We start from the raw sequence: 72,089 nt of genomic DNA, 5'->3' as shown, positions 1-72,089 counted from the left end.
GTAAAAGTTTTTGAACTTACCTAATCAAACGTGAAACCTCAAATTAATACGTTTTAACATTTTTGTCTATTTCTATATATGTCAGGGTATAATCTGGCAGAGACAACTAGTACCGAGGTTTTTTTTTTTTACATTAATTTATTATTTTGAGAGAGAGAGAGAAGGAGTCAGTGGGGAGGGGCAAAGAGAGAGAGAGAGGGAACCCCAAGCAGGCTCCACTGAGATCAAGAATCAGATGTTTAACCCACAGAGCCACCCAGGTGCCCCCTAGCCCTGAGTATGTATGTATGTATGTATGTATTTATATATTATAATTTATTGTCAAGTTAGCTAACATACAGTGTGGTCTTGGCTTCAGGAGTAGATACCCATGATTCATCACTTACATATAACACCCAGTGCTCATCCCAACAAGTGCCCTCCTCAATGCCCATCACACATTTTCCCCAGCTCCCAACCCCCAACCCTCCACCCCCACCAACCCTCAGTTTGTTCTCTGTATTTAAGAGTCTTTTATGGTTTATAACTCTCTGTTTATTAACTCAGTTTTCCTCCCCTTCCCCTACAGTCTTCTGTTAACTTCCTCAAATTCCACATATGATTGAAAACATATGACAGCTGTCTTTCTCTGGTGGACTTACTTTACTTAGCATAATACCCTCCAGTTCCATCCACGTTGCTGCAAATGGCAAGATTTCATTGTCTTTCATTGCCAAGTAGTATTCCAGTGTGTGTGTGTGTGTGTGTGTGTGTGTGTGTGTGTGTATCACATCTTTTTTATCCATTCATCAGTTTATGGACATTTGGGTTCTTTCCACAATTTGAGTATTTAAAGGGAGGGGACTCAATGCACAGGATGGGTTCTATCAGAGATAAATGCACGAACAGGAGATCTTAAAGTAACCTGAGATTAGCAATGGCAGTCGACACTGCTGCTCTCAGATTGGAGAGATGAAAGGAAAGGGTAGTTTTAGCAGAACCCAGGAGTTTGACACAACTTGAAGTCAAAGAGGACTTGACTACCGTCTACTTGAGACACTGTGCAAAGCAGAGAAGGAGGGGAAGAAAGTCAGAGAAAGGCAAGTTTCATATTTCACTCATGTGGAATTTAAGAAATAAAACAAATGAGCAAAGGGAGGGTGGGGGAAGAAAGAGAGAAATCAAGAAACAGACTCTTAATTATAGAGAACAAAATGCTGGTTACCAGAGGTGAAGTGAGTCGGGGGATGGTTTAAGTGATGGGGATTAAGGAAGGCATTTGTTGTGATGAGCACCGGGTGATGTATGGAGGTGTTGAATCATTATATTGTACACCGGAAACTAATATTGCACTGTATGTTAACCAACTGGAATAAAAATAAAAAATTAAAAAGCCAAAACAACTAGGTAGTCTGCAATGTGGTACTCTGTAGTATAAACACATTTTTGTTTTTGTTTTGTAATGCCAGCGCCTGACTTAGGCTTTGATTGTGGAGACACGGACTTCAAAGACAGCTATCGGAAATAAACACATTGTCAGCTGCAAGTCTGGCTGAAGATCCAGCTCACTGCCACCTCCGTCACCTCTGCAGGGTCCTTTATGTTAGAGACATTGGCTGATGTCAATAACTGACCATTTGGGCCACTTGGTTTTTCTCTTCCCACGCTTTAGGTCCTCCTCTTATGTTTTAAATTCACCCAGAGTGAGCCCAGGGAACCCTAGGCTCCCACACTTGACCCCAATAAAAGTAGTGCCCCAGGTCAGTGAACACATTCTCTCTTTCTCTCTCTCCCTCTTTCTCTCACTCTCTCCTCCTCCTCCTCCTCCTCCTTGAACTCACTGTGTGGCCCCAAGTAATTTCCAGGACTTATAAGTAATAAGTCTTCCCCCCGCCCTCCAAAGTTTCCTGATGTTCTTGCTGAAGATGTCTTGCAATCCTAAGAAACACAAGGGCCAGTCCAGCCACCACATCACTTACCAATAGACTGAGACCGGCACACTACAGACTCCCTCTTCCTCAACACTGAAATTCAAGCTGAACAGGGAAGGTCAACAAATGGATAGGTTGGCAAACCACTTCCTTTGTTCTGTTTTTGCTTAATACGAGGATACTCACATATTTCACTGTAAACATTCAGCATATGCAACTGAATGTCCTTTGTGCCTTAAAATTATTGGAAGTATTCTCTTCTATCATAATTTATTTTTCCAAAAAATGTCCTTTTAATGATTGCCTTTCCTCAACGGGTCTCCTTTAAAGAATAAAAACGAAAACATCTTAAGTTCTATAATAATTTTAATGTGTAACCCTGAGGTGAATCTGTACAAAAACTATTATTTTCTCACTGATTAACACAGTATTCTTGGTCTAAAAGTAATAAGTTTGTTCAGTCTTTTAATACATATTTCCAGATCATCTGTTGTGTTTTAAAAAAATGTCCTCTTTACATTTTAAACTCTACCTTCTAACAATTCATAAAGGGCAGGGGAAGTATCTTCTCGTTCTACATTCCCCAATAGACATACCTCAGAACTTTGCACATTTTAGGGACACTGCTTATGAAATATTCTCTCATCTAATGCATCGTACGTCTTGCCTTTATCATCGGCAAGACCTCTATCTAGCTGAATGATTTTAGGAATGGCATTTAAACCTCATCATTTGGAAATACAGTCGATAAAAATGATGCCCTCTGGGTTGAATACACCTCTTGCTCTATTTATTTGCTTTCCTGCTAAAGATATGTGAGTTGGATAGAAACAGTGATGGGCAGTTTTATCAAATTTCCGTATCTAGCAGGGGTCAATGAGAGTGCGGGTTGCACTGTATCTCATCGTTACAATACTCCACCAATGAACGTGCCTGCTCCTAGTTGGTAGGCGAGGAAACAAGTTCGAAAAGTTCTGGCTGCCCAAGATTACATATTTAGTTTAGCCTTAATATGAATATTGTATTAATGCTTTACACCAAACATCATGATTAGTCTTTCCACAACCCTGCAGAGCGTTATCCTCATTTTACAGACATCAAAACAGGAGTTTGAAAATGTCGAGAAACTTGCCCGAGGTAAGCAAAGCTGAAAAATAGTAAGCTGGATTCCAGTTTGTGTCGCCTGTCTTCAAATTCATGCTGCTTCACGTGGTGTAGATAACAGTCACCAATAAGTGTGGATTTGCGTATATAATTTATGATTCTTATATTTGGCTGCTCCATTGTGCAATCCTGTTTGGAGGAAAAGAGATAGCAGAAAGCATGGAAAAGTATCATAAAATATATAAGTAGATAATCCAGAGTTTAATATAAGGAGAAATTCTACATTCTGTGTCAAGATGTCACTAGCATTACTTTAATTCTAAATTCTTTCTTCTTAATCCTATTGAATATAGGATTTAAGTTCTACCATAAAGGCACACTGAGAAATGCTGGTCTAGAGTGCATTTTCTTATCCATTGCCCGCCTCATGCTAGACAGTAGGTAAGGTCTCCAGTTTTGTCACATATTGGTTTATAAGCCTTTGTCCCTTTTCTAGAAGAGGGAGATTTTTTTTTAATAAAAAATACTATGGATTCAGATAGATATGTTTTTAATTGTAGCTCACCTCTCATTTCCCTGTGCATTTGGTCAAAATGCTTAATCTCATTTAGCCTTGGTTTTCCTATTAAAAATGTAATGGAGTTAATTGTTACTCTATTCAGCATAATTCAAACACATTAAAAACAAAAATACAGAAACAAAAAATAGAATAAGTTCAAAGAAAATTTCCTAAACCATACCTCAAATTATAAGTCACATCTGTAAATTCTTGTAACGGTTTTCTCAACATGAGGAAACCTTGCTACAAAACAACAAACATTTCTCACACCTCCAGCAGAATATTATGCTAATAACAGTAGGAGTCTCCATCAGGAAGTGTTGGTCCAGTAATCATGGGACTAGAGCAAAGATGTCCAAGACTCAGCAAAACATGCAATAAGAAAAGCATATGCCTAGGGGCGCCTGGGTGGCTCAGTCGGTTGTGTGTCCGGCTTCGGCTCAGGTCATGATCTCGCAGTCTGTGAGTTCGAGCCCCGCGTCGGGCTCTGTGCTGACAGCTCAGAGCTTGAAGCCTGCTTCGGATTCTGTGTCCCCCTCTCTCTCTCTGCCATTCCCCCACTCATGCTCTGTCTCCCTCTGTCTCAGAAATAAATAAACATTAAAAAAAAAGTCTTCTAAAAAAAGAGAAGAATATGCCTAAAACAATCCAATTGTAGGGGCAAGAGATCTGCAATTAAAACAATGGCACCTTCATTTTCCAAGACCTTCTCCCGGCTGCTTGAGGGCGGCATAATTGAAAGGTAAGTGAGGATAGTGTAGCAGCAAAGCTCAGTCAGGAAAACAGAAACTACTCTTGGTATCCCAGGGCTTACATTAGCATTGGAGAAGGAGAGTTGCCATTGAATCTAGGTTTCAATTAAGCACTTCCAGTAACTTTGAACCCAGAATCTCTGGCCAGTCTACCCGTACCATGCTGACCCAAATCTTCACCATCCCTCTCTCCTTTATCAAATACCCTTAGCATCCATCCTGATACACATTTCGCAGGTTTCTACACGTATGAGTTGGCAAAACCTTGAAATATTTTTGTATGTGTGATAACTCTTCTCAGACTTAGTGTTTGCGCTCACTGAGATTCACTGCGATTTCTGTCTAATTTTTTTAAATGTGTGTTTATTTTTGAAAGAGAGAGAGCACATGCACAGGAGAAGCAGAGAGAGAGGGAGACCGAGAATCCCAAGTGGCTCTGCACTGACAGCAGAGAGCCCGACACAGGACTTGAACCCATGAACCATGAGATCATGACCTGACCTGAAGTCAGATACTTAACCAACTGAACCACGCAGGCGCCCATGGGATTTGAGGCTAATATGAGTTTTGAAGCAACGAGAAGTGTGGAATTGGGTCTTAAGGAGATTCCACTTGCCTGAGCAAGGCAATTTCCTCAGGCAAGAGTGTCATCAGGATCTTTAGTCCACGGGAAGCAAATCTACTCAGATAAGGAGGGAGATGTGTTTGTTTTGTTTTGCTTTGTTGTTTATGTTTGGGTTTGCTTTTTTTTTTTCCCTGGGATTTGGGAATTCACAATCCTCAAGTCCATCATTATAGTTCCACTTATTTGTAATTGTAACTTAAGAGACTTGGGGAAGTTACGGATTCTGTTTCCTTTGTTAATTCAGCCACGTTTGGATAAGACTTCGGATTTCGTTTCCTGCAATATTTGCTCTATAGCAATATAGTAGAGCTGTAGTAAAAAAATGTCTATTTTCTATCCATGCCTAATGTCGAACTTTTAAAGTCCCAAGCTTATTGCTTTTGTTCTCTAAAATCTTCAGCATGTTCAAAAGCAGCCTTCCGACCCCATAAAACTTGTGTAATTTACTTCTAAAATAAGTTTCTAAAATCTACATGTTATAGTCAAATATCACACCCCATAGGCATTCAATTCCAGGCAATTTCAAGTAGTATGTTAAGAACTCTTGGGGCGCCTGGGTGGCTCAGTCGGTTAAGCGGCCGACTTCGGCTCAGGTCATGATCTCGCGGTCCGTGAGTCCGAGCCCCACGTCAGGCTCTGAGCCTGGAGCCTGTTTCAGATTCTGTGTCTCCCTCTCTCTGCCCTCCCCCGTTCATGCTCTGTCTCTCTGTCTCAAAAATAAATAAACGTTAAAAAAAATTTTTAAAAAAAAAAGAACTCTTTACTGATGATTATTTCTTTAAAAAAATGTTTGTTTATTTAATCATTTATTTATTTATTTTTATGTGTTAGTTTTATTTATTTATTATTTATTTATTTATTTATTTATTTATTCTCAAGTTAGCTAGCATACAGTGTCGTCTTGGCTTTCAAGAGTAGATTCTAGTGATTTCTCACTTACATCCAACACTTAGTGCTCATCCCAACAAGTGCCCTCATCAAGGCCCATCACCCATTTCCCCACCCCCCCAACCAACCATCAGTTTGTTCTGTGTATTTAAGTGTCTCTTCTGGTTTGCCACCCTCTCTGTTTTTATCTTATTTTTTCCTTCCCATTCTGAGCTAAGTACTTCCCTATCTGGGGAAGGAAACAGTCCCGCAAGTCCCAGAGGCACAGAGAACACCCTTCAAAATCAACAAAAACAGGTCAACACCATGACATATCATAGTGTAACTGGCAAAATACAAAGATAAAGAGAGAATTCTGAAAACAGCCAGGGACAAAGGGGGTATTCATTTATTTTGAGAGGGAGAGTGTGAGCTGGGGAGAAGCAGAAAGAGAAGGAGAGAGAGAGAGAATCTCAGGCAGGCTCTGAGCTGTCAGAGCAGAGCCAGACTCGGGGCTCAAACCCACCGACTGTAAGATCATGAACTGAGCCAACATCAAGAGTCGGATGCTCAATCAACCGAGCCACCCAGGTCCCCACTGATGATTATTTCTGAATGCAGAGCTCATAATAGCTCTTGAGCTTCATATCATATCACATCATATCATATCATAGGAGAAAAAGTTCTTTCCCTTTAAAAAAAATTTTTTTAACATTCTTATTTATTTTTGAGAGACAAAGAGAGACAGAGAGTGAGTGGGGGAGGGGCAGAGAGAGAGGGAGACACAGAATCCGAAGCAGGCTGCAGGCTCTGAGCTGTCAGCACAGAGTCAGACGCGGGGCTCGAACCCATGGACTGGGACTGGGAGATCATGACCTGAAGCCGAAGTCAGATGCTTAACCGACTGAGCCACCCAGGCACTCCAAAAAGTTCTTTCCCTAAACAGAATTTTCAAATACTCACAAAGTATGAATTTAAACTCATGTTTAAATAGGAGGAATAATCACAGAGCAGTCTCCCATCCCAACTTCACCCTATCCCAATACATGACATCTCCCTATCATAGTAAGCAGGTGCTACTAGTTATTCAAATGACTATATGTTCATATTCTGTGCCATCACACTGGAAAACTATTCTCTGTGAGGAAAGGGACTTGATCTGTCTTATTAGTATTTTTTATACACAGGGAATGAAAGAATGATTCTATATTATTCACCTAACACAGCAAAGCCATGTTTTTAATCTTTCCCAAACCATCCACTCGATATTGGACAAATGGTTTCATTTTACCCCTCTTCTGTGAAATGGCAAGTTTAATACCTGAAACCTAATAGACACAACTGATAAGGAAGTACTGTGTGAACACAAGAAATAGACATATTGTTCATTGGATCTTCACTTATAATTGGTTTGTTAAGTCTAAGCCTGGAGGCCCGAAACTGGCTCCTTGGGTCGTATTATGATCATTCCTGTCTTGTCCAATATCTGTTGACCCAGTTCTTTACCTACATCTGTTTATGAACTGTTCTTTCCAGGCCGCCATCTGTTTTACTGTGACCTCTTTAAAAAGATTCAAGCATGCATAACTCACCGGCAGAGAGAAGCGTGGACACATTTATCTGCATTTTGCATTTATTAAGTATTTACTATGAATCAGACGTATATTATCATGAGATAGATTGATAGAGATATTTGATAGATATGTATAGATATATTTTACCGTTAGATATATTCACTCTATTCTCAGAGGATTATATGCATTCTATCTATCTACATCTATCTAGATAAATATATAAATAATATACATAATTTATGTAACATAATCTTTGAGAATAGAGTCCCATGGGCAAATGGTTTGTAAGTGGAAAAGGGGCAGAACTGGAATTTAGACTCAAATCAATTTTCTGTCTGTTTACTTAACTACTAAGTATACTGTCTTATTGTATACTAAATTTGATTTTCCATATCTTATATAATTTATTTTTATACAGAAGCTACTTCTCTTCACCTACGCTTATTTTCGGTGACTAATTGTTTTACTCTTTCCTTGATTCTGACCTTGAATTTCCCTAGAATGTTGTTCCCCCAAATCTCCTCTGTTCCACAAAATTTAAATCACAAGAGGCACTTTTTCCATAAGTTCATGGTCCATGTCACCTTTTGTCTTTGCTGGTCAGGAGAAGTCTCGGACATCATTCTTAAGTCATTATTAGAATCATCCTAAAAGAATCTTTGGTTTTCTCTGGTCTGGTCTTATGCCCTTGCTCTCTGATAAACCAAGCTATTAAAATATCTATAATAGACCTACTTTTCTCAGTAATTGGATTCAAGGAGTCAGACTCCCGCTAAACCAAATTTATAATTTTATTTAGCCAGATGACACATATTACTCCCTAATGAGAAAATAATTGCCATACTCAGAAGAACCTCACTGTGTAGAAAAGCTATACAGGATGCCAAACCATGATCCTAAGATTACTGGGTGAGTATAGAAGTAGATCAAGAAGAATCAAATGGATGATATCAATAATGGCTAATGACATGCATAAAATAACCAATGTGTCCATGTCTACGATTAAGACCAGCTATTGTGGACACAAAACACTGTGAGGGCTGTCTCACCACAACAGCGCTGGGCATCCATCACCGGGGTTTTGCTCTCCCTCATTTTATGTTCTCCGCTGAAAGATCCCCTTTCTGTAGATACATTATTGGTTTAGCTGTCTTAAAACTAAGGTATCTGTAGCCTCTCCCCCTTTTGTTGGGGGCGTGTTTTACTTTTGCTTTGTGATTAGGATAATGTGTCTCTTTACCTCTTTAAGAGAGCTTTTGCAATTCTAGGGTGAGCACAGCGACTCGGGCGTTCATGGTCAGCCTCAGCCACCACTCCCAAGTTTCCATTTACATAATACCCCCTACATATTTAAGCTGTATATCTGGATATTTTCCCCAAATCTCACAATCCAAAAAGATGCATTTCAACACAATAAAATATTTGCAGCTTTGCTTCCTCCTGGATAAGGAGATCTGATCGGCTCGTCATAGCTCTGGCCCCGATTTGCTGAGGCCTGTGGCTAATCACAGCTATGTCTGCAGTTCAGTTTCTCCACAGAGAAAAGGGAGATTCAACCAGATAACTACTCAATTTATTCTCAAATTGGCTTGTGTAATTCAACTTGGTATCCTAGAGACTCCTTCAGGGCATCATATTCAACATGACAATTTAATAATAATTAAAATCAGAACAAGTTATGTTGTGTCTGTTACCCAGGCAGGGTAAGTGTAGAATCTTCATTAAATAGATAACAAAACCGATGCTAATGTGTAGGTGATTTTCCAAAGATGGAACTGTTTGAAGAAGGACCACCAGAATACAAGTTGTCTGATCCTAAGGCCCCCATCTTACCGTTACATTCCAAATCGTTTCTCTTTCTATCAAATGCAATATTTTGGGCACCCAGATGACTGCAGCATTAGCCCCATTGTACCTGCACAAATCGATAATCAAATATTTAACTCGGGCAATTCTTTTCTAAAAAGAACACAATCTGAATGTTCCAAAAGCAAAACAAAGAAAGAAACAACTAAACGTTAAAAAGAAAATCTAAATAAAAAATATTTAATACCCCCCCCCACAGGCTTGAGAAAATAAATGTTTATGCCAAAAAAAAAAAAAAAAAAAATCTCAGTAAATACACTCCAGATTCAAACTGCTTTTAGAGAAAGGTGTTGTCCACTGACAAGGTGGGAGCAATCCAATATTACCAATGAGAACAGAGTCCAAAGACAAATTAAGGTTTTAAAATCAAATAATCCATAAAACCTTGGAAAACCATCATTCAATTGTTGATGTTAAATAGTTCAATTGGTTTGGATGTTAAAAACATCGAGATAGGGGCGGCTGGATGGCGTAGTCTGTTAAATGACTTCAGTTCAGATCATGATCTCACTGCTCATGAGTTCAAGCCCTGCATCAGACTCTGGGCCGGCAGCTCAGAGCCTGGAGCCTGCTTTGGATACTGTGTCTCCTTTTCTCTCTGCCCCTTTCTGGCTCAGGCTCTCTCTCTCTCTCTCTTGCTCTCTCTCTCTCAAAAATAAATAAACAGTTAAAAAATTAAGAATAAATAAAAAAATAAATAATAGCATAGAGATAATTAGAGCTACATACATTCCAGGGGCGCCTGAGTGGCTCAGTTGGTTGGGTACCGACTTCGGCTCAGGTCATGATCTTGCTGCTTGTGGGTTCGAGCCCCGCGTTGGGTTCTGTGCTGACAGCTCAGAGCCTGGAGCCTGCTTCGGATTCTGTGTCTCCCTCTCCTTCTGCCCCTCCCCTGCTTGCAGTCTGTCTGTCTGTCTCTCTCTGAAAAATAAACAGACATTTTAAACAAATTTTATTTAAAAAAAAAACATATATTCCACATCTTAGAAACAGACAAATCTTATTTATGTTTGAGGATTAACATTTGACAAAAATAAAGTCAAAAGGGGCGCCTGGGTGGCGCAGTCGGTTAAGCGTCCGACTTCAGCCAGGTCACGATCTCGCGGTCTGTGAGTTCGAGCCCCGCGTCAGGCTCTGGGCTGATGGCTCAGAGCCTGGAGCCTGTTTCCGATTCTGTGTCTCCCTCTCTCTCTGCCCCTCCCCCGTTCATGCTCTGTCTCTCTCTGTCCCAAAAATAAATAAACGTTGAAAAAAAAAAAAAGTATCCCAAAAAACTTAGAGATTTTGCAGAAAATAAAAAAAAAACAACATATTTTGTGTTTCTAACTGGAAATGGTTGCCATAAACAAGCAAATTCTTGGGAAAAAAATGGAAAGATTTTATAATAATACTACATAAAGTCTAGAAAAGGTTTTCGAATGCTTTGCATATGGTCCCCAGAACAAATCGTCTAGGTAGATGAGGAAAGTGCAATTTCTTACTTATACAGAAAAGAAGGGTTTCTGTGTCATTCTGTGCTGTGATTATGCATTTAGCCATGGACATTTTTAGCCTTCTGATCAGTCCACTTAATTCCTAATTATAATTCCAGATCCAAATTACAGATGGTCCTTTGTCAAACCTTCTTTGGATTTCCCAGAAAATGTATTACATCTGCATTTATCATTTATTATCATTTTATGCAAATCAAATCTGTTATTAATATATCACACTGTAATTATTGTATTAATATTTTTATATTCATTGATACTCTCCTGCTCCAGAAAGTAATTAAATTAGTTGAATGGCAAATAAAATGAAAGGGGGAGTGATGAGAAAAAAATCACTAAAATAATAATTTAAGGAACTTACTATAATGACCTAATATGTTTGCTGAAATTGCATCACAAATTATGTTCACGCACTCAATGAAAGGAAATGTTTTTAAGTCAATTATGTAATTCATAATATTCAAAAATGCAGGGGAAAGTGCTCAAGAAAGAAAGAAAGAAAGAAAGAAGGAAGGAAAGAAGGAAAAGAAGATCCCTTGTAAAAGATGAGACAAAAATTTCTCCCCGGTTTCTGGCAACTTTTTTCAGTTTTGCCTCTCTCACCCTAGACTAGAGTCTTGAGTTCCTTGAGGGCTGAGTGAGTTACATTCACCTGTCAGAGGAGAGATTGACATTTTTAATGGTTTCCCCCTCAGTGCAGCAAAGGTAGCAGTCACTCTATAAAAAGCCCACAGCTAACTTTAGCAAGACTGCTGATCTCAGGCTCTCCCTCTCTGCTTCTTTAGTCTTAACTTCTCTTGTTCTATATGAGGGTTCCTTGACAGTTGCCTTTGTATGATTTTTTTTCTTTGCTTGGTTCCATTAGATTGACACCTTGATTGTTCTGTCTACTGGGCTTCAGATCTAGTTTCATTCATGGACACTACCTCTTAGATCTAACACGGCCCAATCGCTTCTTGGCCTTTTGGCTAATATCAAGTGTAGACCTGACATGGCCTTAAACCCAGTCCTGCTTAGCATGAGCGTGGCTAGATTATGACAAATGACTAAGAGTAAAGTATAGCAATTTGCCATACTCCCAGCAACTAGCCAAATGCTTATCATAATAGTAGATATTTAACAAAAGTGTGTTGGCCATTCGTTCTTTCTTAAAAAATTAAGTGATTGGGGCGCATGGTTGGCTCAGTCGGTTGAGCATCTGACTCTTGATTTTGGCTGAGGTCATGATCTCATGGTTTGTGGGATCAGGCTTCATGTTGGGCTCTGTGCTGACAAATGCAGAGTCTACTTGGGATTCTCCGTCTCGCCTCTCTCTGCCCCTCCCCCATTCACACTCTCTGTCTCTCTCTCAGAATAAAAACAAATTTAAAAAAATTTTAAATTACATGATTGGCCGAAGACCTATAAAATGAAAAAATTGATGAAAATTGATGAATTTGAAATGATATATCACTGTTGTCATGATCTACAGTTGTCTACGAGGTCATGGTCATATTTCATTTTTATCTTCCTTGACATGTCTATGTCTTTTGTTCTTTTTTTAAAGTGCTGTCCTTTTCTCAATAAATTTTAGGAATTCCTTACATATTTATTTAGTAGTTATGTTCAATTACACATATTGTGTTTGCTGATGGCTTGTCTTTATTTGTGTGAGGGTATCTTTGTTTTTCTTTAATATATCAGTTTTCTGTTTTAATGAAGTCAATTTCATTTATCTTTCCTTATAATTAATGTTTTTTGCATCCTGCTAAATACATCTTCCCCTATTCTGAGAATAGTGATTCTTGAGATTCAACATGCGTCAGAATGACCTAGAGGCACTGTTAAAATGAAACCTACTGGGTCCCACCCCCCAGAGTTCTAATTCACTGGGTTGGGGTGGGACCTAAGAATTTGCATTTCTAATAAGGTCCAAGGTGATGCTATTGCTGCTGCTGATGCAAGAATCACTCTATGAGAAACACACCCTAAGATCATTAGGAAAAGATTATACAATGCAAAGTATATTTACACTTAGACTGTCAATCAGTTGGATATCAATTTCTTTTTGGTGTGGGGTACACATCTACTTTTTTTTCCCTAGATGTATACCAACAGTTCCGGACCTATTTATTGATTGATTCTGTATTTATTCCCTAATATGAAATCCTTGTCTGTGATGGAATGCATGTATTTAATATAGATATCAATATGTATATATGATAAATAGAAATCTCTCTCTCTAATTTTATTATGAATATTTTATTTTGGATTTTTCATCTATATTTATAAGTGATGCCATTTTATAATTCTTCTTGTATTCTTTTAGTCCTAGTCTTATTTTAAAGTTATGTCTTACCTGCAAAATAAATTGAATAAATCATCTTCTTTTTCTAAAACGTATTGCATAAGAGAGGAAAAATATTTTTCTTGGGTAATTAAAACTCTCTTGTAAAAATAACATTTTAAATAAAATAGATTCAGATTAATGTTCAAGGAATAATATTGATAATAAACAAGTAAATAGGTAAGGAGAGGGAGCACTTCCTTACAGAAGAAGAAAGACTAGGAAATCATCATTAGAACACTACAAAAATAATTGCTTTAAGTATAACCCATCAATGGATTCTATAGTTCTTGGGTGAAATTTTGAGGACTAACTGGATATCTGCATAGTCTAAAGTTATATCAGGTATTTATTAATTATGAACGGGAAAGTAGTAACTTTACAGAGAAGAAAATCACTATGCACCACCTTAAATAAATGATCAAGATAAATATCAGTAGGAATAAGATATATTGACATTATGTATTCCTAATATGACAGAGTGAAAGGCATATCACTTTGTTGGTCTAGCCAAAAATGCATGAATCCAACCTTATCATAAGAAATATCAATAAATCTAAATTGTGGAATAATCTTAAAGGACTCGATCAATATTCTTCAAAAATGTCAAAGTCATGAAAAACAAGGAATAGTTGAGATATTCTCATAGATTAGAAGACAGTATGAAGGTATAACAAATACAAGACACGAATGTACATCAGTAGAAAAACTAGCAAAATTTGAATAAAATCTGGTAATTGATGTTGTAGCGATGTCAATGTCTTAATTTTGATGAGTATACTCTGGCTATGCAAGACGTTAACCTTAGAGAAAGTCAGATGAAGACTATACAGAAATTCTGCAATACTTTTAATATTTTTCTCTAAGTTCAAACTATTTAAAAACTATTTAAAAATTTTAAAGAACAGCTGTTTTATCCTGGGGTCTTTGGTGAGGAAGAATTCTGGTTACCATTACAATTACTTTTTAAAAATGTCTTCTTTTGATAACACAATCTTATTTTAAGGTAATTTCAAGCTCACAGAGGAACTGCAAGAATAATACAAAGAACCCCCACATATCCTTTGTCCATTTGCCACATTTATATTCTCTCTCTATCTCTCAGTAGTCGGTATAGTTATTTTTTCTTCTTCAATCTATCGTGTTCTTAGAGAGAGCTCTTAAATCTCCTACCATGGTTATGGATTAGGAAATTAACTTTATCATGCAACACTTCTATCTCATTTGCCAGGACTCAGTCTCACGGCCACACTTCTCTGCAAGAGAGCCTGCAAAATGCGGTTTTCGCCATGAGTGGTAAAGTGCCAGCCTCACTTGTGATTGTGGAAGGAGAAAACTGGTAGTGGTGGAGAACAGCCTTCTCTTCCATACATGTTTGTTTTGTTGTGGATGGAAAGAGAGGCAGGAAATCTGTGCCACTATCTTCTTTTTGATTATGCCCAACAAACGAGTCTCTTATCTTTCCGAAAGCCTGGTAATTAAATGAGTGTTCTCGTATCGAGCACTCAATTCAATGGAACCACATGGTTAAGTTGCCGAGGGTATGTGATAATCCTTTTCCTTCAGTTCTAAATGATCAACGTAATAGGAAAGTCTATCCATAATGATGATAATAATACTAAAAACAATGATAGTGACTTACATTTATGTAGTTCCCATTATGTGCCAAGCTTTAAGTCTATTTATACATATTTATTTATTTAAACTTCAGAAAAGTCTTATAAGCTAGCTACTCATGCTCTTCCCATTTCACAGGCAAAGAGATTGAAACATTTAGATAGTGGATTCCAAGTTGCACATCTAAACCACAGGAGAGCCAAAGCCTCCAGCCCAAGCTCTCTGCCTGACTCTAGAGCCTAAACTCCACCCCTTATGCTGTATCACCCCAGAAAGTCAGAGTATAGAGGTATTGACTAAGATATTAGGCTGATGTATAGATATGCCAGGCTGAGCCTCTTTTCATTCTCTTGGGATGGAGAACCACAGAAGGGCTCATGTAGGGCAATTTCATGATCAATTCTGCATTTGTGAAGAATCTCAGTGCTACAGGAGAATTACATCATTACATGGATATTGTCACGTTACATGTTATACTTCATCATATTTTATTTTTCATTTTCAATCAAGATCAAAATGAAAAAAAACGTTCTGGCAGATGTGTAGAAAGTTGGATCCAAACAGGGGTAAGTCTACAAGCAGGGCTGGGCTATACCAACAATTCAGGCAAGATATCAGTGGAGACAAATTTCATAGTCATGTGGGAAAGGGTGTAGGGAGTACAAATGACAAGAGCAAATCAGGAAGGGGTGGCAGATAATGTTAAGTAAGTTTCTGAAGTTCACACAGTGGTGTGCTGGGAAGCCAGCTCTCCGAAGGGGAAGTCGGTAGAAAGAACCAGGATCTGTAGTCTGCTCATTGCTGTGGTGTAAACATGGCCACCGTGATTAATTTCAAGATATAAATCTGATAAAAATTGAAGGTGGAATTGGAAGAGGTGCACATGATGGGCTCTCAGGAGCAAAGCTGGTGGGTGTTGACAGCAAGCTGGATGATGCTGCCCACCATGACGGTCACAGGGGCAGACATCATGCTCTTCAGCACCGTCGTGCTCTGCTCTGTGCACACCTGGGACTGAAGTGGGTTGTTGCCACATTTAGTAGCCTTGGGAATGAGCTCAAATTCTCATCCTTTCTGAACTTCATCTTCAAGCAAGGGCTAATACCTATATCTGAAAATTAAATTGCAAAACACCAACAGTATGGCTCCACGCTTGGCACAGGTGAGCCCTTAGCGAATACATTAATATTATTATTGTTACTCTTCAGGAAGCGGGGGAGGCTAGGGACCCTGCAAGAAATAATTCCAGTACCTCCAATGGTAATACATCCAAGTGATTAAGAGCATGGAGCCTGGAGTTACAGTGTTTGAACCTGAATTCTGCTTAAATCACTTGCTACTTTTTTGACTGTGGGATAGTTGTTAACCTGTCTCCGCATCTACAAAACAGAGGTAATAACAGTGTCCACCACACCAAAGTATCATGAGGGTGCAACAGGTTAAGGTCATGAGCTTGGAACGGTGCCTGACAGAGTTAGGACTTCATACATGTTTACTATATTTGTTTTTATTTGAAATCAATGACAGATATCAATTATCCTTTTTAAAAAATATTTTTATTTTTGAGAGAGAGAGAGAGAGAGAGAGAGAGAGAGCACTAGAGCACAAGTGGAGTAGGGGCAGAGAGAGGGGTGACAGAAGATTGGAAGTGGGCTCTGTGCTGACAGCAGTGAGCCCAATGTGGGGCTGGGACTCACCAACCGTGAGACCATGACCTGAGCCAAAGTCTGACCCTTAACCAACTGAACCCCCCAGGTGCCCGACATTGATTATTCTTAATATAACCTTTCCAAGATAGGGCTTGAACTTCTAACTCACCAATGGTAATTACAAAGGTAACTACTGCTTTCCTGGATAAGGAGATGAACCGAAGATGAAAAAGTTGAAAACAGGAAAGAAAAGTCACCTTTTTAAACAGTATATGGAAGCGGAAATTTGGCCAAGAGAGCAAATATAATACATATGAAATGTCCAAGCCAAAATCAGTTTAAGAAGTAATTCCATGACGCCAGGACCTGCAAAACCTATCAGGGATGGAAAAAGAATGAGAGGGCGGAGGAAAAAGTACTTGGAATCATGCAAACATGGCTTTGGAGGAGACTGTAGCCAGACTCTGCACCTCATCCTTGGCCTAAAAGGCTGCAGGGGGTGCTGGCTCAGCTCCAAAATTTGGGGAGCTCGGTACAAAATGAAAATGCAGGGGTCTCATTCAAAATGCAAGAAAAAAGTGATTTTCCTTTTTCCTTCACTCTCCTTCTTGATGCGTCACAGAGATTTTATTTCCTTATTAAAAAATTTTTAATGGTTATTTATTTTTTAGAGAGAGAATGAGAGCCAGCTGGGGAGGGGCAGAGAGTGAGAGAGAGAGAGGAAGACACAGAATCTGAAGCAGGCTCCAGGCTCCGGACGGTCAGCACAGAGCCCAACGAGGGACTCGAACCCATCAACCGTGAGATCATGACCTGAGCCTAAGTTAGCCGCTCAACCGACTGAGCCATTCAGGCACCCTTTTTATTTCCTATTTAATGCTGCACTCCTTCCAGTATAGGGATACCTCAGTGTATGTGCAAGTGAGCACCCAGGGCTTCGCCCTGACTTCCCCCTGGAATGGGGTGCATGTGCTCCAGCCTGACCCTCCCAGCGCCCATGCACATGTCCCTATTGGGGTCAAAGAACCCATGCCAGAGGGGTGGGGGGGATGTGGGACCCTGTGTGAGTATAGGCCCCCAGCCTATTCTAGTGCATAGCCCATTACCCCGTGAAAGTTCACTTACAAAACACAAAGACAAAATCAGCAAGTATTTCAAGAGAGCACTCGCGCACACAGCATTGGTCCTTGCACATGGTACCTTGTGCAAATGCACCAGTGGCACAGCCATGAAGCAGGTCTGGGGAGGAGATGTGTGGGGAGAGATCAAGCTCCTTCACATGGAGCCGTGTGTGTGTGTGTGTGTGTGTGTGTGTGTGTGTGTGTGTTAATCAGGATTAGTAAAGTATAATTTAGACACAGAAAAATCACCCTTTTTTGGTACATATTTCTTTTTTTATATTTATTTATTTTTTATTCTCAGGTTAGTCAACATACAGCATAGTCTTGGCTTCAGGGCTAGAACCCAGTGATTCATCTCTTAAATATAACACCCAGTGCTCACCCGAAAGAGTGGCCTCCTTATGTCCATCACCCATTTAACCCACCCTCCCCCTGCCCCCCACCCCTTTCAACCCTCAGTTTGTTCTCTGTATTTAACAGTCTCTTATGGTTTGCCTCCCTCTCTGTTTTTATCTTATTTTTCCTTCCCTTACCCTATGTTCATCTGTTAAGTTTCTCAAATTCCACATATTGTGCACATAGCAAAATCACATAATACCTGTTTTTCTCTGACTGACTTATTTCACTTAGCATAGCACACTCTAGATCTATCCACGTTGTTGCAAATGGCAAGATTTCATTCTTTTTCATCGCCGAGTAGTATTCCGTTATATATATATCACATCTTCTTTATCCGTTCATCAGTCAATGGGCATTTGGGCTCTTTCCATACCATACTTTAGCTATTGTTGATATCACTGAAGGTACATATTTCTATGAATTTTGTCAAATGTATACTTTTGTTTAACCATCACCCAAATTAGATACACACATTTCATCACCTTTAAAGTCCCTGCCTGCTTCTTTGCAGTACCCCCAAAGTATGAATCCATTACAGATCAGATTTCTGACCCTCTTGTTTCCTTTTCCAGAAAATCACATAATCATATAGAAGTAATCATCTTGCATCTGGGTTTCTTTTTAAATTTTTAAAAAATATTTTCATTTACTTTTTAATTTTTTTTTAATTTTTTTTAATGTTTATTTTTGAGACAGAGAAAGACAGAGCATGAACGGGGGAGGGGCAGAGAGAGAGGGAGACACAGAATCGGAAGTGGGCTCCAGGCTCTGAGCCATCAGCCCAGAGCCTGACGCGGGGCTCGAACTCACCGACCGCGAGATCGTGACCTGAGCTGAAGTCGGAGGCTCAACCGACTGAGCCACCCAGGCGCCCCTTCATTTGTTTTTTTGAGAAGGAGAAGGGGGTGGAGGAAATGAGTGGGGGAGGGACAGAGAGAGAAGTAGACACAGAATCCAAATCAGGCTCAGGCTCTGAGCTGTCAGCACAGAGCCCGACGTGGGGTTCAAACTCATGAACCACGAGATCATGACCTGAGCTGAAGTTGGACGCTCAACCAACTGAGCCACCCAGGGATCCCACATCTGGATTCCTTCACTTAACGCAATGCCCTTTTGATGCACCGTGTTTTTGCACCTGTGTCTCCGTGGCTTGTTTCTCCGTATTACTGAGCACCATCCTGTTCAATAGATGGATTCTCACTGGGTTTTGTGACAGTGTGACAACAGGACTCTGTTATCTAAACTTGTGAGGAAAATTCATGGCACCTACCCATGTTTCTTTCCAGGGGCAGAGTAAGACGACCCTTACTGAAAGCAGCGGGACAAAAAAAAAACAAACAAAACAAATGCAGGAGACACTGTTTCTTTCTATCTATGTGTTGTATATTCACCCTATGCCTTTACAGTATTACTGGCTTCCCACGCACCTTCCCACGCTGTAGCTCATGGATGTTCTAAACCGTGCAGGGCAAGGCAGAAATTAGCCGCTGCATTTATACAAATCAAAACTGATGGTTCGGGAGGTGAAGGCATTCTGGAAAATGCACAGTTCATAATGAAAATCGCTGGAATCATAGCTTCCATTGATCAGGGTCCACTGCATGTTTGGCATTATGCCAAATATTTTTCTGTTTTTATAAAGCTTGATCTTACTGCAAATATTAACCATGGACTTGTTTAACACGTTTTAATTTTACAGGTGGGAAAATTGGGACTTGGGGTGTAAGGTCACAGCCACGATGGCCTGCATTTAAACCATAATTTGCTTTGCTAAGGACGTTGCCCCTAAGGCCTTTTTCCATTCTGGTGTTTTCCTAGTAAATGGAAAGACTGGGGCTGTACTCTCAGGGCACTGCTGTTTTCTTAGTGTTCCTTTGCTTCAGATGGGTAAATATAAGGCACAGCCCAAAAAGCAGAAGAAAGCCGAAGGGAAAAGTGTGTAGTGGCTGTATATATGTATATGTATATATGTATATGTGTATATGTATATGTATATGTATATATGTATATGTGTATATGTATATGTATATATGTATATGTGTATATGTATATGTATATATGTATATGTATATATATGTATATATACATATACATACAAACACGCACACATATATGTGTGTGCATGAGTGTGAGTCTATGACCACATGCCTATATGATCACAAAACCATATATATATATATAATATATATCTCATATATATATGATTTTTATCTTACATGTAATATTTTATTTTGTCTCAAAATATTTCTTTTTTAAAAATTAGATTACAAATACTTAGTACGTTCATACTTGGAAACTAATTTTTTCTCAATTCTCAAATAATCTTTGGCAGGAATTTACAAACTATTGAGACTGGTTTGTTTCACAGCCTCCTCCTCACTGCCTATTACGCTATTAATTCTAACATTGAAAGACTGGTCTTAAAGCTATTGTAAGCAGACAAATTACCAGTGCTCAGCATCCTGTGACCGGAACATTGTTGTTGTGATACCCTTAATTTCTTATCTCGTATAATGCTAAAAACTTCAGCTTGAGGTGGGATTTTTGTACACTTCCAATGTGTCCCCACAAGACCCATTTTGCCCTGATGGAGTCAGCCTTCCTTTCTAAGAGAATTTAAAGTCCTATCGGAATTGCTGGTCTGTGGTCTGCGACAATTGATCATGTTTTATTTTTATTAAGTTACTCCAACTCAATACTTCCTTTCAAATATTTCTGTATCCTATAAAACATACAGATGGAAGGGAGGATGTTCTTTTATTAAACACATTTTTTGTGAATCCTTTCACTACTGTTCTTGGGGGATAAGTCATAAAGTAGAAACAACACGCTCTGTGGAATTTATACTGTCCTGTATATATTAGTTTATCTGCCACCACGAGCTGTGTACATTTAAAAATAAAAATGAAGTAAAATGAATTTACTGGCAGCAAGGTTCCCTGTTTTTCTTCTTGGTAACAACTGTTAGAATAGTTTAAATTATGCGGCAAATTGGTGCGTTTATTACCCCATGGCAGACACTCCCAGAGACTGAAAGCCCCATGTTCCCCAAACTGAAATTGTTGGCCATTCCTGTTCATCATGTTAGGTGTTTTCTAAACTGCAGATGTGTGACAAACGCATTTTGCTTTCAATAGAGTTAAGTCATTTATTATTTAAAACGCTAGGCAAGATTTAGCAAAAGTTTCTCCTACAAAAACAACTCAAGAAAGTGAGAGATAGAAAAGTTACATTGGAATATATTTTGTGTCTTTGAAGAAGACAGACCTCCACCCATCGGGGGACTAAGACCTGGCGTGTGGGGGCCAAAGCAACCTGACCCTGGAGTCCCCATTCCTGATCCAGTACGGGCTTGGAGACCATCTCTAGCTAGAGAACGGTTTGTTCATCTGTGTAATAGGCTTAATGATTTTTTTCTCCTGTGCACTTTGTAGGGAAGACTTGAGGCTTACACTTCATAAAGTACAAGATATATTTGAAATTGGAAAAAAACCCAACTCCATAAAGACATGTTAACATCACTGAGTGGCGGGATGCTGTCACTATCCCTTTACTGGTTTTATCGTGCATGTAAACAAGAATCGTAGGCAGATCGCTCCTGTTCAGACTGACTTTTTTTTTAACATTGTCCAAAAGTGACTACGCGAGCTGAGCAGATGCCTGGGGAACAGGTGTGTGCCCTGCACTGGTAGCTTTGTGTTTTAAGTCTCTTGCCCTGAGAGTTCCAGGCTGCTCCTGGTAAAGCAAGGTCTTGAATTACACTTTCCCTGATCTCTCTCATCTCTGCTGAGGGGTCTGTGACTCCTAGCCACGAACATCACAGTCATCCCTTCCATGTGGTTGGTATTCAGCAGTGCGAAGTCTTAGTACTAACCTCCTGGACTAAATTTAATGGGGAGGAATGGTGGAGAATTACAACAGCAACTAATATCCTATACTCGTGCTGCTCTGTGCCTGCTCTGTACTCAGACTCCTTCATTCACCCTACAATTCAGAGGCAATTAAGTCTTCTCATTTCAGCTTAAAGAGGACAAAGCTGAGATTCAGCTTGTCGAAGTGGCTTGCTGAAGGTCACCCACGTAAGGGAGTGGTAGAGACTGGATTTCAGCAGTGAAGATGCGCCCACAGTCCGACATCTTTCCCTTTGGTCATGTTCCCTCCAACTGCTCCTTTGCCACCCTCCACTGTAGATTCCCATTTTTTAAAGAATTTATCACAACTTGCAGATAATCAGTTGAGTTTTCTACTTAAAAAAAATTTTTTTTAATGTTTATTTATTTTTGAGAGAGAGAGAGATAGAGCATAAGCAGAGGCAGAGAGAGAGGGAGACAAAGAATCGGAAGCAGGCCCCAGGCTCTGAGCTGTCAACACAGAGCAGGAAATGGGGCTCAAACTCACGAACTGTGAGATCATGACCTGAGCCGAAGTCAGATGCTTAACCAACTGAGTCACCAGACACCCCTAAGTTTTCTACTTAACCACTATATAGAAACTTTGTTTCCAGTTATCCTATTTTCTGGCAAGACAGATATTACACGCAGTCTGATATGAAGAAACTAAGATTCCACCAGATTAAGGATTATTGCCCACAAATTACATAATAGATAAGCGATGAGTCACAATTATAATATAAATTCATCTGACTTGAAATATTCTGTTTGTGCTGGGCACACTACCCTTTCTGCTTGCTCTATCCATTGGCTGGTTGTTCTGCACCCAGCTCTACCCCATTGGCTGGTTGTCCTGCACCCAGCTCCTCCCATTGGCTGGTTGTCCTGCACTCAGCATCTCCCATTGGCTGGTTGTCCTGCATCCAGCTCCACCCATTGGCTGGTTATCCTGCATCCACCTCAAGCCTCATCAGCAACAGTGTGAATGGTGGTGAAGACAGCATAGCTCCACTCCTGTTCCCCATCTTTACCATCAGGATAATAAGAGTACCTTTCTCGTAGGGTTTCTGAGGAGATTAAATAATTTATGGACATGAAAATCTTAACAACAGTGCCTGACATACACTAATCTTTCAATAAATGATCATTATTTTCTTATTGATATTGCAATTATTTTTTTCTTGAAGAAAAAGTACCAGGGGTAATTATATATCTACTCTTGGAGATAGATTTTTTTTCACCTTTAATTCTATTCACTCAATAAGACCGGTAATAGTTAATTTTTAATATGAACATTCTTAACGTTTGTTCTTTTTATAATTTTATGCATTTCAAAATGGATTATGTTTCCAATGTGAACAGTTACCTTCACCGATACCATTAAATATTAAATATATTTTACAAACAAATATGATATTCTTAATCATAAAACATTCATTTTGTCAAAAATAACATTAAGTATTAATACCTTCAGTGGTCAATATTTAATATATGTGCATCCTACCTAAAGATGAGATTATTTTCATGAAATATTTATGATACTTTTCACCTGTTCTGTGTGAACTACATTAGAGACCTGGAAGTTAGAGTTGTCATCTATTTCTGGAAGACCTGTGTAGACATAACTGTATGTATTAAGTCACAATCATCCTGCATTCCTTTTTATTCAAGTTTCAAAAATTGAGCTCTAAAAATTGAGCTCACTGTTTCTGCACCTATATAGAAGTCTCCCAGATTCATCTAGCAGAATTAATCAAATGATCATCTGTATTCCTGTAATCTGCTGTGTTTATAATGATTCTAGCAGGCATAAGAGTAGATTATGCTGTATTTTGTGAAGTCTAAATACAATTCTTTTACTTATTTTTGGTTTTAACCTTTCTGAACTCAAGAGATGTCTTTTAATCAATACCATCTCACAGTTTCTGTCACTTAGACATCAGTTATTATGTCAGTATCATGATCTGTGCAGGCCCAAACATCAAAAGCAACAATTTCAAAATTTACAAGAAACTTCCAGAATTGAAATATGGAAATATTTTTAATCCCTAGCACCAAATGGACTGTAGGGAGAGGTTGAAGGAGGCAACAAATCAAAAGTTCTTTAGGGAACATTTAAAAAAAAGGAGCAAACATTACAAATCTGGCTGAATAGCTTTGAGTTCTTATGGATTATTTTAAAGAATTCAGCAACACCAGTCGATACTTCTGCTGAGCATAGAGGATGGCATTGACTGGATAAACACAGGATTGACAACTCAGTTGAAAAGTGATTCAAAAGAATCAACTTTCAAATGTGAAGAAATTTTAAGACTAATGTAACCAATTTTGTTTTGAATGAGTCTTAAGTAGCTCTTTCAACAGGGATAAAGTAAGAATTCTACATAATAAGGGCCATGTCAGAGTTGCATTGGCATTTTATATTTTTATATTTCTTCGTGGCAGATGACATAATGGTACATGTTATGACCAATCATGTCTTAGCATCACTGAAATAAGGTCTTCAAATATCTGCTACTTAAGAAAATGAGCTCCTCCAGGCTAGGCATCATGTGGTACTCACTCTTGTATTCTTCTTGGCATGTATATTTGGCACAGAGAGAAAGATATTAATTAAACAGAAGAATAAATATGTGAAAGAGTTGTTTTTGTGTACACAGCTTGTCTCCCTTAACTGAGGCACAGACTCCTTGATTCATTCTTTGACTTACGCATTGGGAACTTAATGGGTTCTTATTGTGTCAGGCATTAAAAATGTAGAAAAAAAGCATACAGTTCCCGCCCTCAGAGAGCTCCTGATCTGATGAATAGTCACATATACAGAAAGATACACAAGATTTTACTGAGTGCTGTAAGAGGGGTGTGCTCAAGATTCAATGAAAGCATACAAAATGGTGAAATAAATTCAGCCTTGTATTCTAGAAAGACTTCCTAGAAGAAGAGCTGAAGCTGAGATTTGAATGAGCAGAATGAGCAGAATAAGATGAACGAAGGATGGTGGCCCTTCTAAGTACATGGAACAACATCCACAAAGCAAAGGGAACAGAAAGCTGCCAAGAATCCAGTATGATAAAGCATCAGGTGCCCAGTACAGGAAGCAGTGTGGCATGTAGCTAGAGAAAAAACAAGAGCTAGTTTGTGGAGACTTCTATGCCATGGTAAATCTGATAAATTTACAATTCATAAAAATATTCCACAAATGACATAAAAGCGTGCACATGGAGAGGTGCTATGGGCTAGTGCATGATATGAGTGGCCAGTGCTGTAAATGGAGCTGCTGGGGAGATGTTTTCCTGGGAGGGCTGATGGAAGGAACAGATGAGAATCTGGGAGACAAAATACCTGGGGTCCATCCCACAGATGATAATTCATTGTGCATTTCCCCAAAGACCAGTCCAATTTATTTGCTTATCCATTTGTTATTTTCAGTAATTTAATATCATTGCTCATCTCCAACATATGGGAGTTTGACCCTGGAGGAAACAGGTAATTTATTTATGAGTTTGAGTAGAAGATTAAGAAAGGGGGTCAGCAGTGTTGACATTTGCATGCTGATAAATGTGCCAGTAAATGGAGGAGAAGCTCATTACCAGGATGTGACCCTTGAAAGTGTCATATTGACAACTCCAGAGAAAATCACCACTGCATGAACCAGGAGTCAGGCAATCACGTGAGGTTAGTTAGATCCTAGCATAAGTCAAAGATCCGTCCACATCTATTTTAATCCATTCTCTCTCTGTTATTTCTTCTGGTCTTTGTAATAGAGTCCTCTATTCACATGTTGATCTCCGCATTAGAAGACAAACCCTTTGAATCATGCCTCAGCTGTCAATCATTTCTGTATTTCCCCTCGATGTCATCCATGCAAAGAGTGGTAATATAATAACTTTTGAAACTGTTTGGGTTTGTTGCATTTTCCTTAGAGTTTAACAATTCTGAATTTCCTAGCTATGCAAATGTGGATATGATACATTATTATCATGCCTAGTGTGGTGATTTTACCTGATCCTTATTGTAAAGGTATTTTTTAAAGATATTTTTAAGTATCTGTCAAGATTGGGGTATAAAGTATATGTCATGATTTTAATGGCTTTTTGTGTGGCAGCATATGCTTATTGCGCTGTTTATATTTCCTTATATGCCAGACAGGAGTTGCTTGCCAGTCAACAGTTTCTTTCTCTCTTCTTTGGTTTGTGTCATACAGGGATTCTGTATTCCCCATTTCTCTAGCAATTAGGTGTTGTTGTAGCCAATTTAATATAGGTACATACAACTTCCAGGCTGGGTCCATCATCATGATTTCTAGGCTGGTGCATTAATATCTTCCTTCAGCACTTTGACACAGATGAGCAGAGTAACCTTAGAAGCCAGGGGCTGAACTGAAGGTCTGGGTGCTTCGATATGTCATGCAAAACGGAGCCCTGGCGTACACACCTACTGACCAGGAAAGCCCACATTGCTCTGTTCTGTGAGTGAGAGTCAAAATTATATTACCTTAAGCCACCGAGATGATGACCTGGTTTGTGAGAGTAGTGAAGGTGCCCCTAACTACACAGCAGAAAAACATGACTGGAATTAAAAAGCCAGGGAAAACCAGAAGAACAGTAACCCAACCTGCCAAGGAGGAAGACTAGCCAATCCCAGGAGAAGTCAGGAGTCTAAATCATAAATCCACAGAGTAGAGGCGAGTCAGATGCATAGGACAAGTGGATCCAGGGCTTCTAGAAAGTGAAGGCTCCATGGGAGGCTGATGCATGGTCAAGCACAGCAATGTGGAACAGGGTGAAATTATAGAAACAATTTCCAGCTTGCGCCTAGAGAAGAAGGGTTGTTTAAAAGTAACTTGGGAAATCAAGTTCCCAGTTTACCTGGCTGGAGCTTTCCCATGATAGCCAATTCCAGAGGGGAACTGGAGTAAAACCTGAGATTCAGATGGAAGCTTGATCAGGCCATGTTGGACAGAGTGAAAGAGGAAGAAGTCAAGGTGGGATGCACCAAGGCCCTCAGAGCACAGTTAGCTTCCAGCACACTGGCCTTTGGAAGGTGGCAGAAGACCTTTCAGACTTTGCCCTTGGCATTCTGGCCACTGAGTCTTTCTTTACAAGCCACACACTGAGAAGAGCAGAGCCCAGAACTGTTGACCTTTAGAATCTCAGATAGGCAAGCAAGACAGACAGGAATTGACCTGTCAAAGCACATAATTGGAATCTTATCCATTAAAGTATGAAATATCCACAACTTTGATATTACTGTACCTTGGATTATCTGTGAGATACCATTAAGTCAGTCCCACTAAGATTAGCTTTTATTGTAAGATGTATTTGAAAATACTCAAAACCCATCATACAGTAAGGTCATACAATGGGTCACTCTATTAAACAAAGATTACAAGGTAATTATTTTTATAACGCTGGTAATAACTAGAGAAATGGGACAGAAATGAAATAAAGTGAAAGAGCCAAATTAAAGGTTTAGAAATGCAATCTTAGAATATCAAATAAAGCTGAAATAAAACAGAGCAGCAAGAAAACTAGATTCCTATGTGTTAAAGATGAAGGGGGCAACATAAAGTCACTGTAGGTAAGTCTAAAGCCGCATCTACTCATGTAGGGGAGGAGAGAAATAGAGGAAATCCCTCAACATTGCTGTTTTTCTCTTTAATAAAACGAGCTGAGCACTGTAATATATATACATTCCTAAATAACCTTATCTTCTGGAAACAATTACAGGACTTATGGGATGAATAGGATTAAGGACAAACCACTCAAAACCAATATATATTTAGGAAAAATACAGTACAGTACCTATATAATCAAAAATGTAAAATTTGTAAAAACAAAAAAAAATAGGAAGAAATGCTTGAAAACATACTGGAGGTTTATCCTTAAAACAAAGGTTAATTTTCTACATGCCAGGAGGGTGTAAACAAGTTGAAGCTGCTAAATCATAGAGAAAAGAACAAAATGTACATGGGTTAGAAAGAACCATGTGGAAAGCACTTGCAATGCAGGACAGGACATGAATCCAAATGGAGCCAAAATAAAAAGTGAGGTGAATAAACATTATAAACAATAATCCATTTCTCTATGGCTCGTATTCAGCTGTCTTGGTATACTTTGCATTTAGCTGTTCTCACTTGGATGGCATAAAAGTATTAATGTAATAGGAAAAATGTGAATAAATCAATTTGACTTCAATATCATATTGACCTCAATCCCCTTCAATATCATATTGACCTCAATCCTCTTTATGCTAATTGGATATGAGCCAATTTGCATTACAGAAACATGCATTGGAGCAGAACAGACTTTAAGCCCATTAATACTTGCTTTCCCATTGCAAACATCTAATTTTTTACATTTCTAGATAGCAGCTCATGCACACATACATTATAATTTTCAAATATTTTAATGCTTTGAGATCTACTACAACATACGAGTAGACGTAGGCTCACAGAATAGTCTAGGCAATCACGGGACCTGAAAAACCAAGGCACAGTTGACCCTACAGAGATTGTAAGTTACAGTGAAGGCTATGGCAGGAAGCGAAATGGAAAGGGTCCAGATGGAAGTTGGCATAGGTGCAGTCTACAGAAACTGCAAATTGGGAGAGTTCTGCAAAAGGAAGTAACGTGGTTGTGACCTCCAGTGACTTAAGTCCAGGGACTTAAGATACTGGCTCTGAAGGTAGAGTAGATGAAAGAACAGTGAGAAGGCTGTTGCCATTGTCAGAGATAAAGTCATGGTGAGTGAGAACCAGATCAGTCTCAACAAAGATTGCAATTTAGTAAAAGACAGAAGTGATGTGGTAAGAACTAGAGATTATGATTTAGGTTGCAGGGCTTTGGGATATCCTGATCTATTCATTATGACATAAAAATTTTGTGTTTTAAAGGAAAAGTCTGAGGAGAAAGAAAGAATAAATTGATCAACTGGGCTAAGATATTTAAACAACAAACTCCTAGGAAGGGGTTCTGATTTACAACTCTTGGATTCAGTTTCCTCCATCATTAACACCATAATCCTAAAACGAAATTATTGATATGTAGAAAGCTTTTAAGCTTCTCCGAAATGTTTTGTGACATGATTAGCCATTGAGGAACTTGGTCTAGATACATTATCTCATCGTAGCTTGCACAATGGCGATATTATCATCCCTTCACTTTTCAGCTATGACACTTCTATAAATAAGAAATGTCTTCCTGTCATTGGGAAGATACCCTGTTGTACAGTTTACATAACAAAGTCATTGTTTATGACTTATTCTGGCCTTTTATCTCTCTTTAAAGTAACAAGTTATTTCTCAAGCACGCTTCAAGGTGATCAACCTTTTTTTTGTTTGTTTGTTACTCTCATGGATTCGTTTATTTTAATGTCTTCTGTTTCATTTTACTAACTCTCGCTTTTTTAAAAATCTTTGGGTCAACAAAGTTTTCTCAAATTGGCTCCTAAGACCTTTTGACATGACCTTCCTACCTTTTTGGCAACTTGTAGAATGACAAGATGTTCTAGGTTTATCCTGTATTTATCCTAAATCATTTCAGAAGGAAATGATATTTTGGAGTCTGAGCTAATTCCCATTTGAAAAATAAATCCTTGGGGCGCCTGGGTGGCGCAGTCGGTTAAGCGTCCGACTTCAGCCAGGTCACGATCTCGCGGTCCGTGAGTTCGAGCCCCGCGTCGGGCTCTGGGCTGATGGCTCGGAGCCTGGAGCCTGTTTCCGATTCTGTGTCTCCCTCTCTTTCTGCCCCTCCCCCGTTCATGCTCTGTCTCTCTCTGTCCCAAAAATAAATAAACGTTGAAAAAAAAATTTAAAAAAAAAAAAAAAAAAAAAAAAGAAAAATAAATCCTTGGTGGATGAGGGGCCAACATGGCAGAGAAGTAGGGGGAATCCATACTTCCCGCATCTCTCAAACCAAGAAGTGTGAAAGCCAAGGGACTTTGACCATCAGAGCCTGGGAGGAAAAGAGACTGAGACTGGATCTAGTAGGAAGAAAATGGGGAAGCTGGAAAAAAGATAGGTGGGTAACTCTGAGCTCGGGGAGATAAAAAACGCCTGCGTGGGCACGGAGGGGATGGACCCCCTTCTGCAGAGAGGCAAAGGAGAGAGAAAGAGCGGCTAGAGAAGTGGAGGACCCTATCTGGACAGGAGAAAGACCTGGGATTGAGACTGACAGGGATCTGCTCTCTAACTGTGGGGCTTTCTTCCAACTGGAGCCATGTCCCTGTTCACGCACCTGAGGAGGAGGGGAGCCATCCCTGGGTGTGGTGGTAGGTCAGAGGCTCAGTCCGCAGCTTGAGAAAGTGGTTCCCTCCCTGGAGGGCTGTGCGATAGTACAGAACCTGCCTGTGTCTGCCACCCCGGGGGCACAGTGGCTGGTCTGAGGGCTCAGTCTGCAGGAGGAAAAGGCGGCCATCTCCCTGGAGTGTGGTGGGAAAAGACAAAGGCTGCCTGTGTCCACCACCCCAGGGGCAGTGGCTCAGTCCGCAGAAGGCTGTCCTCCCTGAAGTGGCTGTGGCCCAGACAAAGCCAGCCGGGAACATATATCGCCGCACTGAGAGGCGCTTCCTGAGTGCCAGAGCATCAGAGAGGGACTTTGAATCCTAGCCAAGCACAGGGTCAGGGGAGTTGGCGGAGCGAGAAGGACAGTCCTGTCTGCATCCACGGCACAGTGAGAACGACTCAAACTGAATCCACCAGGTCTGGCTCCATGGAGAAGACTCCCCACCCCCCCCGCCCGCACCCCCTCCCCCCCTCCCCCCGCCACCACCACCGGCCTCAGGGATCACTCATAGTGGAGGTGGGCCCAGAAAACATCAAACCATGCCCCCTTGCACTGGGTAACTGCATATCCACCAGATTGGTACAGACCGGATTGTGGACAGCTTCTCCTGCCAAGTGATGCAGCATTGCCTGGATTGACTCTAGGTCAATTCTGGGTATATAGATATATTCTCAGAGCCCCCCCCCCCATTTCTCCTCCTTATCTCTTCCCTCCCCTAGGCTGGTTACTCTGGTTATTGGTCTGTCTAAACAGACATATTTAATTCATTGTCTTAATACGTGTTCTACACCTCCTTCTTTACACTCCTTTCTCTCTCTCTGGAATAATCAAGCCATATAGTTTCTCTGTCTGGGTAACGTTATCATCATTTTGTTTTCCCCGCCTCCTTCTTTATTTTCCTTTCTCTCTCTCTCTCTGGATTAAGCCTTTTAGTCTCTCTGTCTAATCAATGTTTATTTTTATGCACCCCCCCCATCATTTCTCTCTTTGTATCTGCTCTTCCATCAGCACTGCCTCCACCCTCTTCTTTACTTGTAGTCTGTGTTTTTGTTTTTTTTGTTTTTAGTCTTTGGGGTTTTGTTTTTGTTTGTTTGTTTGTTTGTGTTATTTGTTTGTGTGTTTGCATGTTTTGTCTCCTGTTGGTCTATCTTCCTTTCCAGGGCTACTCCAAGGGACAAATCAAACCACATCTGGCGGAGGATCCAAATATCACTACAAGTAGGGTAATAAAATAACCAAAGTCACAACAACAATGGGCAAGTAAAAATCCCTGAAAAAACACCTCATGAAGGGCCAGACCCTGGACAGCTGTATGACCCTCCTTAATATAGCAGCGCTCGCAGGAGTGTAGGAGCAGGATTGTGCTCACAGGAGCAGTGCTCGCAGGAGTGTAGGAGTGTATGACCCTCCATTAATATAGCAGTGCTCGCAGGTGCAGAGCATACAGAAAGCTTTTAAAACCCATAAAGGACAGAAAACTAGCCAAAATGATGAAATGGAAGAATTCTCCTCAAAAGAAATTCCAGGAAGTAGTGACAGCTAACAAATTGATCAAAACCGATGTAAGCAATATAACGGAACAAGAATTTAGAATAATAGTCATAAAATTAATCGCTGGGCTTCAAAAAAGCATAGAGGACAGCAGAGAATCTATTGCTACAGAGATCAAGGGACTAAAAAATAGTCATGATGAATTTAAAAAATGCTATAAATGAGGTGCAAAATAATATGGAGGCGGATACAGAGTGGATTGAAAAGGCAGAAGAGAGAATGGGTGAATTAGAAGATAAAATTATGGAAAAAGAGCAAGCTGAGAAAAAGAAGGATAAAAAAAATTCAGGAGTATGAGGGGAGAATTAGAGAACTAAGTGATGCAATCAACAGAACAATATCCATATCATAGCAATTCCAGAAGAAGAAGAAGAGAGAGAGAAAGGAGCTGAAGGTGCACTTGAACAAATCATAGCTGAGAACTTCCCTGATCTGGGGAAGGAAACAGGCATCGAAATCCAAGAGGCACAGAGAACTCCCTTCAGACGTAACTTGAATCGATCTTCTGCATGACATATCACGGTAAAACTGGCAAAATACAAGGATAAAGAGAGAATTCTGAAAGCAGCTAGGGAGAAATGGACCCTAACATACAAAGGTAGACACATAAGAGTAGTAGCAGACCTATATACTGAAACTTGGCAGGCCAGAAAGGAATGGCAGGAAATCTTCAATGTGATGAACAGAAAAAAATATGCAGCCGAGAATCTTTTACCCAGCAAGTCTGTCATTCAGAATAGAAGGAGAGATAAAGGTCTTCTCAAACAAACAAAAACTGACGGAATTCATCACCACTAAACCAGCCCTACAAGAGATCTACAGTGAAATCTACAGATATCACAATGACTCTAAACCCATATCTTTCCATAATAACACTGAATGTAAATGGACTAAATCCTCCAACCAAAAGACATAGTGTATCAGAATGGATAAAAAACCAAGACCCATCTATTTGCTGTCCACAAGAGACTCATTTTAGACCTGAGGACACCTTCAGATTGAAAGTGAGGGGATGGAGAACTATCTATCATGCTACTGGAAGTCAAAAGAAAGCTGGAGTAGCCACACATATATGAGACAAACTACACTTTAAATTAAAGGCTGTAACAAGAGATGGAGAAGGGAATTATATAATAATGCAGGGTCTATCCAGCAGGAAGAGCTAACAATTATGAATTTCTACTCACTGAATTCAGGAGCCCCCAAATATTTAAAACAATTAATTACAAACATAAGCAACCTTATTGATAAGAATGTGGTAATTGCAGGAGACTTTAATACTCCACTTACAACAATGGATAGAACATCTAGATAGAAAATAAATAAAGATTCAAGGGCCCTGAATGACATATTGGATCAGATGGACTTGACAGACATATTTAGAACTCTGCATCCCAAAGCAACGGAATATACTTTCTTCTTGAGTGCACATGAAACATTATCCAAGATAGATCACATAGTGGGTCACAAAACAGCCTTTCATAAGTATAAAAGAAATGAGATCACACCATGCACACTTTCAGACCACAATGCTATGAAACTTGAAGTCAACCATCTGAAAAAGTCTGGAAAACCTCCAAAAGCATGGAGGTTAAAGAACATCCTACTAAAGAATGAATGGGTCAACCGGGCAATTAAAGAAGAAATTTAAAAATATATGGAAACAAATGAAAATTAAAATACAACAATCCAAATACTTTGGGATACAGTGAAGGCAGTCTTGAGAGGAAAATACATGGTGATCCAGGCCTATCTCAAGAAACAAGAAAAATCTCAAATACAAAATCTAAAGCAAAGGCACCCCAAAGCCAGCAGAAGAGAGAAATACTGAAGATCAGAGCAGAAATAAATAATATAGAATCTAAAAAAACAGTAGAGCAGATCAATGAAACCAAGAGTTGGTTTTTTGGAAAAATAAATAAAATTGATAAGCCTCTAGCCAGGCTTCTCAAAAAGAAAAGGGAGATGACCTAAATAGATAAAATCATGAATGAAAATGGAATTATTATAACCAATCCCTCAGAAATACAAGCAAATATCAGGGAATACTATGAAAAATTATATGCCAACAAACTGGACAACCTGGAAGAAATGGACAAATTCCTAAGCATCCAAACACTTCCAAAACTCAAACAGGAAGAAATGGAAAATTTGAACAGACCCATAACCAGTGAAGAAATTGAATCAGTTATCAAAAATCTCCCAACAAATAAGAGTCCAGGACCAGATGGCTTCCCTGGAGAATTCTACCAGACATTTAAAGCAGAGACAATACCTATCCTTCCCAAGATGTTCCAAAAAATAGAAAGGGAAGGAAAACTTCCAGACTCATTCTATGAAGCCAGCATTACTTTGATTCCCAAACCAGACAGAGACCCAGCAAAAAAAGAGAACTACAGGCCAATATCCCTGATGAATATGGATGCAAAAATTCTCAACAAGATACTAGCAAATTGAATTCAATAGCATACAAAAAGAATTATTCACCATGATCAAGTGGGATTTATTCCTGGGCTGCAGGCCTGATTCAACATTTGCAAATCAATCAATGTGATACATCACATTAATAAAAGAAAAAGGTAAGAAACATATGATCCTGTCAATTGATGCAGAAAAATTTGACAAAATTCAGCATCCTTTCTTAATAAAAACCCTCAAGAAAGTTGGGATAGAAGGAACATACTTAAAATCATAAAAGCCATTTATGAAAAGCCCAAAGCTAACATCATCCTCAATGGGGAAAAACTGAGAGCTTTCCCCCTGAGATCAGGAACATGACAGGGATGTCCACTCTTACCGTTGTTGTTTAACATAGTGTTGGAAGATCTAGCATCAGCAATCAGACAACAAAAGGAAATTAAAGGCATCAAAATTGGCAAAGATAAAGTCAACCTTTCACTTTTTGCAGATGACATAATACTATACATGGAAAACCCAATAGACTCCACAAAAGTATGCTAGAACTGATACATGAATTCAGCAAAGTCGCAGAATACAAAATTAACATACAGAAATCTGTTGCATTCTTATACACTAATAACAAAGCAACGGAAAGACAAATAAAGAAACTGATCCCATTCAAAAATGCACCAAGAATCATAAAATACCTAGGAATAAACCTAACCAAAGATGTAAAAGATCTGTATGCTGAAAACTATAGAAAGCTTATGAAATAAATTGAAGAATATACAAAGAAATGGAAAAACATTCCGTGCTCATGGATTAGAAGAATAAATATTGTTAAAATGTCAATACTACCCAAAGAAATCTACACATTCAGTGAAATTCCAATCAAAATTGCACCAGCATTCTTCTCGAAGCTAGAACAAGCAATCCTAAAATTTGTATTGAACCACAAAAGACCCCGAATAGCCAAAGTAAGTGAGAGGCATCACAAGCCCAGACTTTAGCCTGTACTCCAAAGCTGCAATCATCAAGACAGCATGGTATTGGCACAAAAACAGACACATAGACCAATGGAATAGAGACTCCAGAATTGGACCCACAAATGTATGGCCAACTAATCTTAGACAAAGCAGGAAAAAATATCTGATGGAAGAAAGACAGTCTCCTTAATCAATGGTGCTTGGAGCACTGGACAGCAACATGCAGAAGAATAAAACTAGACCATTTCTTACACCATTCACAAAGATAAACTCAAAATGGATTAAGGACCTGAATGTGAGACAGGAAACCATCAAAACCCTAGAGGTAAAGACCTCTCTAACCTCAGCCTCAGCAATTTCTTACTTGACACATCCCCAATGGCAAGGGAATTAAAAGCAAAAATAAACTATTGGGGCCTCATCAAGATAAAAAGCTTCTGCACTGCAAAGGAAACAACCAACAAAACTAAAAGACAACCAATGGAATGGGAAAAGATATTTGCAAATGACATATCAGATAAAGGGCTAGTATCCAAAATCTATAAAGGACTCAACAGACTCCACACTGGAAAAACAAATAATCCAGTGAAGAAATGGGCAGAAGACATGAATAGACATTTGTCTAAAGAAAACATCCAGATGGCCAACAGGCACATGAAAAGATGCTCAACGTCACTTCTCATCAGGGAAATAAAAATCAAAACCACACTGAGATACCACCTCATGCCAGCCGGAGTGGCCAAAATGAACAAATCAGGAGACTATAGATGCTGGAGAAGATGTGGAGAAATGGGAACCCTCTTGCACTGTTGGTGGGAATGCAAAGTGGTGCAGCTGCTCTGGAAAACAGTGTGAAGGTTCCTCAAAAAATTAAAAATAGATCTACCCTATGACCCAGCAATAGCACTGCTAGGAATTTACCCAACGGATACAGGAGTGCTGATGCATAGGGGCACTTGTACCCCAATGTTTATAGCAGCACTTTCAACAATACCCAAATTATGGAAAGAGCCTAAATGTCTGTATCAACTGTCAAATGGATAAAGAAGATGTGGTTTATATATACAATGGAATACTACTTGGCAATGAGAAATAATGAAATCTGGCCATTTGTAGCAGCAATGTGGATGGAACTGAAGAACGTTATGCAAAGTGAAATAAGTCAGGCAGAGAAAGACAATACCATATGTGTTCACTCATATGTGGATTCTGAGAAACTCAACAGAAGACCAGGGGGGAGGGAAGGGTGAAAAAAAAGTTATAGAGAGGGAAGGAGCCAAACCATAAGAGACTCTTAAATACCTAGAATAAACTGAGGGTTGATGGGGGGTGGGAGGGAGGGGAAAGTGGGTGGTGGGCATTGAGGAGGGCACCTGTTGGGATGAGCCCTGGGTGTTGTATGGAAACCAGTTTGACAATACATTTCATAAATAAATAAATAAATAAATAAATAAATAAATCCTTGAGGGGCACCTGGGTGGCTCAGTCACTTAAGGGTCTATTTTGGCACAGGTCATGATCTCAGGGTTTGTGGGATTGAGCCCCATGTCAGGCTCTGCACTGACAGCGTGAAGTCTGCTTGGGACTCTCTCCCTCTCTGTCATTCTCTCTCTCTCTCTCTCTCTTTCTCAAAATAAATAAATAAACTGAAAATTTTTTTAAAAGATATAAATCATTGAAAACCTCATTTGAGTTGATACTGTAGTTTTGTTACTCAAAGTTTTCTATTTTGAAGATCTTTTTATTTATTTTAATATTTATTTATTTATTTATTTAATTTCAAGATCTTTTGCTTGATCAAAATGCAAAAGTAATGTGTAGGACAGCACTTCTTGGATGGAAAAGTGAATTACATTATGGAACTATGCTTGTTTTCTTTTTTTATTATGTAAGTCAAAAATTCACCTCATTATCGAAATACAATAAGTTACAATTTCCACCACCACCTTTTCCCCTGGTACTTTGGGCCCAACATTCTTTATGACAGATAACTCAATAGTAAATATAAGGAAGATAAGGAAGTCTCATTTTATTTCTTTCAAAACAAGCATTATTTAAAAGCTAAAAAGTTGTTGGCAGCTCATTCAACTTGCAACTGGTAAATTATCTGGGTAAAAAAGACTCTGGAAAAAAACAAGCATATACTTACTGAGTAAAAATGTCATAGATTGTGCTCTATGTAGTTTTTCTTTTTGAGCTTGCTATTAATGTTAAAGCAGATGATAATAAAATGCTGATATGCTTATCGTTCAAAATTCACTGAAGTAAGAAATCATCAAGTATCTTTTAAGCTCCTGCTAATTATCCAAATGTAATACAGATAGATTTTTGTGAAATAATATTTGTGTTCTGTTATGAAAAGAAATTACAAATGTGGACATGTGAACAAGTAATTATGCTCCCTTGTTATGGAGAAGAATAATTTATCATGGAACTGATTATTCTTGCAGGTATATGCAGAGTAATTTCCAAGTAATAAAAATAGTACAAGAATATACAGAAGTGAAAATTAGCCTCAAATAAAGGCCTCCAGAAAAGCAGCTGGAGGTCTTTCCTAATTCAAGTGCATGACCAGAGGTTATCAGTACACAAAGAGTGGACAGTAACTAGGTAGATTTTTCCAAAGTAAATATTTTCCTGGTCTGGCACAGTAGAGAGGCATGTTTTATGCTTGAGGCATGGATAGAATAGGTTTAAGATCAAGTTGATGGATCCTAACATTGAGACACTCCAGATGGCCACAGGATATTAGTGTGAAACTTTAAGATAAGAAAAGCAAAATCGGGGGTGTTAAAAAGGCAGTTATCACAAACTCAGAATCTCAATTTCCATGCCCTCTTTTAAAATGGATAATATGATTTTTAATACTACCAAATTTGTATGTGACTCAGCACTAAAAGGGAAAGCCCACACACAAGTGTCAGACCATCAATAATTAAAACTGTGCTTTCTGTTGGGTAGAAATGTTCACTTTCTTGCAATCCCTAAACACATATTGAGAGAAATGACTCTATCCTAGTTTTGCAATTTAGGAACCTGACAACGTTTTCAAAATGACCTCCATATTAAAATTCTCTAGCTACACTGGTCAAAAGACAAGATTCTCCCCCTTAATTAAACTCACTATAACATTCTTTTAAAATAAAATGGGAATGGATGCATTTCACTTATCCTCCATTACAAGCCGTGAAGAGTGTGCAATCAGAACACATCAAGGCACCTTAGATGAGTGGGCAGAGAAAAGCTCAGCTTTTGCAAGTTATAGTCTCACCAAGTCATAGCTTATAGTGAGTAGGTAACAGACAAGGCAGCAGACAGTCCTGGTTAGAGCAATAGATGTGCAGCGTGGTAACAGAATTCCTACGTTTGATTTCCATCTCTATGTCTTCTAGGACAGTATTTCTGGGAATGGTTCTTAACTGTTTGGGGACGGCTTACTCATCTGTGAAATATGCATCAATGTATTTCCCACATAGAATTTTGGTAGCTTTTGACCTTGGACTCAGCCCACTGGTGAGTGATATAGTTTACAAAAATATTCCTTTGGATCTTCTTCCTAGTTCTTTCTGGGATTCACATGAAGATTTCATCTCCTTCAATTTTTATTTCTCCTGACCAATAATAGTAATCATAGTGGTTATTACTCTCTGAGCACTTACTCTGTGCCTGAGTGTTCTGAGGGTTTTGTGTGTGGGTCATCTCGCTCTGACGGAAGGTTCTATTATTATCCTCTTTTTACAGATCAAAAAGCTGAGACTCGAGGAATGTAAGTAGTATATTCAAGGTTCCACGGTGTTAAGTGGGAAAGCAGGGCTTGGACCCGACAAGAGGGTCCAAGAGGGAGAAGTCCTGAGAAGAGTCCTTGATCACCACATTTCAATGTCTTTCCCGTACTGGGGGTAGGGGGTGCTCATCGCATCCTGCACTCTTCTTTTTTGTGTGTACTTCACTTTGCTGTATTTGTCTACCTGTCTATCCCTGCCTCTAACCCTCAGCTCCTTGGGGGAATGGACCACTTCCCTGTCCATCTATAGGATGTGGCATGTAAAAGGCACCCGGTGCATTTGTTTAAAACAAACAGTGCATGTCTGCTAGGTATTTATCCAAGGGATAAAGATGTGTTGTTTCAAAGGGGCACAGGCACCCCAATGTTTATAGCAGTGCTATTGACAATATCCAAATTATGGAAAGAGCCCAAATGTCCATGGACAGATGAATGGATAAAGAAGATGTATAGGGGCGCCTGGGTGGCTCAGTTGTTAAGCATCCAACTTCGGCTCAGGTCATGATCTCACTGTTCATGAGTTCAAGCCCCATATCGGGCTCTGTGCTGACAGCTCAGAGCCTGGAGCCTGTTTCAGACTCTGTGTCTCCCTCTCTCTGACCCTCCCCCATTCATGCTCTGTCCCTCTCTGTCTCAAAAATAAATAAATGTTAAAAAAAAAAAAACCAAGATGTGTTATATATATATACAATGGAGGACTATTTGGCAATCTAAAAGAATGAAATCTTGCCATTGGCAGCAATATGGGTGAAACTAGAGTGTATTATGCTAAGCGAAACTAGTCAGAGAAAGATAAATATCATATGACTTCACTCATATGTGGAATTTAAGATGCAAAACAGATGAACATAAGGGAAGGGAAGCAAAAATAATATAAAAAACAGGGAGGGGGCAAAATATAAGAGACTCTTAAATACAGAGAACAAACTGAGTGTTGTTGGAAGGGTTGTGGGTGGGGCGATGGGCTAAATGGACAAGGGGCATTAAGGAGGACACTTGTTGGGATGAGCACTGGGCATTATATGTAGGGGATGAATCACTGGATTCTACTCCTGAGATCATTATTGCACTATATGCTAACTAATTTGGATGTAAATTTTAAAAAAGAAAATTCTTAAAATCTGACAGAAAAAGTATATAATGATATGGAAATATGCTCATTATATAGATTTTTAAGTGAATTGTGCAGGTTATAGAATATGTACAGGATGATGCTCTATTTGTTTAAAAAATAAATCTATGCATTAAAAAGCAAAAAATAAAATAAAATAAACAATGCATGTGAAAGTTTAGCATGAGATACAATGTGATAAGAAAGAGTTGAACAGCAAAACCCAACAGCCTGTCTCCAGAGTGGTGGGTGACTGTGGTACTTACTGCAGGAAATAATAGAAACACTACCCCAGAAGTAACCACAGGAAAATGCTTTTATAGTAATCATCCTTGTATATTTCTGTAACTCCTCATTAGAGTAAAAGCTTAGAAGGGCAGGCATGTTTTCTTATTTTTATTATTTTTTTGGTCCTACTGACTAACATTAGAGAATGTTTATCAAACTGACCTAAAATTGAAGTATTTCTCTTTTGTCCAGAAGTGGGAGTAGTTTATCATGTCCTCTGTTCTACCAAAGAGTTCATATGTGCATAGACAGATCTAGAGAGGTTGATATTAAAATTCATGTAGAATCATAAATATGCAAGAACATTCAAGGTAATTTTGAGAAAGAAGAATAAGAAAGTTGGGTTTCCTTCCTCCGTGTTATATATTAAAATTCTATATTAATTAAATTAGTGTGATATAGTACAGATTTGACCAACAGGTCAATGAAATAAGAGATTGGGGAATTGGGTTCATGCATGTATAAAACATATATGTAATATATATGTAATAAGTAATATATTTTGTATAAATAAGTAATATTTCAACAGAGTAGTGAAAGACAGATTATTGAATAAATGTCCTTGAGTGAGTTGGGCATCCATTAGGTAAAAGGGAAATCAAGTGAGACTAGTCCCCATAACTAATTCTAGATAAATTAAAAAGGAATTTGTATAAACAGAACAAAACAAAAAAAAGAAAAAACCAACAAATAAAAACCTAGAAAACCATTGGAACAAAAATAATATGTTCACCTAAGAGTTATCAGCATATCACAAACTTCAAAATTCCATGTATTCTATTCCTTTTTGTATGCCTCAGAGCACATGGTATTATACTAACATGGGAGAGATCTCCTTAAGTCATTATTAATTTTGGTATTCTCAGAGTGAAGTAGATTGAAATAAAGTGTATCATTCCAGAATACTTAGTTTTAAAGTTAATTCAAAATTATCTTTGGCTGTGAATTTTGTTGCTCTGTCTAGACCTGATGCAGGAAGAGGCATTGACTTTTGGAGTGTACTGAAAGGGCTAGCTGTTGTTTGGACCTTTGACTCGGGCCTACGTGGTGGGGAGGTGTGCTTTTGGACATTAGCAAAATTCAGGAACGGGGCTCATGTTGCTACCCAAACCCTAAGAGGGAATACCAAGGCATAATTTCAGAGTTGGTTCTGGTTCCTGGTGAACGAAATACGAAGTAGCATTAATTTCATCTGCTGTGAAGGACAGTAAAACACAATCACATTTCAGCAACAAAACCACATACCAGAAACCATCTTTTGTGTTTCAATTACCTTGAGTGATATGAAAAAAAATCAACACGTGTTTTTATGTTATCCATTAATATTTGGCATCATTAAAAACAAAACCATGGTGGGGGGTGGGGGCTGGGTGGCTCAGTCTGTTAAGCGTCCCACATCCACTGAGGTCATGATTTCATGGTTTGTGGGTTCAAACACCATGAAGGGCTTTGGCCAGCGCAGAGCCTGGACCCTGCTTCAGATTCTGTGTCTCCCTCTCTCTCTGCAACCCCCCCTGCCCCCCTGCTAGTGCTCTGTCTCTCAAAAATGAATAAAAACGTTAAAAAAAATTTTTTTTAGGAAAACCATGGATGTTTCACAGCAAAAAAAGTTTAAACAGCAATTAATGACAGATAAATAAAAATCAAATCAATTTTGGAGACTAAGAAACATCTGTAGCAGTTTTACAGTACAGGATATATCTGGAATATCTGGGATATGGTTTATTGTCTAAATTTTGCATGAAATGTTTGCATTTAACAATAGTCATGTTGCATTAGAGGTCTAGATTTTTTTTATTTTTTTAATGTTTATTTATTTTTGAGACAGACAGATCGTGAGCAGGGGAGGGGCAGACAGAGAGGGAGACACAGAATCCGAAGCAGGCTCCAGGCTCCAGCTGTCAGCACAGAGCCTGACATGGGGCCCAAACTCATGAACCTTGAGATCATGACCTGAGCTGAAGTCAGACGCTTAACTGACAGCCACCCAGGGGCCCGAGGTCTAGATGCTTTCTATTTATTTCTCAAGGTTTTCCTGAGATGGCATGAGCTAGCTCCCCTTTACTGATGTAATGATAGCACACTTGGAACCTTCTCATCTCTTTCCTGTATCATCAGTTTCTCTGTTGGATTTCTCCTATAGCTTATGCACGTATGTAAAGATCAATCCTCATTTGACTCCATGCAAATATTCTTTACTTTTTTACATGGAAAAAGTAACAAAGTGCCCCTAGATGTCCCCGTGTCCTGACTCCTTGTGTTCTTGTCACTACTGGATGCCATGCCACTCACTGTACAGCTTCTACTCTTACCATGGCTGTCTACGACCTGCTGGTTGACATAGCTATCCATGAGTCAATTATCTTGCTTGACTTCATAGAATAAGTTCACAAAATGAACACTTCCTCTTGGTTTCTGGATTACATACAGCATCTGATTTCCCTTGACTTCAGTGGCCATTCTGCATTTGATTTTTTTCTTTTCAAATTTTCTGGCCTTGCCACCCCACATAACCTCTAAATATGAAGATATCTGAGGACACGGTGCAGGTCTTCCTACTTTTATTTATCTACAAATTATCAATAAGTGACTTCATTCAGTCTATGGCTCCCAAACATTTATCCCCAGCCATACGATTACATTCATATACCTTCAGGTAGATCTTTCTGCCTTTCTTAAATAGTTTCCTCTTAGATTCAGTTGCTCAAGCCAAAAACTAGGTTTTTCTCCTTTTTGTCCACAGTCGACCCATCTGGAATCCCTGTGAACTTTATCTCCAAGGCATATGCCAAAGTAAACCCCTTCATTCAAATTCCACTACACCATGCTGGTTAAAGCAGCAGCAATCTTTCATTAGGACCTCTTCAGTAACTTCCTAACCTTGTTTCTGCATCCATCCTTTAGAATTCAAGTGTGACACTCATTCCCTTAAATCTCTCTAACAATTTCACCTCTTAGTAAAAATCCTAACACTTTTAAATTTCCTAAGAGGCTGGTTTCTTTGCTTGTTGCTCAACTGTCCTTTGCTCACACGGGCATGAAGCTCCATATGAGGTCAGAACCTTGCCCCTCTTCCTGTCCCCGTATTTCCATGGACTAAAAAAGGCATCTGACAAAGAGGTGTTGACAAACAAATACATTTGAAAGAATAAGTAAATTCAAAAGTTATTATTTATTTGTCATCTTCTCCACCAATCTTTGATCCTCCTGAGACTTGTGACTTACATGATTCAATCTCTGTGTTTCCGGCAACCTCTGCCGAGCAGAAGGAAATCAATATGTGAATGAATGCTCGAATAAATGTAAAATCTCTAACATGGCCTCCATCACCAGATCTCCCAGGAGTTCTGAGTAGTGAGATTTAATGACAAAATAACCTAGTTCTATAGCATGTGACTGAAGGCAAAGGATAGCACAGAACTCGAAGGAAAAGCGGCTCTGCTATTTTGCAAGAGAACTGTGTTCATATAGACAGGAAATGTCGACAAAACAAGTAACTAATATCTAAATGAGTATACGGAAAAGAATAGAGTTCACAGATGTGAAGAAACAGGGAATAGTGGAGACATATTTTGGGCCAGGTGGATGATGGATCATGGGATCATGGCAGGATGTGTTTCCCAGATAGTTTCGGGAATATTCCCCATCTCCCATGCCCTTCTTAGACTGTGCCATTAACATTTATTCCATCCGATAATGGGTCTATTTCCCCTTCTCTTGAAACTAGACAGACTCTTGTGACTACCTCAACCAATAGGAAACAGTACAATTGATCCCACTTCACCTCCAACTTTGGATAACAAGAGTGCCATATACTCCTGCTTTGTTCTGTTGGATGGCTTTTCCTTGGGGCCCAGCTACTCACGCTGTAAGCAAACCCAAACAGCTACATGGAGACTCTGGTATAGACGTTCTGGCCAACCACCTCGGCTAAAGCCAGCATAAATTATTAGAACCTTCAGATAATACAGGCCATCTGACATTGAGACATCTTAGCCTTTCCAGGGGAGGCCCAGATTCTATGAAGCAGAGAATCCATGCTGTCTGTGCCCTTTTCAATTTGCTGACCCACTGCATCTGTAAGTATAATAAGATGATTGTTGTTTCATTATGCCACTAAGTTTGGGGTGGTTATCATACAGCAATAAGAACAGGAACATAGAAAAAGGAGTTAGTAGAGGCACCTGTATTATGTGGATGAAGAGAATATGTGGGCTGTTAGGTCCCTCAGTGCCTGCACCATCTCGGACCAGGCAAGAATAAAAACTCTTATCACACGTTAATATCATGACATGCAATCCTTATGTTGTCCCCATTCAGAAAGCCTAACCACCAAGGCAATTGGTCTGGTCACTGGCTAGTATTCAGAGCTAGTAGTAGATACAGATATGAACTGGCAGAGGCCAGGCCTCAACACAAAGTAGGTTCAAATTCAGTGTGAAAATAAGAGTCTCAGGCATCGCGACCAAAATCATACATGAAACACAAGATAAGGAACTTAAATGTACTACTGACTTTAAAGAAATAAAAAAAGAATGCTTCTAGTTTTAGAAGGTCCCTCTGGGAATGTTTTAAGAAGGGGTAGTAACAATTTTTTTTTTTCTATAAAGCTGACAGATACATTTTCTAATTAGTTTTCTCTGTAGACATTACCATTCAAATAAAATTTTTATCTAATGAGCCCTGGTAATTTTTGCAGCCGTAGAAACAGCTAATCCTTAAACTAAAATCAAAAAACTCTTCCTCAACATGTTTTTTTTTTTCATTTATAAAATCGATTCAAGAAGAAAGGGATGAAACAGGCGAAAGTTAATTCCTAATATTCCCCAGGAAACGGTCCCAAAGCAATGGAGCAAGTTAACTGCTCCTTCTCTGTGCTTCCATTGTAAGGAGAGCGTCCTCTCATGGCATTACGGGGTATAAGAGTTACTCCCTACTTAGCGTCACTGTTGTTTTCTTCCCTGCTGAATATCACAGGACATTCTTTAGTTCCTTGCTCTGGGCATTTTCACAGATTCCCAGCCCAGAGTACGTGGGTCAAAAAGCAATATGTAATTAAATATTTGGGGAAAGTCTTTCTTAGTAGAGACCAGGAGCTCAGGAGAGGAATTTGCACTTGGCCAAATTGTTACCACCTTGGAGCCTCGTGGAGGTTCCTTGAAATTACATTGCAAGAGAACGTGGAAATTGTGTAATTTCTCCACAAAAGCATATATTGGATGAAAATATATCAAATGGAAATTAAAGTCAAAATAGTTTCTTGACACGTCCCTGGTTCTGTCCTTGCACTTGCATATCCTATATGGCCCATTCTTCAAATAAGAGTCAGAGCGAGCTTTACAAATAAGTCAGATAGTGACAGCTATTGGCTCAAAACCTTCTTATGGCTTCCATTTCATTCATAATAAAATTCGATATGTAGCCTCCAAGCCCTACATATCCTGGCCCCAGCCTATTTCCTACTCCGTACCCTAAAGCTCTCTGCTTTGCTTTTCTCAGCCTGGCCACTTTAATGTTCTCTGCCTCAGGGCCTTTGCATTTCCCATTGCTCATGCCTGCAGGACCCTCCCCTCAGCTTGTCTTCTGAGGTTCACTCTGTCCTTTTGCTTAGTGTCCTCCTACACTACCACTGTCTTCCTTCCCAAGTACTTTCAACCACCCTCTATCCATATAGTGTGCTTTGTTTACTTCATAGTACTTACTACTACCTGATATTATCTCAGGTATTTTATTTTTATTTGCTTATTATCTGTCATTTCCACTAAAATTCAAGTTTCATTCAGGCAGGATCATTAATGAGTCCACTGTGAATCTCCATACACTAGCATGTAGCCCGTGCTCAATAAATATCTGCTGAAAAATTGAATGACATTAGATGAATTAAAAGCAACATTTACATTTATCTGAGTATTCACCTGTGTATGCTCACTTAGTATTTCTTATTTGTTTTTATAGAATCTGAGATTTTAGTGTGTCAGAGATTGTTCAACTAAAAAATTGCATTCAATGCAGCAAGAAGTAAATAAGAGAATCATATCAATATTAATTTATCATTTGGGTGCTAGGCATCACACCAGGTGTTTAATATACATTTTCTCAATACCTATTGTCTTCCTAATCACTCTATGGATTTCATACTTGTGCCCATATAATGATGTGAACATTTATATTCAGAGACCCAAGACAGGAGGCCAGAATTTGAACCCAGATCAGTCTGACCCACAGCCAGTGCACTTTTCCACTGCATGGCTTTGCCCATTTCCTCTTAATAATTTCACTCAACAAGAACTAGGTCCTTTTTGGCACAAGCCTGCATGCACCAAGACCTCATTATCGGTCTCCAGTAATGGACGGTGGCTTGGGTTTTGAATCATAAACCCATCCAAACTGCCTTTTCTTTCCTTTATTTCATTTGCCCTCTTCGAATTCTCTCTCTTTTTTTTTTCCTACTGTGAAGTAATTATAATACAGTCCATTGTATCTAACCAGGGTTCATGCACCTGTGAAAGGGCTTTGCTGTCATTGAATTAGATTATGCAAACAGGAAGAATTGCTACAGCTTTCAGTCACAACTGTTTAGCAGTGTTCGTAGATACCTTTGATCATATTGGGGTCAAGGGCTGAAACTTTCTTCCACTATCCCTAATTCTATCTGCTTCCAACCTCACACTACTACATGCAATTATAATGATCAGACTCCGTGAAAACATAACATGCAAAGCATCTAGAAAGATACCCATTTGCATCTCTCCCCAGTGGCCCACCGGGATTCCAAGGCCACTCTGGCTAGGACTGGACAGAATAATACAAAATGACAACAATAAAGAAACCATGCTCTACACGTTTGGGGATTCAAAAATTTCGTGTGGGAACACATGAAACATATGGGGTACAATTTCAAAATGCACTCTGAGGGATATGTGACAGTATTTTATATTGTTGGATGTTTTAGGATTTGGGTTATTTCAACACATGTGTAGTTCTTGTTTCATGACCATGTTTTGGTAAAATCACTGAGCTGGATAACATCAAGGTAAGAAATAGGAAATGAGAGAGTCCTTATCTTATGTGAGAGGTAGCTCTGGGGAAAATGTAATTGAAGTAACATTCCTACACATTGAGGTGGTTTGCAAAGGCAACATTAAAGAGAAGTCTGTGAGCCTCAGTAGGTTTTGAGTCCTAGCAGGTTACCAAAGGGCAATTGCAAGGTTGAATATATGAGCTTAGAAAGGTAAGTTCTTCTGGGGGCCCTGGGTGGCTCGGTAGGTTAAGCATCCAACTTCAGCTCAGGTCATGATCTCACAGTTCATTGGTTCAAGCCCTGCTGCGGGCTCTGTGCTGACGGCTCAGAGCCTGGAACCTGCTTCGGATTCCGTGTCTCCCTCTTTCTGCCCCTCCCCTGCTCACGCTCTGTCTCTATCTCTCCCAAAATAAATAAACATTAAAATTTTTCTCAAATATTCAAAAAAGGTAATTCTTCTGATTCTCTACTAAGTTCTTCCTTCTAGAGTGTTATTAATAGTTCTCACTGACAATAGAGTTGACTGTTCAACTGTTTCGATTAAAAAAAATAACAAAATGTGTGTGTTTGTCATTGATGATTCCTTGCCTGTAAAGGAGATTAAGGAATTCCCCTTCCATCGTTCCATTTCTCCCAAGAAGGGCTATTGTTGGGTGAAGGACTAACCTGAGTCTTAGTGTTAGGCATGTGAACTTTCAGAAGAGTGATTAAAAGTTCAAGGGGGCGCCTGGGTGGCTTGGTCGGTTGAGCGTCCGACTTCAACTCAGGTCACGATCTTGGGGTCCGTGAGTTCGAGCCCCGCGTGGGGTTCTGGGCTGATGGCTGGGAGCCTGGAGCCTGCTTCCGATTCTGTGTCTCCCTCTCTCTCTGCCCCTCCCCCTTTATTGCTCTGTCTCTCTCTGTCTCAAAAATAAATAAAAACATTAAAAAAAAAGTTCAAAAGCTCCATATGTCTTGAAACATTCTCCATTTTTATTTGATATTTTGGATGATCTGTCACACTGTTCTTCCTTTTTTATTTTCCATCTGTGATACTAATGAGTTAAAATGGAGCTGGGCTCTTGAGTTAAAATGGAGCTGGGCTTTATTTAAAAAACTAAGTGGATATTAAAGTAGGCCTCCAAAAAGACAGAGTGAAGGGTTCCGGTTAAGTGACCGTAGGAGTCCAGGGCATCAGCAGGCAATAGTGCATCCCATTATTTCTTTTTATATTCTTCAAACTACGGGATTTATGACGTCAAGCATGGGGAACAGCATGGCCATATTAAACCACTAATTTAGGGTTTGTGTGCTTGCCTCAGTCATTCTTAAGAAGATAGCTAAATAAATACGTGAGTATTATCAATAATGAATACAAAACATGTTATAAAATGCTTCCACATTTGTTTCTATAGCTGATGTTAGCAAATCCTAAGAATCATAAGTTATTTTTATTTTACAGTTGAGAAGAATGTGTTGAGGAAGGTGAAGAGACATACCCAAGGGTGATAAACTGATCTCAGATCACAAATTCTGCTCTTCTATTTATGCTGGAGGAAAGACTGAGAGGCAATAGACAAAACTGGCAAATATAAAAGTTATATTTACAATGGAAAAGTGGTAGAAATTATGCTTTCTGGCAAATTGAAAACTGAAACCTATGAAGAAGGCAATCCTGTATTTTAAAACAACAGCCTATTAAAATTCCTAAAATAGAAGTGAGAATCCTTACAGACACTGTGTACTGATACAGGCCGATTGTGCTTTATTCATGAGGTTTCCTAGGTTAAGCTAATCATATTTATGTATTGCAATATTCAAAGTTCTCAAATTGCCCACAAATAATTTAATACATCTGACCCAAATGGCTGCAAGCACTGCCAAAATTCATTTGCAAATTTGCATTATCATCTAGAATATAATGTTACAGAAAGCTAATCCAAGGGTTGATTTTTTTTTTCTTTCTACCCTTCCCTATGAAGAGCAAACAGATGGTCTGATCTGGGTATCAATAAAGGTATCACACTTTCAAGTGTGAGTTAAGACTACCCTAAAGGATTTACTGTAACTGTTGTTTCCAAGTTTAGAAAGTAGTAAAAACAAACAAACAAACAAACAAACAAATAAAAAGCAGTGTTTTTCAAGAAGAGGGGCTAGAGAGAAAGTTAGGGAGGGTCCTGATTTCAGATTCTCCTGAGTAGCCAATCCCCTTAGTTGTGCGAAGTCTACCACATAGAAATTTAGAACTTATTCAAGAAAAAAAAAAAAAAAAAAAAAAAACTCCCTTCCAAAGTTTAGTTGTGACTCTGTTTCTATATCTCCCTCCACCTGCTGTGCAAAGAGGAAATATCCAGAGCCCTTGGGTTTGCTAAGTTATGGAGAAGAGAAATAGAAAATGTGGAAAATTAAAGGGACTATAACGTATGAAGGCAGAGGACTGGAGATGAGGAAATGATTTAGAGAAAAAGTAAAAGAAATCTACGAAAGGTTCTCATGTGGTTGACTGAAATTTCACCAGGCTTGTCAAAGCATTTAACTACTAGAGAAATAATGATTACAAAGGAACGTTAAAATGAACAGTTTTTAGAATTCACCCAGGGGAAGGGTTTGTTTTAGTTCTCCCCAATCAGAGGACAGAGACCTCACTGGGTACTTGGGCCCCTTAGTAATAAGGAGTAAGACTGCTTTAGACTTGTCCTAAAAAGCTTTAGAAAGAAGCCTCAGAAGACTATTAGAACATAAACCAACACTCTTTAAAGTAACGAAACCAAGTACAAGACATAAAAAGATATCTTTTTAAAAACTAAGTACTGGGGAGTCTGGGTGGCTCAGTCTGTTAAGCGTCGGACTCTTGATTTCATCCCAGGTCATGACGTCGTGATTCATAGGATCAAGCCCCATGTCAGGCTCTGTGCTGACAGTGCAGAGTCTGCTTGGGATTCTCTCTCTCTCTCTCTCTTTCTCTCCTCCCCTCCCCTGTGTATTCACTCTCTCTCTCTCTTCAAAATAAATAAACATTTAAAAACTAATAAAAATAAAATTAAAATTAAAAATCAACACCTAGTATTTAATAAAGAATATAACCCACATGCATGAGAAAAATCAGTCCATTGAAACAAAGAGAAGTAACAGATATAATGGAATCAATAGGCATTTAAATTTATATTTATAAATTATAAATTTTGTTAAATTATATTTATATTATTATAAATATTATAATATTAGAGGACTATAAAGAACATTTATAAAATTATAAATTTTTATATTATAATTATGTTCTATTTTTTTATAAATATTATATTATAAACATTTTAAGGATTCAAAGAAAATCTTAAAGTTATTGAGAAAAAAATTGAATATATAAAAAGAATAAATACAATAAATAAATAAATAAATAAATAGACATGAAACAAATATAGGATCTAATATGAGAAAATGTCCTGGATGGACTTAATGGACTATTAGTCACCAAAAAAGAAAACTAATGAACTTGAAGACAAAGCAAGAGAAATTAAGAAACTGACACCCAGTGAGAAAAGATAATAAACAGAAAATGAATAGAGCTTCACTAACCCAGGAGATAATATCAAGTGGTTTGATATATGAACACTTTGTGTCACAAAAAGAAAAAAAGAGGAGTTCCTGGGTGGCTCAGTCCATTAAACGTCCAACTCTTGATTTTGGCTCAGGTCATGATCTCACAGTCGTGAGACCGAGCCCCATGTCAAGCTCTGCACTAACAGTGTTCAGCCTGCTTGGGATTTCTCTGTCTCCCTCTCTCTCTCTCTCTGCCCCTCCCTTATTCTCTCCCTCTCTCTCTCCTTCTCAAAGTAAATAAATCAACTTAAAAAATAATAATAAAAGAGGCACAGAGAAACATGTTTCAAAGAAAAATGGCCACAGTTTTAAAATGATTAGACTACAAACGCACACATGTATGATGTTAAATTAAACACACAGAATAAACTCCAAAAAGTTGCCAAACAGGAAATATCATATTAAAAATGTCTAAAATAAGAGTGACGAAGAAAGAAATCTTAGAAGAAGGTCTGAGTGAACAAAGATACATTATTTCGAGAAGAACAACAATATAATTTTTTTTGCAAGATTTTCAGAAACTCTGCAAGTCTGAAGACAAAGACATATTTAACACGCCGAGAAGAAAAGACCGCCAAAGCAGAATTTCATACACAGGAAAAACATACATCAAAGTGAAGGAAAATAAAGATTTTTTTTCGGACATTAATTCATTGTTGACAGACTTGCAGTAAAAAACACGTTAAAGGTAACTCTTCAGGCAGAATAAAATTGGCACCAGGTAGGAAAGACCTACATGAAAAGAATAAATAGCTCTGGAAGTGGTAAATATGTGGTAAAGATAAACTATTTTTCCATGTTAAATTTAGTCCATTATCTTTGGAGGCATGCTAAAGTTTGAAATTTATAAGAGAACCTTCTTAAACCCCTGAACTGTGTACCTAATTACCTCAGGAAAGGAAACAAACAAACAGACAAACAAAAAACAACTACTGATCATGTCAAAAGACCTTACTATACTATATACGGTTATATTATCACTGGAAAATCTTTTAAATTTTATGACCATTTTCATCATATATGAAAAGGGATGATACTAGCTTTGCTACATGTCTCCCAAAATAGACAAGAGAATAAAGAAATATAGTCAAGGGAAGAGATCTTTTAAAATATTCAACTAACAGGGGCACCTGGGTGGTTCAGTTGGTTAAGTGACTCTTGGTTTCAGCTCAGGTCACGATCTCACAGTTCCCGGGATTGAATCCTGCGTCTGGCTCTGTGCTAACAGTGGGAAGCCTGCCTGGGATTCTCTCTCCCTCTCTTTCTCTCTGCCCCTCCCAAACTCCTGCTTTCCCTCTCTCTCAAAATAAATAAATAAACTTAAAAGGAAATCAAATATTTAACCAATATAAAATGCTTAAATTGCCATTTCTCTAACCATGTTAAATTAGGAGGTATTTTTATGTACTGAGATGACAAGTATGCAAACAATGATACCATCTGTGCTCTCATAGGGTGCTTAGTCTGACAGCACATATAGGGATTAAGCAGAAACTTTACTAATAAATGTCCCAGCAGGTGGCAGATAGGCACACATGGTGGCTTATTAGGCAGTGGAAAGAATACTGACTTGGGATTCAGGCAAACAGAGTGCTAGTAAGATTTTGCTAAAAATTCAGATTTAATGCCAGGAAGTAATTTCACCAATGAGGTTAACAGTGAGTAAAATTCCTTAGCAAAGATCCCTCTGGTTCTAAAGGTCAGCTGGTTTAATTATTTTAAAACATTAATATGATAATTTAAAGTTATTGGAATGGCTTAGTGGTTGCCAAGCCCTTTCATGGAGGAGCATATATTTTTTTTTCCTACATTTAGACAAACATTTTTAAAAGCAATATGCATAAGTGGTTGAAATGAATAAATGATGTAGAAGGGTATAAAATGGTAAGCAACTATATATATAAATATATAGGTAACATGATTATATATACATATATGTGTGTGTATATGCATATATATATTTAAATCTTATACTTGCTTCTTCTGTGTAATCTTGTGTAAATGGACTCTCTTCTCATAACATTTGTTTCCTTGTTAATGACAATGACTTCATGGATTTATCAAAACACTTCAGTGATCGGGGCGCCTGGGTGGCGCAGTCGGTTAACCGTCCAACTTCAGCCAGGTCACGATCTCGCGGCCCGTGAGTTCGAGCCCCGCGTCGGGCTCTGGGCTGATGGCTCAGAGCCTGGAGCCTGTTTCCGATTCTGTGTCTCCCTCTCTCTCTGCCCCTCGCCCGTTCATGCTCTGTCTCTCTCTGTCCCAAAAATAAATAAACGTTGAAAAAAAAAATGAAAAAAAAAAAAAACACTTCAGTGATCAAAGTAATTGCTCTTTATAAAGTATAGGCATCTAGGGAAGGTAATTGTTTATAAAGTATCAGTTCTAGGGAAGATGCTTATTACTGTTATGAATACGTTTTGATCTAAACAATAATTTTATAATATTAAATGTATGTGCTGTCTCTTTATTAATTCGTTCTCAGCTCTATCTTCCACTCCACCAAAACTTCTCTGAGTTTCTTTGCCAATTGCATTGTCAGGGTCCGAAAGAACAGAAAAGGAGAATCCAGGGACATCCCCAGCCCTTCCCTTCCTCTGTCCAGCCTTCCTTCACTCTCTTGGCTTCCCCAGAGGGGCTGCATCTCACCTCTGTGAATGTCATGGTCCAGCAGGCTCACGGGTGGAGGCAGAGCTTTATGTGGTACAGCAGGAGAAATGTTTTGCCACGAAGGAATGAAAAGCCAGAAGATATAATTTACTTGTCCAAAAATGAGGTAAACTGAATCAGGCCTTTAATTACAAGTACACTGATTTTTCTTTTGACGTATTACTTTTAAATGAAATTTTACATTCTGTGTATAGGTGAAATCATATGGTATTTGCCTTTCTCTGACTGACTTATTTCACTTAGCATAATGTTCTCTAGGTCCATCCATGTTGTCACAAATGGGAAAAATCTCATTCTTTTTCATGGGGAAGTAATATTCCAGTGTGTGTGTGTGTGTGTGTGTGTGTGTGTGTGTGTGTGTATGCCACATTTTATCCATCTTAGCTGCTGTCAATAATGCTGCAATAAACATAGGGGTGCATATATCTTTTCAAACTAGTGTTTGTGTTTTCTTTGGGTAAATTCCCAGTAGGGGAATTACTGGATCATATGGTGTTTCTATTTTAATGAAACAAATGAACAAACAAAAAGCAAATAGACTAAGTACAGAGAACAAACTGGAAGTTGCCAGAGAATAGGTGGGTGGGGGGCGGGCAAAATAGATAAAGAGGATTAAGAGGTGCAAACTTCCAATTATAAAATAAATAAGGCATGCAGTGCCTGGGTGGCTCAGTTGGTTAAGTGTCTGACTCTTGATTTTGGCCCAGGTCATGATCTCACGGTCATGAGATTAATCCCTGTGTGGGGATCCATGCTGACTGTGGGACCTGCTTGGGATTCTCTCTCTGTCTCTCTCTGTCCCTCCCTACCCCTCAAAATAAATAAATAAACTTAAAAAATAAAATAGGTCACAAAGAGGAGAAGTACAAAATAGGGATTATACTCAATAACATTGTAATAGTGTTGTATGGTGATGGATGGTGACTACACTCTTCCAGGTGAGTACTGAGTAATGTATAAAATTGTTGAATCACTATGTTGTGCTGAAATTAATATACATTGTCTACCAACTATATGCCAATAATAAATTAAAAAAAAATTTTAACGTTTATTTATTTTTGAGACAGAGGGAGACAGAGCACGAACGGGGGAGGGTCAGAGAGAGAGGGAGACACAGAATCTGAAACAGGCTCCAGGCTCTGAGCCATCAGCACAGAGCCCGACGCAGGGCTCGAACTCACGGACCACAAGATCGTGACCTGAGCCGAAGTCGTACGCTTAACTGACTGAGCCACCCAGGCCCCCCCCAATAATAAATTTTTAAATGAGATTTTAGTACCAGAAACTTTCAATGAAAAATAAAACTATAATCAGAGTATTAATATTATCCCCATCAGTAACACCTAAGCTTGAAAACTGCCTTTTTTAGTATGTTTTATTTTTTTTTAATTTACACAGAAAAAAAAATACTTCTAGCCTAAGTAATCCCCAACAGGCATTTTGTTTAAATGCTGGGTTTGTAATTTGTCTTAATTTCATCAAAATTTTTAATATTATTACCATTGGTTTCAATATCTGAAGCATATTGTGATGAAACTCCATATTGCTAAAATGTTTGGTTGTCACGTTTTCTTCTGTGAGTGGTTACATGATTTTTTAAAATGTCCTTACACCTAAAGGAACTTCCTGAGCAATAAAAAAAGTAACAGGATGGTTCTTCTAAGTACAGTTCTTTAAATTTTAAAGTTATACCATGTGCAGTTAAGTTACTTTAAAATCCAAGGACGGGGGCGCCTGGGTGGCGCAGTCGGTTGGGCGTCCGACTTCAGCCAGGTCACGATCTCGCGGTCCGGGAGTTCGAGCCCCGCGTCGGGCTCTGGGCTGACGGCTCAGAGCCTGGAGCCTGTTTCCGATTCTGTGTCTCCCTCTCTCTCTGCCCCTCCCCCGTTCATGCTCTGTCTCTCTCTGTCCCAAAAATAAATAAACGTTGAAAAAAAAAATTTTTTTAAATAAAATAAAATAATAAAATAAAATCCAAGGACGCATTGGAACTTTGTTAAAATATGAGATGCAATATGAAATTTAAAATAAGCCCTGTATCAAATGAAACAGAATATAAAAGATCATCCCCCAATCCCAGTCTCCCCAGTTAATAGCTGGTTGATGTCTAATAAATCCTTAACTTCTCTTTTCCCCCATTCCTTCCTTTATTCTTCATAATGGTCAGTCCCGTTTCCCTCATTACATCGTGTAGTTACTTAGTGCAAAAAATGGTACCTACACCAGTGGTAGGCTCCTACAAGGGCACAGAACCTGTTCCATTCATTTTCTTCCCCATCTGAAAGCATAAATACAACTTAACTGGATTCTTTTTGTTTTATCTTAACATGGGAAATCTTTGCCCTTAACCTTGAGACATTAATGTAGGTGATGTGAAACACCCCACACAATTTATTACACACTTCAACAGATTTTGAAATTGAGGAGTTCAAGGAAGTTAAACATATATTGTTATTGCGAGTCTTTCCTATGCTAATGGGCATGTCCAAGGAGACATTGGGGGAAAGGGGTACCACCTTTCCCAAAATTACTTGACCTTGGTAAACCTATAATTTGTAACTCGGGTTGGGAACAATGCATTAAACTACTAGCCACACTGTCTCATTAATAATGTAGAGACTTAGAATGTCAGCACAGACAAAGGCCTCAGAGTATATTCTGAAAATAATGTTATTCCACAGTCAATGAAAATAAGACATAGGGAAGGAAAGAAATGTTCTAATTAGTTGGTTAACTCGTGGATTAATTAGTTAGTTAATTTCTTCATTTATTCTCCATATAGTTATCAAGCTCTGGTGATGTGCCAAGCAGGCTGTTACTCTATATGGAAAAAGAAAAAAAAAAAACGATGAATGATAAAGGCATAAAGGTCTAAGTCCAGGAAACAATTTGGTCAGAGAAGGCTTTGGAATGGATGGGACCCTTGAGTTTGATCTGAAAGGATAGGAAAAGTTTGCCAAGTAAAGAAAAAGTATTTGGGGCAGAGGAAGAAGACAGAGAAACAAGAAAGCAGACTGAATATTTTGAGAACAGCAAATTCCATGGATTTTGAACCAAAGAATTTGAACTATCCCTTAAGCACCAGGGTACAATTGAGGTGATTTAAGAAAGGGGATGTTGCAGAAATAATTATGGAAAGAATGTGCTGATACCCAAGGAGAAGATACATTTAAAAAGAGAACAATTGAAGTGTCTGGGTGGCTCAGTCAGTTAAGCATCTGACTCTTGGTTTTGGCCCAGGTCATGATCTCATGGTTTGTGAGTTCAAGTCCCACATTGAGCTCCACACTGTCAGCATACTGTCAGCTTGGGATTCTCTCTCTTCCTCTCTCTCGGCCCCTCCCCTGCTCACTCTCTCTGTCTCTCTCGAAACGAATAAACTTAAAAAGCTTTTAAAAATAAAAAAGGGAACAACTGTAAAAAAAACTGTGTTGGTATAGAGATTAAATACATTTTAGCTTTTAACAGATAGATACAGATGTTTATATACACCCAAGGTAGGGATCAGCATGGAGGGAGCACACTCACCAAACTTGAAAATCCCTGGCATTCTAAGTCATTGTTAAACATTTGAAACAGAATCTATTTGAGTAACATATGTTTCTGGTCCAAGTGTCCAAGATTAACTGTTAAATTCCTTTTTCAGTTTTTGCTTGTGTGCTTGGGAATATGGCATAATTGAAGGGTTTTCTATCTATATTGAAAGAGGGTACCTACATAAAACATCATTAAAGCTAAGAAGCAATATTTGGATAAGGGCTAAGTCCCATTTTCTAATGTTTGCTCAAAAACCCAGAAAAACACTGTGAACTGGGGCTGTTTTGGTGGGCATCCTAAAGGAGGTGAGATGGAACAGAAGCTAGAGAAGTATGTAGAATCTATCAGGACAGAATTGGCAATCTGGTGTTAAATTCTGTGAGATTTTGTCTCTCCTTATAAAGAAAATAATATTTACCTTTCTTATAATACCTACCTCACAGCATTGCTTCACAGTTTAAAATTGAATATGGTAATTTATATATAATGTGTTTCTAAAACATCTGCCTAAACAGATGCAATTTCTGGACATCTCTAATATAAGAAGCAGAATGGAAAGGTGGCAGTTTGGGAAAGAAAAATGGTGGCTGTACAGTTAAGCAGTTTTCCTCCTAAATTCCTTTCTTCCTCTTGTCTTTTTCTCCTATTCCTTTGTATGCTGTCTCTTTACTCTCTCCTTTTTCTTCTGTCCCTATCGTTGTGCACAACTCTATGCCAGGCCCAAAACTACATTGGTTCTTACTTTCCAGAAAATCATACAATACACACTGGGGAAGAAAACCAGGCAAGCTCCTGTAAGCACTATATTGGAATAAGTGTGTTGATGGGGGAATTGGAGGGAGATTTACTTTTCTTAGGGGAGAAGACAAAAATTATCAAACACATTTCTCAGGAGGGGCCAAGACGGCAGAGCAGCATGGAAGTTCTCAGTTTCTCTCATTCCTTAAATGCAGCCAGATTAGCCCCAAACCATTTTGCACACCTAGAAAATTAATCTGAGGATTAACAACAATCTGCATAACTTGAGCCACAGAACTCAGCAGGCACATGGCACAGAGAGGTGAATTAGGGGAGAGAGAAGCCACAGAGGGCAGGGTGCTGTTTTGCAGACAGAGGACAGAGAAAAGAGAGAGAGTGCAGGAAAATCACTCCTACTCAAAGTATTTAGAGAGAAAGAGAAAGAGTGGAAACACTCACAAGGGACTGAACAAGAAAGTGAGAAAGAAGAAAGGAGAGTGTCCCAATACCACTAGGACTCTATAAACAGGGGAGAGCAGAGTCAGAAATTTCAAAGCTCAGTATCTGGTGGTGCTCTGGTGGGAAGACTGAATCCCCAGGAGCAGGCAGCAAGGTCCAAGGGGTCTGTGAGTCACATGGGAAGAAGCAGTTCCCCTGCTATCCTGCTAGGAGGGCATTTGGTAGAGGCTGTACTGCTTCCCCACAGGCAAAGTTCCCAGCGGAACCTGGGGAACAGATGACTGCTGGTATTGGAACAAAAACGCAAGGGGGAGGGGAAAACTGGTGTTGGCTGTATGTTGTTTTGCCATAATCTCTGAACCTCTCCTGCTGTGTGATTGCACAAACATTTTCTGGGGCAAGCAGGCACCTGACCTCCATCTTTGAATCTCTTCAACAGTGCAACCACACACATGTTCTGGGGCAAGCTGACACCCAGCCATTGTCCGGCGAGATCCTCCCCCCGAGGGTCAGAGTAGGTCCAAGCTACAGGGCTCTCAGAAGTGAGGGGTTTGGAGACATAGCCCCACATGGGATATAATTTGGAAGGGAGTTGCCACCTGACAGGCTGAAGGCTTGGATGCAGACAGTGTAGAAGCAGGGAGTGGACGGAAGCTGGAGACAAAGGAGGGGTGTTTGATTGCTGGTTGGTGAGAGCGCAGAGTCCCTGTGCCATAGACTGGGAAGCTGGGTGATTCCATTTTCACCTCTCCTGCATATGCACATACATGCACATGTATGCCACACCGCTCCACCCCAGTAAGCTAAGCAGAACCACCTAGTGGAGAGCAGAACCATTACACCAAGCCCCGTCCAAATGAGCCAACCAAGCTCAGACCCTAGAGGACCACTACAAGTGTCTTTGCCTGCTTAGCTTATGGACTATAAAGTGCTTCATAGTTTGGCTTCTAGGGGAAACTGGATGAATTTCACTCGGATTTCATTCTGTTCACTGTTTCATCTATTTTTTTTTAATTTTTTTCTTTTTCTTTTCTTATACTTGGGTAGAGAAAGAGAAAAATTAGTTTTACTTTCCATTTTTTTTAATATTTAAAAAAATTTTTTACCACATTTCTTTGGTAAATTTTGTTACTCTATTTTACTTTCTTTATTTCATTTTATTCTATTTTATTGCATACATTATTTCTCACTTTTTTAAAATTTTCTTTCCTTTTTTTTCTCTATCAAGCTTCTTTCAAAAACCAGACCAAAATACACCCAGGATCCAGCTTCATTTTATTTTTTGTGTTGTTTTTAATTTTTTAATTTTTTAATTTTTATTTTATTAATTCTTGTTTTTCCTCCAAAATTACAAAATGAAGGAATTCACCCTAAAAAGAAAGAACAGGAAGAAATGACAGTCAACACATATATAAGCAAGATGTCTGAACTATAATTTAGAATCATGACGATAAGAATACTAGTGGGGTTGAAAAAAGTATAGAATCCCTTTCTGTGGAGATAAAAGAAGTGAATCTAGTCAGGAAGAAATTTAAAATGTTATAACTGAGATGCAATCTCAAATGGATGCCATGGCAGCAAGATTAGAGGAATCAGAGCCGCGAATCAGTGGTATAGAAGACAAAATTATGGAGAATAATGAAGCAGAAAAAAAAAAAGAGGGAAACTAAGGCAAAAGAGCATGATACAAGAATTAGAGAACTAGTATCTAGGAAGGAATAACATCTGAATTAAAGGAGTCCCAGGGGGTGAAGAGATAAAAAAAAAGGGGCAGAAGGTTTATGTGAGTGAATTATAGCAGAAAACTTTCCTAACCTGGGGAAAGACACAGACATCAAAATCCAAGAAGCCCGGAGAACTCCCATTAGATTCAACAAAAACTGACATAAACATAATATATCATAGTCAAACTCAGAAAATAGACAGACAAGGAAAGAATTGTGAAAGCAGCAAGGGAACAAAGTCCTTAAACTATAAGGGAAGACAGATCAGGTTTGCAGTAGACCTATCCATGGAAACTTGGCAGACCAGAAAGGAGTGGCAGTACATATTTAATGTGCTGAATTGGCAAAATATGCAGCCAAGAATTCTTTAATGGCAAGGCTGCCATTCAAAATAGAAGGAGAGATGAAGAGTTTCCCAGATGAACAAAAACCAAAGAAGTTTGTGACCACTAAACAAGCCCTGCAAGAAATTTTAAGGGGGACTCTCTGAGGGGAGAAAAGATAAAACAAAACAAAACAAACAAACAAAAGATCAAAAGCAACAAAGACTAGAAAGGATCAGAGAACACCACCAGACACTCTAACTCCACAGGCAACACAATGGCACTAAATTCATATCTTTCAGTACGTACTCTAAATGTCAATGGACTAAACGCTCCAATCAAAAGACATAGGGTATCAAAATGGATAAGAAAACAAGATCCATCTATATGCTGTTTATAAGAGACCCATTTTAGACCTAAAGACACCTTCAGATTGAAAGTAAGGGGATGGAAAAACATCTATCATGCTAAAGGTTGTCAAAAGAAAGCCACAGTAGCCGTACTTATATCAGACAATCTAGATTTTAAAATAAAAACTGTAACAAGATATGAAGAAGGGCATTATATCATAATTAAGAGGCCTATACACCAAGAATATCTAACAATTATAAACATTTATGCCTTCAATGTGGAAAACCCAAATATATAAATCAGTTAATCACAAACATAAAGAAACTCATTGATAAAAATACCATAATAGTAGGGGACTTCAACACCCAACTTATATCAATGGGCAGAAAATCAACAAGGAAACAATGGCTTTGAATGAAACACTGGACTGGATGGAGTTAATAGATATATTCAGAACATTTCATCCTAAAGCAAAAGAACATACATTCTTCTCAAGTGCACATGGAACATTCCCCAGAATAGATCACATACTGGGACACAAACCAACCCTTAACAAGTACAAAAAGATGGGGATTGTATCATTCATATTTTCAGACCACAACACTATGAAACTTGAAATCAACCACGAGAAAAAATTTGGAAAGACAATGAATACTTGGAGATTAAAGAGCATTCTACTAAAGAATGAGTGGGTTAACCAAGAAGTTAAAGAGGAAATTTAAAAGTACATGGAAGCCAATGTAAATGATAACACAGCAACCCAAAACCTCTGGGATGCAGCAAAGGTGGTCATAAGAGGGAGTATATAGTAATCCAGGTCTTCATAAAAAAGGAAGAAAGGTCTTAGATACACAACCTAACCTTACACCTTAATTAGCTGTAAAAAGAACGGCAAATAAAACTTAAACCCAACAGAAGATGGGAAATAATAAACATTAGAGCAGAAATCAATGCTATCAAAATGAAAAAAAAAATAACAGTAGAACAGATCAATGAAACCAGGAGCTGGTTCTTTGAAAAAATTAACAAAATTGATAAACCCCTAGCCAGTTTGTTCAAAAAAATAAAGGACCCAACAACAACAAAAAAATCAAGAATGAAAGAGGAGAGATAACAACCAACACTGCAGAAATACAAAGAAGAAGCTATTATGAGCAAATATAGGCCAACAAATTGGGCAATCTTGAAGAAATGAACAAATTCCTAGAAACATATAAACTGCTAAAACTGAAACAGGAAGAAATAGAAAATATGAACAGATCTATAACCAGTAAAGAAATTGAATTAGTAATTAAAAATCTCAAAAAAACAAAACAAAACAAAACAAAAAAAAACAAAACAAGAGCCCAGGGCCGGATGACTTTCCAGGGGAATTCTACCAAACACTTAAAAAAGAGTTAACACCTATTATTTTGAAGATGTTCTAAAAAATAGAAATGGAAAGAAAACTTCCAAACTCATTCTATGAGGCCAACATTACCTTGATTCCAAAACCCGACAAAGACCCCACTAAAAAGGACAACTACAGACCAATTTCCCTGATAAGCATGAATGCAAAAATTCTCAACAAGATACCAGCCAACCAGATCCAACAATACATTGAAAGAATTATTCACCATGATCAAGTGGAATTTATACCTAGGATACAGGGCTGGTTCAATGTCCACAAATCAATCAATGTGACACATCACATTAATAAAAGAAATAATAAGAACCACATGATCCTCTCAATAGATGTAGAGAAAGCATTTGACAAAATACAGCATTCTTTCTTGATAAAAACCCTCAAGAAAGTATGGACATAAGGATCATACCACAAAAATCATAAAAGCCGTATATGAAAGTCCCACTGCTAATATCATCCTCAATGGGGAAAAACTGAGATCTTTCCCCCTAAGGTCAGGAACACAACAGGGATGTCCACTCTCTACACTGTTATTCAACTAGTATTCTTAGCCTCAGCATTCAAATACAAAGAAATAGAAAGCATCCACATCACCCAGGAGGAAGTCAAACTTTCACTGTTCACAGATGACATAATACTCTATCTGGAAAACCCAGAAGATTCCACCAAAACACTGCTAGAACTGATCCATGAATTCATCAAAGTTGCAAGATATAAAATCAATGCACAGAAATCGGTTGCGTTTATATACACCAATAATGAAGAAGCAGAAAGAGAAATCAAGGAATCAATCCCCTTTACAATTACACTAAAAACCATAAAATACCTAGGAATAAAACTAACCAAAGAGTTGAAAAATCTATACACTAAAAACTACAGAAAGTTTATGGAAGAAACTGAAGAAGACACAAAATTTGGAAAAATATTCCATGCTCATGGATTGCAAGAACAAATATTGTTAAAATGTCAATACTACCCAAAGCAAGCTACATATTTAATGGAACCCTTTTTAAAATAACAACAACATTCTTCACAGAGCTAGCACAAAGATTCCTAAAAATGTGTATGGAATCAGAAAAGATCCTAAATTGCCAAAGCAATCTTGAAAAAGAAAACCAAAGCAAGAGGCATCACAATCCTGGACTTCAAGCTGTATTACAAAGCTATAATCATCAAGACAGTATGGTACTGGCACAAAAACAGACAGTCAGATCAAGGGAACAGAATAGAGAACCCGGAAATGGCCTCACAAACATATGGCCAATTAATATTTGACAAAACAGGAAAGAATATCCAGTGGAATGAAGACAGTGTCTTTAGCAAATGGTGTTGGGAAAACTTGACAGAGACATGCAGAAGCATGAACCTGGACCACTTGCTTACACCATACACAGAAATAAACTCAAAATGGATGAAAGACCTAACTATAAGACAGGAAGCCATCAAAACCCTACAGGAGAAGGCAGGCAAAAACCTCTTGACCTCGGCCCCAGAAACTTCTTACTCAACATGTCTCTGGAGGCAAGAGAAACAAAAGCAAAAATGAACTCCTGGGACCTCATCAAGATAAAAAGCTTCTGTATGGTGAAGGAAGCAATCAGCAAAACTGAAAGGCCACCAGCGGAATGGGAGAAGATATTTGCAAATGACATATCAGATAAAGGGTTAGTATCCAGAATCTATAAAGAACTTATCAAACTCAACACCCAAAAAACAAATAATCCAATGAAGAAATGGGCAAAAGGCATGAATAGACACTTTTCCAAAGAAGACATCCTGATGGCTAGCAGGCACATGAAAAAATGCTCAACATCATTCATCATCAGGGAAATACACATCAAAACCACAATGAGATATTACCTCACACCTGTCAGAATGGCTAAAATGAACAATTCAGGCAATTAGAGATGTTGGGGAGGATGTGGAGAAGAAAGAGGAACCCTTTTGCACTGCTGATGGGAATGCAAACTGGTGCAGCCACTCTGGAAAACAGTATGGAGTTTCTTCCAAAAATTAAAAATAAAGCTACCCTATGACCCAGCAATTGCACTACTAGGTATCTATCCAAAGGATACAAGTGTGCTCTTTCAAAGGGGCACACATAACCCAATGTTTATAAGCAGTGTTATCGACAATAGCCCAAATATGGAAAGAACCCAAGTGTCCATCGACGTGGATGGAGAAGTGATACACACACACACACACACACACACACACACACACACACTGAAGTATTGCTCAGCAATCAAAAAGAATGAAATCCTACCACTTGCAACAATGTGGATGGAACTAGAGTGTATCATGTTAAGTAAAATTAGTCAGTCAGAGAAAGACAAGTATCATATGACTTTACTCATATGTGGAATTTAAGATACAAAACAGATGAACATAAGGGAAGGGAAGCAAAAATAATATAAAAACAGGGAGGGGGAAAAAATACAAGAAACTCCTAAATACAGAGAACAAACTGAGGGTTGCTGGAGGATTTGGGGTGGGGGGGATAGGCTAAATGGATAAGGGGCATTAAGGAGAACACTTGTTGGGATGAACACTTGGTGTTATATGTAGGGGATGAATCACTGGATTCTACTCCTGAAATCATTATTGCACTATATGCTACCTTGGATGTAAATTAAAATAAATAAATAACTAAATACAATGTTTAAAAAGGTACTATAAATACACCGAATACTGAAAATATACTGTATATACAACAACAACAACAACAACAACAACAACAACACATTTCCCTACAGGGACATCTACCATTTCTCCAACTGAACAGCACTCCCCATCCCAGGAAGGTGTCTGTGATTCTGTGGCCCTCTTAGTCTACTTGACATGTTGAGAAAGGAAGAGCAAGCAGGAGGGAGAGAACCTTCTATTAGAGGATGCCGTGGATCTCATGTGGGCTTACCACAGAGTTATAAGGCTATCTTTGCTATTAAGACTTTAGAATTAGCTTAATCCTCTCTTCTTACTATTGCCCTGTGGTCCAAATTTCCCAGGTTTAACAACCTAGCTATAGTGCAAAGCCTTCATCCTCTGGTTTAACATAAAAGACATAGAAAGAATTGTAAATTTAGTGTGATCTGGCCTGTTCATCGATAGAGTCATTAAATGTTTTTTTACAAGAGGTAAAGAGATAAGGGATCACATCTGCCACCTACTTCTCTGCTGGTCTAAGTCCCTTCCAGCCAAGCTGTCTTGTTAGAAAAACTGCCATACACAACCCTCCTCCTCATTTGAACATCCAATTTTCATACAGGCTTGCGGTAAAGATTTCAAAATATATTTTCTGTTTATATCTCATGTATAAACTGGGAACTCTGGTTGTTAATTAAGTCTTATAGAACACATTTTTAGTAGAAATTATTTTTAAATGTGTTATTGGTACAAACTCATCACAGTTCTATCGGTGCCGTCTGATTCAATCACTGGCAATCACTGCATCTTGAATGAAGGCAGGTTTTGTGTGGTAACACCTCTAAAATTAGCAGGGAGAGAAAACTAGCAATATTCAGGAGGAATTTTCTCTTCACATGACACTTTACATTTTTAGAGGTGCACGTTTCCTCTTGAACAGAAACCAGAAATTGTGTTTCTTTATAATTCATGTCACATTATGAATGATTTAACTGCTCTTAAAAGATACCGGAGTGTTCATCTGCTTTTTGGGGAAAAGGGCACTTATTCTCATTGTCTTATTTTAGGTGTAGGAGAGGAGGGGTGTAAGGATTCATTTCTAATGATAACAGCAAGAATGCACACACAGCTCGAACAGCCCAATGAACATCTCACTATTTCAATTCCTAAACTTCAAAGTCATTATTAATTTCTAGTTTTTCTTTCTCTATAAGAATAGTATAATTTAATACTATTGGGGGAATGTAAATTGCTGCAGCCACTATGGAAACCAGATAAAAAATTAAAGAACTACCATATGATGCAGCAATTCTACTTCTAGGTATTTATCTAAAGGTAAGGAAATCATCTCAAAGAGATATCCACACCCTCATGTTCACTGCAGTATTATTTATAACAGTCAAGATACGGAAACAACCGAAGTGTCCATCAAGGGATGAATGGATGAAGAAAATGTGCTGTATATACACGATGTAATATTCAGCCATAAGAAAGAAGAAATTCCTTGTAGTTGTGACAATATGGTTGGACCTTGAGGGCATTAAGCTAAGTAATAAGTCATACAGAGTAAGACAAATGATCTCAGTTATATGAGGAATCTAACAAACAAAGCAATACTCCATGGACACATAGAAAGAGAGGAGGTTGCCATATGGGTGGGGTTTGGAGAGGTGGGCAGATGAAATGGGTGGAGTTGGTGGGGAGGTACAGAATTCTGGCTGCAAGGTAACTAGGTTGTGGGGACATGGTGTTCAGCAAGAGACTATCATTAGTAGTATTGTTAGTGCGTATGTGAAGTTGCCAGGAGGGTCGATCTTCAAAGTTCTCATCACAAGAAAACAACTTTTTGGAAATTTTCAATGGTGATGGCTGGTGACTGAACTTAATTGTGGTGATCATTTCACAGTGGGTATGAATGTGTAAACATTTTGTTGTACACCTGAAACTAATACAATGTATGATAATTATATGTCAATTAGAGGGGGAAAATTAAAAACATGGCCATAGCCCAGGTATGGGGAGAAATGTACAGGAACTAGGGCCAGCACAAGAAAGTGTGCTATGGGTGGGCATCCCCTTGCCACAAAACAATGAAGCAGACCCCCACTCATCAAAGATGAGATCTCCTGGCATTTTTCCAAAGGAACCCAGATCAGTCTGAGTGTCTGCTTCCATTTCGAAGTCCACTCATCTACTGACATTTGCCTACAGTCTGCAGCTCTATCCCATCTTCTCGAGGTTCATGGGGGACCTCAGTTACTGTCTGCATGATGCTGATGAGGAAGTCCTGCACATGTCCCATGTGTCCCATGACTGCCATTGTCTCACCCCCTTACCTTCTGCAAATGGTGGCCATGCAGAGCCCATTTCTCCATCTAGATACCCAAAGGAAAGCCTTCCCAACCATTTTACCCTCCTCTCAGAGACACTGAATGGAGCAATGAGGAGACAGTTACAAAACCCCACACACACTCACATGTTTGCAAAAGGAGGGAGGGTTGCTATACTAAGGAAACCCACCTGAGCCAAAGGCACTCTGGAAATTTCCGTAATTGTGGGTGGTACATGGCTATCTTTTTAGTATTCTGCTTGCATGGTTTCTAATTTCATTTTATTAGGTGAGTCTCCCCCATAAACTTTTGTATCAAAAAAAAAGAATGAATTAGAGTAGATTTCTTAAAACATAAAACAAATACAGATATGTATTTGGTGTCTTTGAATCCTTTGCAGAGTGCTGTTCAAAGCTGACAAGAAGACAGTCACAGCAGAACAAGGATAAAAGCTCCATTTATAAACACTTTAAGTACATGATGAAATATAAATAGGTGTAAGCAGTCAAGTATCTTAGCTAAATTATATTCATTTGCAAGTATATATTTATGTATGTCCTAAAATTCCATGGCCAGAGACAAAGGACAGTGAGTACAGCCATGACCTCCTAAGCCATCAGAACCCCCTGGGAACCACCAGCCCTTTAGAGTGAGAAATCTCTGTTAGGATTTTGCCATTTATGACAGAAAGCAAGAGAGGCAAACTGTAGGGGAGGGGAGAGCACAGGATGGAGAAGATAGTACAAGAGGATGTGGTGCAGAAGGGAGAGGAGAGAAATAGAAGAACGAAAAGGGAAGAAGAAAGTATTTTCCAGAAGCAGATGTTGAAATGTCACAAGAACGTGGACGGGTAGGCTGATCCTCCACCCTGGCTTCCCCTGGGTGAAAGGAACAGGCAACTTACCCGCTCTGAGTCTCAGTGCTCACATCTGTAGAGAGACAGCTGGCTTTACTATTTAAACTTATCATTATGTGCCGATGCGGTAAACAAGTCCACTCTCCCAGCACTGTTGCGCCCTGTCAGGGTATGTGTGGCCACCTTTAATTTCAACCAAAACTCACATTTGCACTTGCAGGTTTCATGCTTGGAAATACAGGTAGGTAAAGTTGGGTTAGTCTCAGACTGTGGCGTGGGTTATCTTCTCTTGATTCTGTATTCTATTAAGCCACTTAATCAGGAGTCAGGAGCTGGGAAGGGATACATTTCCTTCTCCCACCCGTCCCAATAAAGAGGTCTTTACTTACCTGTGCCAGGACCTCCCCGCTTCTACAACCAGTACATCCCCTCAGATGTGTAGAATAATTTAATACAGTGAAATGGTTTTTTTGGTAGATCACTATGGTAATAATTATAATCAAGGAAAAAAAATTCCAACATTAAACTTTCATCTCAATATGTTCAAGAGCCCTCAAACCTTTCAGAGCAATTAAAACCGGTAAAGGCTTTGCTTGGCCAGTCATGACTGTAACATAATTAAAGGTATTTATTTAAAAGCCAAAATGACTGATTGGTAGGGGGTGATAATTAATTAATTTGACAAATATTGTCTTCTTCATTCCTTAAATCCTACTATCATTCTGAGTTACTCTAACTATATAATCAATGGTGTTCCTTGCAGAAACTTTCTTTAACTCTTTGATCTTCTGAGCTCTGATGTCCTGCATGGCCTCTCCATCCCACTCATGCGTTCTCAGGGAGCCCTCCAGGCCGTATGCATGTAGATGAACATAATTAGGCTAAGAGACGCATTTGTCATCTTCTGAAGATATAAACTAATGAATTTAGATGACATCCCATATTTCTTTGACTATGGAAGCTTAACCATGCTCTTGAAATTACGCATTTCCCCATCTCTACCCAAGACTCCATGGCTACTTCCTTCTCCTACTTGATTTCTGCCACTCTCTCCCCTAACTCCTTTGTCCTTGCCACCTTTCACCGTAACCTCAATTACAGCCTACCTTTTCCCCTAGATTAGATCATTTTCTCTGCTTTTAAATTCAGGAAACTGAGTACAACCTAAATATACCAAACAGAAAAACCTTAAATAGGACTATCACCAAGATTCATTTCAAAGAAGAAATTATCTAATGCCATGTGCTTATGCTTTCATGGCTGTTACTCAGACTTCCCAAGTGCCTTACCATGGCACCTGTCCTTATCCTGAGGTTAGAGTTTTGTCTGAATCTTAATTTTATTGACCTAGGAACTGAAATGTAAATCCCCCAAGCTCCTTTCACCTTTTTTTCGCATTAGAGTGATAGGCCATGAAGAGATCTGATGGCTTGCCTGATGGTTCTCAACTCTAAGGGGTGAAAAGAGACATTAAAGCACTCCCATGGCATTGTTATAACTTCCATGTTTGTGATCTCATTATCTTTTAATATTTTTTCCATTTTATTTATTTTAGAGAGAGAATGGGAGTGTGAGTAGGGGAAGGGGGCAAAGGGAGAGAGAGAGAGAAAGAGAACTCCAAGCCTGCTCTAAGCTAAGCACAGAGCCCAAGGCTGGGTTCATCCCATGACCCTGGGATCATGACCTGAGCCAAAATCAAGAGCCAGTCCCTCAAGCGACTGAGCCACCCAGGTGCCCCACAATCTCATTATCTTTTAATGTCCTCTATTTGGCCCACCACCTGGCCTCTCAGAATACCCATCCTTCAGTAATGTATGCCAAATTCCCAGTCTTCAAACTATGCTTTCATAACACATTTCCTTATTGTACATTAAAAAAATTGTTAATGGACCCAGTCTGTCAGAGAAATGAAATGTTCGGTTTCTTTCCCTATTAGCCCTGTACTAGAAAGGGTGCCCACAAGATGTCAGCTGACTGTTCCAGACAACTTTACAAAAACCTTTGGTCTGGATGAATTCAAATAGGAGTTTAGGACAAGCAATCTCTAATTTCAGTATGGCTCTCATTTGTCAAAAGTTTGGTGGTTTTATCCATGAACAGTTCAGAGAAATTCTCCAAGTTTCTTTGGGAAAAACTAGAAGAGAAAGCTGATGCTAATTCTTAGTTTTATTTATAGTGTTAATTTCAGCTGACAAGGGTGTGGCTTATGGGGGCTTCCCCCGAACTGTTAAGTAAAAGAGTCTAGGAAACACAGATACAGAATATAGTCTGAAAGATGAGAGAATCTTATGAGTTCTAAACATATAGTATGATAGGAAAAATAGCATATGACTTCAAAGGACACTTTTATTCTCATGAAATAAGAAGCATATGAGAACTTCAGCCATAGTATGAATGATAAATCTATGAAGGCTGTTATGTAGATTTGGGTAGCATTCTGCTAACCTAGATCTTATTTATGTGTTTAGTAATCTCATCACATAGTATTGTAGAGAATAAATTCTGAAATATGAAATTCACAAGGGGTTACCCAAAGGAACTTCTATATTACGATTAAACATTTGAGGAAAGTATTTTGGTTAGTAAGCATCCCATCGATTTTTATCTAAGCATACAATGAAATGCTATACATTAGGAAATATTCTTAAAACTGAAGAACTAAATCCAGGAGGTAAATGTAAATTATTTTATGCACAATGCTTACAAAAGAATTGAAATTTGAAATTTTTAAAAAAGAGCTTATGTCTCAATACAAATGAAGCATACAGATGCTATTTTACCAGAAAATAAAGAAAATTGTCCTTTATTTTTCAAAAGGCATATATAGTAACCATATAATGTCCTCTACTTTTATATATAAACAAAAGCTATGAATCAGATTACTTAAAATACAGAACATATAAGTTCTCAAGGGCACTGGAGGAATTCAATGCTGTATGGGATTAACTTTTTAAGAATGTGCTGTATAGTCCCTAAGGGTCCCATACCTCGCTAAATTCAAATTTCTAATGTTCTCATTTCAATTTTGTCAGATGTAATAACAGACCCTAAGCTGGGAATATGCTATTTAGAGCAATATATAAATATAAAAGCATACCAATGTGCTGTAAATTATAGATGTATGTATAGGCAGCAACTGTTTTAACCTTTAATATAAGACATAATTTAAAGGCAGTATTTATATATGGTAATGCAAAGAGGAGGAAGAAATCACTTTCTGGAAAGGAACAGAAGTTGTTTCCTAAACAAAGGTCAACTATGACTCTCTTTCTCTGGCTAGGCAATCAATACATAAGTTACCCTTTGCCTGTGAAAAAAGCAATTCTGTGTCTAGGTCATTGTAGGTATTTTTCTCTCATTCTCCCAGCTTAGTTGGCTGACTTTCAAGAAAGAGAAGTTAATAAATGGGATGGATTTCCCACTTTTTTATTATCAACAAATCCCCTTACTATAATTTCATCTCACTCTCCATATATATATATATATATATATATACATATATACACACATATATACATATATATACATACATACATATACATACACACACATATGTATATATGTGTGTGTATGTGTGTATTTTGGTAAGGTTTCCTGCCTAGCAACATCTAAAAGAAATAATAACATGCTATTATGGAATGAGTCTGACCTTTGGAAGGTGTTAGAACTGAACTTGAATTTTAACTTGGCCCTTTGACGTCTTAGTAATTTGTAACAAGTTAACCTACTGGGTTTTCAGCTTTGTCTACTGCTGCCGTGTACCTCAGTAGTGTGGATAATGGTGGTCTCAGAATTAGGTACAAGATGGCTGTTATTGTTAGCTGAAAACCTTTCTTATCTTTCTCTTTTAAATTCATCCCGTTATGCAAAACTGAAATTCCAATAGCTGTATTTCATGTTGACAATAATTTTTTTTTCATTCCAAATAGAGAAGAGAGATTGCACCTCTTATTTATCTCTGGTGGTCTTACTCTAAGAAGTTTCCTATTCCAGTTATTGATAAATATTGTTACAAATATTCCAAATCAACTTTTCGAAAGTGTTCTTAGTAGTGCACGAACCTCTATCACTATACAATGTTCACTCATGGGGCGAGTGGGAGGAACACGGTCCTTCCATTGCTACTTCCTAACAACTTGGTGAACTCCAACTGGGGATTCCTGTTGTGGGATTCTTAGAGAAAATGCCATTGTCTTTTTTTTTTCGGATCTGAAAGCAGTGTCTAACATCTTCTTTGACTTGGGATTAGTTTCTACTTACTCTTCTACTTTCTGATCCTCTCAGGGTTCATTACTGTTCA

Source organism: Herpailurus yagouaroundi, unplaced genomic scaffold (genome assembly GCF_014898765.1).
Source record: "Herpailurus yagouaroundi ecotype Mexico unplaced genomic scaffold, PumYag 188, whole genome shotgun sequence".
NCBI classification, from domain to species: domain Eukaryota; kingdom Metazoa; phylum Chordata; class Mammalia; order Carnivora; family Felidae; genus Herpailurus; species Herpailurus yagouaroundi.
Note: the sequence above shows the minus strand (reverse complement) of the source record.